The sequence below is a fragment of the Orbicella franksi genome, chromosome 5 (assembly GCF_964199315.1).
Source record: "Orbicella franksi chromosome 5, jaOrbFran1.1, whole genome shotgun sequence".
NCBI lineage: Eukaryota > Metazoa > Cnidaria > Anthozoa > Scleractinia > Merulinidae > Orbicella > Orbicella franksi.
The window spans coordinates 17,148,466-17,211,474 of NC_138149.1; the positions used below are offsets into that span (position 1 = coordinate 17,148,466).

The 63,009-nt window shown below is 39.6% G+C and overlaps 3 protein-coding genes and 3 pseudogenes across 4 annotated transcripts; 3 read left to right on the top strand and 3 right to left on the bottom strand.

Moving 5' to 3' along the window:
- Positions 1-4,824: 4,824 nt before the first annotated feature.
- On the bottom strand, positions 4,825-9,617 carry LOC145487001 (uncharacterized). Its single transcript, XM_081465711.1, has 3 exons — positions 8,467-9,617; positions 7,794-8,018; positions 4,825-7,188 (listed from the first exon to the last, which is right to left on the bottom strand). Exons 2-3 carry the CDS (start codon positions 7,842-7,844, stop codon positions 6,832-6,834), a joined length of 408 nt encoding a protein of 135 aa, XP_081321837.1. The 5' UTR covers positions 7,845-8,018; positions 8,467-9,617; the 3' UTR covers positions 4,825-6,831.
- Positions 9,618-9,920: 303 nt separating this feature from the next.
- LOC145487000 (uncharacterized) lies at positions 9,921-11,900 on the top strand (annotated as a pseudogene). Its single transcript, XR_014049345.1, has 2 exons — positions 9,921-9,967; positions 10,585-11,900. The product of XR_014049345.1 is annotated as an uncharacterized LOC145487000 (transcript).
- An 11,214-nt stretch (positions 11,901-23,114) lies between these two features.
- On the top strand, positions 23,115-24,705 carry LOC145488219 (uncharacterized). The gene has a single exon (XM_081467040.1). It carries the CDS (start codon positions 23,381-23,383, stop codon positions 24,527-24,529), a length of 1,149 nt encoding a protein of 382 aa, XP_081323166.1. The 5' UTR covers positions 23,115-23,380; the 3' UTR covers positions 24,530-24,705.
- Positions 24,706-36,355: 11,650 nt separating this feature from the next.
- Positions 36,356-37,651, bottom strand: LOC145486835 (uncharacterized; annotated as a pseudogene).
- Positions 37,652-52,712: 15,061 nt separating this feature from the next.
- On the top strand, positions 52,713-53,681 carry LOC145486483 (uncharacterized). Its single transcript, XM_081465156.1, has one exon. It carries the CDS (start codon positions 52,713-52,715, stop codon positions 53,679-53,681), a length of 969 nt encoding a protein of 322 aa, XP_081321282.1.
- Positions 53,682-54,468: 787 nt separating this feature from the next.
- Positions 54,469-55,464, bottom strand: LOC145486836 (uncharacterized; annotated as a pseudogene).
- Positions 55,465-63,009: the final 7,545 nt, after the last annotated feature.

Here is a 63,009-nt window from a genome sequence, read left to right on the forward strand (position 1 = left end):
TCATTATCTTTTCTGTTTGGAACAATTAATACATGGTGTTCATCAATAAAAATTACCAGAATTACTCACAGTTTCAATGAATCATTTACAGTATTACATATGAAAGTTTACAGTACAGTATTTAACAAATTAAGACAAATAATTTTCAATTAACTATTAATAATACATTGTATATGAATGAATAAATTTTGAATTGTACTGCTTTTCATTGTAGTCTTGGTAGTTAACTACAGACTTTGTTACCTTTTGTTGTTATTCAGTCAGTGCTAAACAGAGACATTTTGCATTCTTTGAATAGGTAAATACTGGTCAGGGACAAGAAAAATCTTTGCAGTTTTGTCATGTGCTTGGGAAAGCAAGTACGATGGACAACAACAGTCAAAAGCAATGTTGGGTATCTCAGCAGCTGGAGCTGTGAAGGAAGCCGTAAACCCTCTCACGGCTAAAATTGTTGCCATGGATGAAAAAGTGGAAAAAGTACAGAACTTTATGTTGAAGGGACCTGAGTCTGTATTGAAGGATATTGCCATCTTTCCGAAAGAAATGTTTAAATGCCCCATATGTTTGATCCCACCTAATGATGAAATACCATATGTGGTATCATACTGCAATCAAGTCTTTTGCGTGCCATGTATCGAGCACCTAGTGGGGAAGAAGGATGTGAAGTGCCCTCTTTGCAAACAAAGGCGGGGTCCACTTTACCCAGTCCTGTTGCCTGGGGCAAGAGAGTTGGTAGAGAAAGTATCTGCAATTCCAATAGAAAATGAGTAACTCAACACAAGATTCAAACTTTGTACTTAACTGAGTAGGAGTAGTAAGAACCAAACCTGTACTGATGTATTGTTTATGTTATGGACGACTTGTGGTTGGAAGCAGCAATGTCATGAAGCATTCACATTATTGGACTTGAGAATTTCACGTTATGAACTGGAGGGCATACCTCAAGAAGTACAAATTGTAGAAACAACCAAAATTGAGTAGATGCAGTGTTCACATCATGGTTGCATTGAGTATACAAATAATCAGTGTTTATATTATACACATGTACTTGCTTCTAATAAAATGAAGTCAGTGTCTTTCAAGTGTAGAAATCACTACAGTAAATGTCATGTTTTGTTTGAAATGCATTTATTGTGCCATCTTCATGCCCCATGTTACTAGAATGGAGAGTGATGGGGGCCTAGAGAGGTATCAAGAACAGCCTTCTTCCACTTTATCGAAGTTCAAGGCAGTTTCGCTTCAAGATGTAAAACAATCCATCATGGCAGCGCCTTCCAAGTCCTGTTCACTGGATCCACTTCCGACCAGTTTACTGAAAAAGGGTATCAACGTATTGCTGCCTTCTATTACCTCTGTAATAAATCGATCGCTAGAGGTTGGAGAGTTCCCTGCCACCTTCAAGCACGGCCTTGTAACACCTTTATTGAAAAAATCTGATCTCGACCATGAAATACTGAAGAAGTACCGTCCAATCAGCAACCTTCCCTTCCTTGGTAAGATGATCGAACACGTAGTAGCAATGCAGTTTAAGCACCATCTGGTCATCAATAACCTGTATACCAAAACTGTCAGCTTACCGTGCATATCATAGCACCGAAACAGCCTTGCTGCAAGTTTCCAATGACATCAACTTAGCGCTTGACAATCACGATGTTGTTCTAGTCTTGCTTGACTTATCGTCTGCCTTTCACACCATAGACCATAGTGTCCTTATGGATAGGTTATACACCCGGTTTGGTCTGAGAGGTACTGCCCTGGCTTGGATGAAATAGTATCTGGCAAATCGCTCGCAGGCAGTTGTTATCAAAGATGTTCACTCTTTTTCTGCTAAGTTAATCTGCGGTGTTCCTCAAGGTTCAGTGCTGGGCCCGCTGTTGTTCTCCCTCTACGTCACGCCCATTGAAGATATAATTATCGCCCATGGCCTCCAGTCCATGATATTTGCGGACGACACGCAAATGTACTTGGTTATGCAACGATCTGAACAATCATCTTGTTTGAGTAAGCTAGAGCTTTGTGCACAGGATATCTTATCTTGGATGGCTGATAATAAATTATTATGCAACTCATTGAAAACTGAAATTTTACATTTTTCATCTCGTTATCTTCAGCGTCAACCTATAGCCGCAGTGAATATTGCTGGTTCTGAGATCAAGACAAGCGTGAATGCCCAGGATCTTGGGGTCACTCTCGACCAGTGCTTAACCATGTCCACGCATGTAAGCAATCTTTGCAAATCTGCTTCATTTGCTCTAAAGCGTATTGGAAATATTCGTCAGTATCTTGACCAACCAAGTACAGAAAAATTGGTTCACGCCTTTGTGTCCTCTAAACTGGACTACTGTAACAGTCTCTTGTATGGTCTCCCTGACAAGGAAATCTCGAAAATTCAACGCGTTCAGAACTCGGCTGCCCGGCTGGTTACAAAAACAAGGAAAGCGGATCACATCACGGCAATCCTCCACAAGCTTCACTGGCTGTCCGTGGGCAAGCATTTCATTTTTAAGATTTTACTTTTTACTTAGAAAATTTTAAATGGTTTAGCACCCTGTTACTTGGCGGAACTTATTAATCTTCATCAACCGATAAGGTGTCTTCGTTCAAATAATGATCACCTGCGACTGCACATACCGGTGTTTAGGACAAAGACCTACAGGGGACGTGCCTTTTCATCTTGTGCGCCAGCACTGTGGAATAGCCTCCCACTTGATGTTAGAAGTGCCCATCAGTGGATATGTTTAAAACTAAGCTTAAAACGTTTCTGTTTAATACTGATCTTTAGTATTTCTATAATGAATTTTAGTATCTTATGATGACTTTTAGTATTTAATGAATTTTAGTATTTTATCATCCATTGTAATTTAATATATTCTCCTTATGTTGGTTTCGTTATCGTTTTTCACATTTTTATTCTGTAAGAGCATTGAGATTTTTTAATGTAATGCGCTAGAAATAAATTATTATAAATTATTATTAAGTAGACCTGAAATTCAACTGCCAATAAACTTCCTAAAACTTAAGTACATGTCCAATAGATATCATTCAGTAAAAGCAACTGCCATGGTTGTAAAAGCCATTTTTTATATATATATTTAGGCCATACACACCGAAATATCTAATTTATGATCAAGCTACAGCCGTAGGTCATGTATTCTATTAGTAATTCTGATAAAACTTTTGAGACCTGCCTTAAATGGCTTTGGATTATCATTTACAGCGTGTGAGAAAATCCTAGAAATACAATTTTCTGAGAGAAATTGCTGGTCTCTCCTTTCTTGCAAGGTAGGACTGGATTCTAACAGGTCTTCTCCAACAACAAAGTCTTGGGTAAGTGTGTCACCTTCACATTGATACATTGCAACTGAAGCTTTAGTACTGGGTGCAGTGTGCTCAGGTAAAGGCTGAAGGCATTTGGTCTCCAAGCACTTCAGTGCAGGAATTCCATGGCCAATCCACCCTCAAATAAAGAACTTCATTAAAGCAGAATTGGAAATTTATTCACAGCTTTTGGGACAGAGTCACTAAAAATCTTTGTATGTCTAGAATGTGAAAATTATGTTGTCAAACGAAGTATTAGTATTTTCTGCAAAAACACAACATAACTACCAACTCGGTAAATGATCAAAGTGAAACTAAAATACAGGTAAAAATATTTCACCACAGTTCCTGGCATCATTCAAAATTCTGTCAGGTACCAATATCCTATCAGTTGAGAAATGATATAAGACACCTTAAGATACCCCGATTTTCTTGGACATGCCATTAGAGACTGCATCACCCAAGCTGAAAATGAAGTGGACACTAATTTGGAGAGAGTTGTACCCAGTGTTACCCGTATTTGTCACCTGCCTGATTTTAGCTTTTATGTCTTTTAGTGGGAAACTTGTATGAATAAGATCAACCGGTTTGATACCCTTAAATAATATCGAGTTACTTCATTGTTTATATGGAAATGAATTCTTCCAGAGAAATTCACCAAAAGGAATAGCCACTTGAATTTAAAAGAGAGATCAGTTGGTTCACAAAGACTTTCGACAGCCTAATACAAAGTGTGCAGTCTCTTCAGCAACAATTGATGCCTTTCAAACCATGATCTGGGATAAATGCATCAGTCAATTCCAGCAGTGCCCATCCCCCCCGGGCAACCATGGGGCATTTGCTCAAGTTGTCAGTCCCAGGGGTGGGGCATCCGCAATTTTATCGCGGCCTGGGGGCTGGACATTTGCATACCTGGGGGCGATCCCCGGGCATTCGATACATGTGTTTTGGAAAGTGCCATGGATGAGTTCATCGGGATAGATGAGGCGTTTGTCAAACAATGGCTTGTTTGTCAGGGACTAGAGAAACTTGTTTTTAAAGTTATGTTTTCTCAATTTTAGATATTTCTTCATTACTTGTAAGCATATAAATATAAGCGACAAGGTGAACTATATTTTGTTTATCACAAAACAATAACTGACGTGAACACGACTATTTCGCATTTCGCATTCAAAACTAGCCTAGCATTTTTAGATTCATGAAAGTGGAGTTAAAATACTTAAGGTTTGCGAATTCAAGTGATGCGATCTTGAAGACAGATCTTGCGAGCTTAAAATGCAATGCATCATCATTTAAAATGTCTTGATTCTTCACAGAAAAAGTAGCCTGCGAATACAGTCGCCTATCATCGCTCGCGGCTGGGGGCACGTCCGCCGCAATCCCATCTATCCTCTAGCAAACTGTTAAAAGACAAATATAAATAAATAAATATAATGAGAATCAACTAACATGTACTGTTGTCCTTGAAGTCTTACCGTTGCATTAAAAAACTGCGGAGGTGTTGGAAGGCGACGATCCCGGGGCGGGGCATTTGCCCTCTTTCTTTGTCCCCACCCCGGGGAATTTACCCATTTTTTAAAAAAAATGCTAATGCCTGGGGAATCCCCCGGGAGGGGGGGGGATGGGCACTGCTGGAGTTGACTGATGTAAACCCTTTGACGATTTACTACCCTCATACAGTAAGTCTTGGAATGTAATGACCCATGTTTTTCCCATTTCTAGCTACATACTTCATTTCATCCCTACCATGGACAATGGTCACGACAAAACCTGCTATTGTTTACAGCAGAAGCTCATCACATTGTCGAACTGCGATGCTTCTGTTTACAGTACAGTAACTGTACATTTTAAACACTACCTGCCCTGGACAAACAAAACTCTGCTTTCCAATCTTTTGTTCATAACTCAAAACACTGAATATTAGTGAATCTACATGCAAGAGGAATACGAGATATCTTGTGACCCAAAGGTGCACAGGAGACTAGATCAGGCCAAGCTCCCTTCGATCATCAGTCAGATCAGTCATGCAACTTTTTGGAATCTTTTTGTTGTAGTGCTTCTGGCTACCTATCTCTGTTGTGTAAATATCAATAATTGTTTATTAATTCTTCTAACAAAATCAAATTGTGCAGCAATCCAAGGCATCTACCAGATTCTTTAACTCGATCTGTCGCATGATACATATCAACACATATGAAAGTAGAAAGCCTCAACATTCTTTTGTCTCTTAAATAATGTCTAGGTTTCACCACCAATGAGCTTTATTGTCCTGCTGCATCAGGAGATCGAGGCTGGCTGTCGACTGACCATGTAACATGGGTATCGAGTCAATTAAATACCATGCAACAGGATACGATGGTTTTGTGCCCTAATGCCGTAGTCAACATTGCTAATGAAATGAGCAGGAAAGGTAAACTATTTAACTTTGGAACTCTTAAGCGGCTGATGTTACTTGTAAATGTCAGGAAAAGAAATGGCCAGACCTTCATCAGTGGCATGAGAAATTCAGGGAATCACTAGGTCCTTGTAGCTGTTGAGTTGCGACCCTTCAAGTGTATCATATACTGTGACACGTTAGCCTGGGAACCCCCATCAAATATTTTAGAAGTGGTAAACAGCTTCACAAACCACATACCCCATGTTGGGAGTTACGATAGTTCTAGCATTTGCACTGCTCACTCCCCTTTGGCTGTCTTCTCGGTTGGGCTGTGTGTGCAACTGGAGATGTTGAAACTACCTGTTTCAGACTTGTTCTGACATATGTGGAGTCATTGCTGTAATCAGTGCAGTGCTTGCGACATTACACAGAACACTTTTTCATTCCTAAATGGCCCGTACTTTAAAGAGGCAATCTATCTACAAGGAGCCAACATTCCTACTATTTGAGAGGAGTCTTGATATCATGGTTTGCTGAAGGCCGCATTGACATTGATTACATTTTGCTGCAGCCCAGCTGGCACGATAATGTTCCCACGAAGTCTGACCACCTTTTTAGCCTACGCAGACACGGCTGGCAATTCCAAGGAAATGACCATAAAGCACCGTCATCATGTGGGTCGACTCCAGGAACAGCACAGGGTCATTCACCCTCTCAAGAACATCCAGTTCCAGCTTCTTCTTTAGCCCACTCTGCTACTAGTACCCACACCTGTGTCTGAAGCAAGTAACTCCTTGAATGGTTCAGCATGGACGTTCGGCCATTCAGCATCTCCAAATGCAAAGTTGTCACCTTCTTCAAAGAACTCCCCTTTAGCCATGAAACCAAATTTGCCATTGAATAAAAATTCCTCCTTAAATCTGAAAAGGCCCTTGTCCAAAATTTCTTCTTTGTCCGAGAAATCCAAAAAGTTTAAACACTCCTCAAGTGAGCAAACACTTACTGCCAAAGAAACAAGACCTTCTACCCATAGAGATCCATCTTCATCGCTTGATGACATGTGCAGCAGTACTTCAGTAGCTAGACCACAATCAAAGTCAGCCACATCCTGTGCACTAGGTAGTTCAGGGGCAGCATCAACGTCTAGTACAAGTAATGATGATCCTCATGATCATCCATCTGCCACTAGAGAACCCCCAATGTCTTCTGCTAAGACAACCGCTTCTCCACAGACTGAAAGGTAGGGATGGTCTGCTGGTGTTGGTTGACTTAAATGGCAGGTACTCTGCAGACTGACGGAACTGTTTTGTAGCCACATCAGGGGTAGAGAACGTAGGTGGTGGGGATTGCTGGTTGAGCTGCGAGTTAGTCTGCTGCAACAGCTTATCCAGTTTGGCTTCTTGCCTTGCAAATGTGCACTCCAGCCTCTCTAGAATAGTTCTTATCAGTCGTAGTTCAGCAGAAGTACTATCTTGTCTCTCAGCATTGCATACCTAAGTGAGAAAATTATGTTAGCCATGCATATATATATGAAAAGAAAATGAATGTGTGTGTTGAAATTTGTAAATACAATACAAATATATGTTGTTTTAACTAAACCGTATAAAATTCTCTCTTTCCCAGATGGCAAAACTAGAGTCAAAAAACAACAAAAACAGTGCTAGCCATCTGTTCGATTGTAATAACATTGTGTGCATCATATCAGGCTGTATTGCCAGGAGTCTGGCTCCAAATTACTTCAACGTCATTAAAGTCAATAAAACGAAAATGTCATACGCTATATAATCTAACAATTCTCACAATATTATTTTCAGACTAAAGTGGGTAAAAAAATATGTATATTCAGCCTCAGCCGGAAAAATAATATAATATCAATAATCCTTCCATTTCAAAGTAGCTTGTTCCAGCAGGCTCTCGGTCAGTGGGGACAATCGAAAAAGCGGGTGAGCGACAAGCGGGGTCTGCCTTCTCCTTTTCTCTCCCCAATCCCACTCATCACTGATCCAGCTCATTGCCCGCCCGCTTTTTTCATCATCCCCACTGACGGAGAGCTTGGAATAGGCTATTCTCAAAGTAATAGAAATGCATTATAACTCACATTTGTCATATTGTTCACGGTGTTCATTGCGTCTGCAATCAACTGCCCCATACTTGGATCATCTATTTCATCATCAATGTCTGGAAAGCTGCTGGGGGGAGGCGTTACAACTTTCCTTTATAGGGCCGTCAAGGTTGAGGCTAACGGCAAGTCATCTGAACTGTCACTGGCATCTGACTCGGACTCTTCAACGAAGAATTTGTTCGGTGACTTTGTGGCCAGAATCTGCAAACAATAATCAAAGTTGACTTTGGTACATAATACAACCAAATGAAATAGAAAGCGAAAGGATATTCTGTAGTTTGTGACAGAATAGAAACGACAGCTGCCTAGGCTGGCACCCTAAAATTAACGGTTTTCACACTTCAAATACACGTAAAACAGGTCAAAATATGCAGTCTTTAACAATATACTACAGCTATATATTCTTACATGAGATTTAGATAAAGAAATGTCTGTATCACTTGTCAAAAATCATGTCGAATGATGCAGAAGCAACACTGATTCAACAACCTGATATTTTACTCTTAACTTAGCTTATGTAGAGTACTTCTAATGTGATAACTGAGCTATACTGCATGAGTAGCAGTATTTTAAAAGCCAATAACAGGTTTCCGCACTTGGAATGAAAACTGATAATAAAGTTTCCTAGATTCGTACAACAAATATTTACCTTTCCTGCGGGTTTCTCTTTTTTCTTTGGCCTTTGGGTCTCTCGTCTTCCTTTTTTTGCAGGTTTACTGGATTGAGCAGCCTCTGAGATCTGAAAAGGAAGTCAAAAAGTTTATATTAATATCAAATATGCAGGGTGTGTGAAAAAAAATCAGTTCAGAACGAACAGTACGCAGATGTACAGCAAAAGTTGACACAAAAATTTGCCAATGCATAAATCAGATCCCACAGCAGCAAACTTGTCTTTGACGGTGGCGAGCCACAAAAGTTTTCTCTTACTTTGATTACTGAGCTGTCCCAATCTATCGTAATCTCTTCATTACGAAAAACAATGGTTTAAATAAGTTTATCGCAAATTAAGACAGGTAAAAACTCGCCAGTTTTCGTTTCACTCAATGTGGCTGCTGGTCGTCTTTAGAAGAAGACTCAGGCTCGTTCTCATCATTCACGGGGTAGCAGCTTAAAACAGCAGTGTATTCCTTTTTGGTTTTCCCCCAGATTACTCGTACTTTTTGACCTTGTTTGATCGGCGATGGATCAACTATAGCGGTACGAAACACGTCTGAATAATGTCCTCGACTCCAATTTACGCGTACGATTTGTTTACTCATTTTAACGGTGGTGATTGTGGAAAGCAGCAACAAGTGTTTATTGACTAGCCCAAGGATTTCAACCTTTTTATAGCAAAACACAACCTCCAGTCGGATCGAAAATCCTGCAAATTGATTGGCTTTTGCATCGACTATTATAAGATTCGAATTGTTATTCAAATGTAATCAAAAACAACACATCAACTATTGTTACACGTGCTGTTGGTTTTTGGTATGCATGCCGCCCTCCCTTGTCAAAAAAACACCGTTTCGTTTAAGGCGCTGTGAAATTTGTGCATACTTTTCTACTAATACCTCAAATTTACAATTAATGTTTTCATCAAGTGGATCGATTTCCAAGTCTTTTTCATCATGCGCACAGACTCATTATTCACTAAAGAGTGTGCGGCGGGCGTGCGCCTTGCACTTAAATGATTTCACACATCATTGTTTACAAGTCCTTTTGACTGAAAGAATGCTACAATGCTTTCGATTAATCTATTTTGAGTTGCAAAATGATTGCTAACGCATGTTCGCTCATAATTTAGCAATGTTTACAATTTTTTTTCTTACTGCTGTGACCAGGTTCACAAAAACATGACAATGCATTTTTAGCACAAATTTAGAATTTCAGTTTGGTAGAAACTATTTCCTTTCTTTATCAAATCAACCCACATAACCTAACCACACAGGATTTACATCATGAATTTCCTATATGTCACACCACCACACCTTGTACTAGAATCATGAGAATTTCCTTCTATTGTTTGTTTCCTAATAAAAGAAGTGCAGTTAGTTAGTTTAATTCAGTGGTTCAAAGTGTTCAAGACCTGCACTTTCAAGTTGAGGACCCCTTGATCAAGTACTGTTCCTTGTGACCTAAGTTAGTGATTCGTTTCACTCAGGATTTTGGTATGTCACATTTAACCTTGTTATTATGTCTAAAGTTTAGGTTTTAAGTTCAAAACTACAGTCAACTTGTACTTATCTTAAACCAATTGTTTAATCTTTGCTTGCATCCTCTGTTGATTCATGTCCAAATTGTATCTAGGATTCATTGTATGTGTAGTTTCCAAAACATTGTATTTGTCTCTACATAAGACTCATTTTAGTGCTGAGTTCATTGTTGAAATTAGATATTTCACTGTTAGTCTAGCTTTGTTTAACCCAGCTATGATGACAGATGTTGTCCTGACACAAAGTAACAAGTTTACAGTTTTCTTAGTTTTATGTCGGACAATTATTCAAATTGCTAGCAAGATCAGTTTATTTCATTGTTTTGCTGTTTTGAGCTATTATTTGGTTTATGTTTCACTTGTTTTCAGTTAATTCACATTTAGTTCTAAGAATAGCTTTTTATTAGTGCCAGATAAGAGGATTAATATTTTACTCAGTGTCATGCAATGCTTTGTAGGAATTTAGTGAATGCTCATTGTAACACTCAAGTTTTACTATTATTTCTGTATTATATTTTGATTATGTTATTGTAATATTTTTAGTGATTTGCTATTTTAATTTATTCTTTTCAGTTTGCAATCACCCTTTTTTTTCCTTTTGTATAATTTCTGTATTCCTGCATAAATAAATTTTATTGTGGCTACAAGTCTGTTTCGTTGTTCACTAACAACACCAGAACCTGCCTCGGTCACATTTGGCGCTGCGAGCAGGGTACAAAAAAAAGAAATCGAAAAAAGTCAGCAATTTTATAAAAAGGGTGGTTGCAATAATAGCACAAGGATCAAATCACCATGACTACAGAGGAGCTATCAACAAAAGTGGATGAATTGACCCAGATGTACAAGGAGGCAATGGAAGAACTAAAAGCCCTGAAGGAATCCACCAATCCGACTCAAGTGTCATCCTCAGTACCAGCAACAACAAATGGTGCAAAGCAAATTATTGTCTTTCCCCGCGACAAGAAGATAAAGAACTTCACTGGGAAGAAAACAGAAGGTGACCAACCAGTTGAAGACTTTATAGAAGAACTGAAGACAACATTTGAGGCACGAGAAATGACCCCACCTGAGAAAGTGGACTTCATAATGTCTCACCTGGATGGACCAGCAAAAGAAGAGGTACGAATGTACAGCGAAAAGGAGTGAAGTAACCCAAGCTTCCTTCTGGATGTTCTCGCACGAGCATTTGGAGAGAAACGTTCCAGCTCTCAACTCCTGAAGATGTTCTACGAGCGTAAGCAGAAAGAAAATGAAACACTTCGAGGGTACTCGTACAGCTTGAATGAACTACTCAAGTGCGTCACCAAAGCAGATCCAAAGGCAGTCCCTGACCCAGAGAAGACTCTACGGGACCAATTTGCAGACAATGTAAGGGACCCCTTTCTTAGAAAGGAACTGAAGAAGTTCATCCGAGAGCATCAGCCCGCATTCTTAGATTTAAGGGAGGAAGCCTTACGCTGGTCAGAAGAGGAGGAAAGACCACAGTGTGCAAGGCCCCCATTATCACAGGAAGTAGCAGCTGACATCCCAGATGAGAGTTCTCAGTGTAGTGCTGCTAGCTCCATCGTCACCCCCATGGATAAGGTATTGGAGGTCCTGCTCAAGCAGCAGAAGTCCTTAGAAGAACTGACGAGTTCAATTAGAGACCTCAAGCAGCCAAGGACCCAAATCCCGCCCAAGGAATGGAGTAGACAGCGCCCTAATATTGTTTGCTTCAAATGCAACAAGAATGGACACATTGCCAGGAACTGCAGGGTAAATGATGACCGCCTTGTCAGGAAGGGACCACCACAAGGTAGACAGCGCCCTGACAAGCCGTCAAACTAACTCCCTCTGCCACAAGGAGCCAAGTGACAGTAGGGGACAACAGTGGCTCAAATATGGATGTGTCAAGAATGTACGAGAAGGCAGTTGGAGAGTGCCCAGTGGCGACAGTACGACTGGGTGAAGTGGACGTACCTTGCCTCTTGGACTCAGGATCTGAAGTATCCACAATTACAGAAGAGTTTTTCAATGAACACTTTCGCCCTCAAGGGAAAACACTTTTACCTACCGGCGATTGGTTAAGACTTACAGCAGCAAATGGACTAGAGATACCATATGTCGGATACCTAGAACTGGATATTGAAGCCCTGGGAGTCATGATCCCACAAAGGGGAATTTTAGTCGTTAAGAGTCCAGCGAGTGAAGAGGCCAGGCAACGTAAGAAGATAACCCCTGGATTAATTGGAATGAACATTATTACCCAACTGCAAGAACCTTACAAAAATGGAAAAACGGACATTTTACCTGAATGGAGTGAAGTGTCGAAGATTGTTTCAAGTGCCAAATCTATTTCAGCACGTGGTTTTGCAAAAGTAGCCGGTAAGACCAAGGTTAGAATTCCGGCTGGATCTGTTTCTGTTGTCAAAATAACTGGATGGCATGGACCTCAAACAAGTAACACTGCTGCTCTTGTGGAACCATTAAGTGGACAGACTCCGGGAAACCTGATTGTCATAAATACAGTTACCGGTGTAGTTAATGGACAGCTTCATGTAAGAGTTGCGAACATTACTGATGAAGATGTCTGGCTTCAACCCCATACAAGAATAGGAGTACTTCACGAGATTAATAATGTTATGGATACTAAAAACACTGTTGACTTCAAGAGAGTTTCAGTCAATGAAGAGATGGTGTTTGTCAGAGAATCCACAACAGAAGAAGACCAAACACAACCTTTGGCATATCCAATTGATCTATCAGCCGTAGAATGTACACCTGAGCAAAGAGAGAAGCTTGAGACTCTCTTCCAGAAACATGCCAGCGTCTTTACAGAGAATGAGAATGACCTTGGATACACAGAAACAGTCAAGCACAAGATCCCAACTATCGATCAAGTACCAGTTGCACAGCCTTACAGAAGAATCCCACCAAACCAGTTTCAAGAGGCAAAGGATCACATACGAAAACTCCTGGATGGTGGCATCATTCGAGAAAGCCATAGCCCTTATGCCGCACCTATTGTGCTTGTCAGAAAAAAGGATGGATCCCTGAGACTATGCGTTGATTACAGACGTCTTAACTCCAAGACAGTAAGAGACCAGTTCCCTTTACCAAGAATTGAGGAATCTATTGATGCCATTGGAGGTGCAAGATGGTTTTCAACGATGGACCTCGCAAGTGGGTTCAACCAGGTTGCCATGGACGACGAAGACAGGTACAAGACTGCCTTCACAACGCCGTTCGGAATCTTCGAGTACAACAGAATGCCGATGGGTTTGACCAACAGTCCCGCGACCTTTCAGAGGCTTATGCAAACCTGTTTGAACGATTACATCTTTCAGATACTGCTTGTGTACCTGGATGACATCATCGTGTATTCCAATACCTTTGATGAGCACATAGAGAGACTTGACAGAGTCTTTACACGACTCCGAGAACATGGATTAAAACTCAAACCAGAGAAGTGTCACTTCCTTAGACGTAAAGTCACATATGTTGGTCATCAGATCTCTTCTGATGGTATCACAACGGATCCTGAGAAGACTCAAGCTGTATCAGAATGGAAACTGCCAACAACTGTTAAAGAACTGAGATCATTCCTTGGATTCTGCAGTTACTATCGCAGATTCGTAAAAGACTTTGCAAGGATTGCTGGACCATTACACCAACTAGTTAACAACTGCCTGCATGAGCTGAAAGTGGAGAAGAAACTTAAAGTCCCATTTGTGAAAAGGTGGAATCCAGAATGTCAGACTGCATTTGATGCATTGAAGAAAAAATTGACTCATCCCCCAATACTTGGATTTGCAGACTACAGCAAGCCATTCATCGTAGAAACAGATGCCAGTCATGTGGGACTTGGAGCAGTCTTATCACAAGATCAGGATGGCCAGCGCAAAGTCATTGCTTATGCCAGTAGAAGATTGAGGCCAAGTGAAAGGAACCCAAGAAATTACAGCTCCATGAAGCTTGAACTGTTGGCATTGAAGTGGGCAGTAACTGAGAAATTCAGAACCTATCTCCTTGGTTCAAAATTCGAAGTTTACACCGACAACAACCCCTTAAAGTACTTACAGACCACTGCCAAGCTTGGTGCCTTGGAACAGCGATGGGCAGCTCAGTTGGCTTTATTCGACTTCTCAATCAGCTACAGAAGTGGACGATCTAATGCAAATGCTGATGCCTTATCACGCCAGCCTCATGAATCATTGACACCAGAGGTAGACGATTCAAAGGAAGATGAATTATTACACATTGAGTCTATAGTTACTCTAGCAACTCCTGTACCTCCTGACCTGAGCCATGCTATTGTGAAGACGCCTATCCCAATTGAAGTAAGACGAATGGCAGCATATGAACCAGACCATGATTTAACAGCAACTGATCAGACAACTAATGATGCTAATAAGAAAGCAACAACAGATGAGCCAGTAATTGCCACTACATCATTCCCCACTCACACAAAGGAAGAACTTATCAACATGCAGAAGGCTGATCCCACAATTAAAGAATTCCTAAAGTTCTGGGAGAGGGATAAGAAACCCACCTTTGCAGAGAGAAAGCAGCTTTCCCACGAGTGTGTCACCCTGTTGCGACAGTGGGATAAAGTTGCCAGAGAACAAGGCCTAATGTACAGAATTGTTCAGGATCCCAAACTTGGAGAACTGAAACAGCTTCTGTTACCAGCCACTCTGAAGAACAAAGTTATCACTAGCCTGCATGATGATATGGGACATCAAGGATTAGAAAGAAGTCTTCAGCTGACACGTGAACGATGTTATTGGCCCAGAATGTACTCAGATGTGGAGAGTTGGATCAAGAACTGTGAAAGGTGTACCTTATCAAAGATGCCAAACCCGAGAATCAGACCACCCATGGGAAATCTATTGGCGACGAAGCCACTTGAAATACTAGCAATAGATTTTACAGTCCTTGAACCAGCGACTGACGGAAGAGAGAATGTTCTTGTTATGACTGATGTCTTCACAAAGTTTACTTGTGCAGTCCCAACAAGAGACCAGAAAGCTATTACAACAGCTAAAGTTCTAGTGAAAGAATGGTTCTTCAAATATGGAATCCCCCTAAGAATTCACTCAGACCAAGGAAGAAACTTCGAAAGTGAAGTTATTGCAGAACTTTGCAGACTTTATGGGATCAAGAAATCTCGCACTACACCCTATCACCCCCAAGGTAATGCACAATGTGAGAGGTTCAACAGAACAATGCATGATCTGCTAAGAACCCTCCCTCCGTCTAAGAAGCGCAAGTGGCCTGAATACCTACCAGAGTTATTGTACGTTTACAATGCCACACCACATTCATCAACGATGTACAGCCCCCATTATCTAATGTTTGGAAGAGAAGCTCGACTTCCAATTGATTTACTTCTTGGAGGGGGTGAAGATGTTGAAGAAAGTTCAATTGATTGGTTAGCAGCTCATCAAACAAGGTTAAGAGATGCTTACCAAAGAGCAGGGGAGCATCTCCAGCTCCAAGCCAAGAGACGACGAGAACACCACAATGGAAAAGAGTTTGACATCCCGATCCAGAAAGATCAGATAGTGTACTTACAAAACCATGTACATGGACGCAACAAGATACAGGACGCCTGGGATTCTACCCCGTATAAAGTTGTTGATGTTCCAACAGACCTCTACGGTTCAGTCTACACGGTGGAACCTATCAATGATCCTGGCCAGACCAGAAAGGTGCACAGAAGCAATCTAAGATTGAGTGTGACCAATCCAGACGTGGAACAGAAGGACCCAGGACCCAAACCTGTTAGAAAATCTAAATCCTTAGATCCTAGTAGTGAAGCAGATGAGGAGGATAATTCAGATGAGGAGCTTGTGTTAATTCTACCCAAAGAATGCACAAAGGTAGCCCCAGAACCCTCTAATGGACCAGGACCTACAGGCCAGACCAGTGCAGACCCAGCCTGTTCAGAGGAGAGAGTACCTACCGTTGAAAATGATACAGAACCTGTACCTTCAGCAGAAGCCCTTGTTCCAGAAACTACATCTCCTATACCACCTAGACGAACAAAGAGGAAAACCGCTGGAAAACACAAGAACAGGTTTAAGCAACCAAAAACTGCAGTAACAAGTTCCATAACTATTACAGTCAATGAACTCTCAATTTATTTAGTTATATCGACTTTATTAATTTTGTATGGACTCTATGTCTAGAATTTAGTAACTATTAATACACATGTCGTGGACGACAGTGTTAAGCAGGGGAGTGTGTGACCAGGTTCACAAAAACATGACAATGCATTTTTAGCACAAATTTAGAATTTCAGTTTGGTAGAAACTATTTCCTTTCTTTATCAAATCAACCCACATAACCTAACCACACAGGATTTACATCATGAATTTCCTATATGTCACACCACCACACCTTGTACTAGAATCATGAGAATTTCCTTCTATTGTTTGTTTCCTAATAAAAGAAGTGCAGTTAGTTTAATTCAGTGGTTCAAAGTGTTCAAGACCTGCACTTTCAAGTTGAGGACCCCTTGATCAAGTACTGTTCCTTGTGACCTAAGTTAGTGATTCGTTTCACTCAGGATTTTGGTATGTCACATTTAACCTTGTTATTATGTCTAAAGTTTAGGTTTTAAGTTCAAAACTACAGTCAACTTGTACTTATCTTAAACCAATTGTTTAATCTTTGCTTGCATCCTCTGTTGATTCATGTCCAAATTGTATCTAGGATTCATTGTATGTGTAGTTTCCAAAACATTGTATTTGTCTCTACATAAGACTCATTTTAGTGCTGAGTTCATTGTTGAAATTAGATATTTCACTGTTAGTCTAGCTTTGTTTAACCCAGCTATGATGACAGATGTTGTCCTGACACAAAGTAACAAGTTTACAGTTTTCTTAGTTTTATGTCGGACAATTATTCAAATTGCTAGCAAGATCAGTTTATTTCATTGTTTTGCTGTTTTGAGCTATTATTTGGTTTATGTTTCACTTGTTTTCAGTTAATTCACATTTAGTTCTAAGAATAGCTTTTTATTAGTGCCAGATAAGAGGATTAATATTTTACTCAGTGTCATGCAATGCTTTGTAGGAATTTAGTGAATGCTCATTGTAACACTCAAGTTTTACTATTATTTCTGTATTATATTTTGATTATGTTATTGTAATATTTTTAGTGATTTGCTATTTTAATTTATTCTTTTCAGTTTGCAATCACCCTTTTTTTTCCTTTTGTATAATTTCTGTATTCCTGCATAAATAAATTTTATTGTGGCTACAAGTCTGTTTCGTTGTTCACTAACAACACCAGAACCTGCCTCGGTCACACTGCTAATGATCTCAAATCTGTTTCTGAAAACTTTCCTTTTTTTCTCAGCCAAACCACAGTCACAACGGCCAAATTAGTTTTGCAAATATGATGTAAGTTCATTTACTACTATGACAAAAAGAAAAGAACACTGCAAACGCACTTGCTTCAGTACAACGTAAGTGCATGCGTTTGGCGTTCGTTTTCTTTTTACTGAGAGCACTTTGAATAAAAAAAAATAAAAGATTCTGTCAGTTTGGATGGCTTTTCTCAGTTGGTTTCACAGAAAGATCTATTGTGTCATTTAAGTGAGCCGCAGATGCTTTTCAACCTCATTTCTGCATTGATTAGTCATTTAATACATTTGAAGAAATGTGACCTTCCATAGGAAAACACGTCTTATTGAAAACAGCGTTTTTAGGGCGTTTGAAACGCCTCACAAACGGGGTTTGACAGCGTTTCAAACGCTTTGCAAACTCTTTTCAAACGCTTTGCAAACCCTTCGCAAACTCCTTACAAATGCTTGGAAAGCATTTCAAACGCTTTTCAAACCCTTTGCAAACGCCTGTCAAACGGTTTGCAAAGCGTGTCAAACGCTTCTCAAACCCTTTGCAAATGCTTCTCAAACCCTTTTCAAACGCTTCAGAAACCCTTTGCTAACTTTTCGCAAACCCTTTGCAAACGCTTCGCAAACCCTTGGCAAACGCTTCTCTTGAGCGCCGGCGGAACTAGTCCGCAAGGAATAAAACGCACTTAGCAATGATTAGTTTTCAATACCTTATGGTCAGTAATTAACTGTTTTTTTAACATAAGTAGCAAGATAAAAAGATTTATATATAGTTATTTAGTATGATGGGAAAGTGCAGAAATGTATTTAGAATGCACGAGCGCGTGATGTCAGTTTGTGTTTTGGTCGCCTGTGTTTATGATTTATCAGCTGATTTGACGTGAATGAAAACTTCTCGCCGGTCATACAAGCAAATGTTCACCATAGTTTTCTCGCAGACACAAAGAGAAAGGTAAAAGATGAATTTTAAATTTTACATCTTAAATATTATTTGAGCATTTGTTGAAATTTCGATCCAAACATTGCACGGCGAACACAAACAACCGACAAGCCGAAATTTGCATAATAGCTCGACGGTCGTGATTGTTTACGCTTGACAGATTTCGCGAATGAACCTTGTCACGAATTCGCTACATCAAACAACCGGGTGTTATTTTTAAAATGTACTACATAAATATGTTTACAAATTCGGAAATAAGCTTGTGCCTTGCCGAAATTGTCAAAAGTATGGCTGCGGTATTTACCCGGAATGTTTACTAAGCTTATCTATTGTAAACTATCCCGCACGTTCAGTTTCGACGTTCATTGATTCGAACAACCTGACATGTATGATTGACACTACATGTTGCGGGAAAGCGGGAAAATCTCATCGTGTCTTCTTTTTGTGCTGTGTTTGTGTCGGGAAAACATCAACTCATTCTTTGCTGGAGGAAGGAAATCTTCTTCCGTGTCTGTGATTTGGAATGGAATGTGTAACGGCGGTGTGTTTGTGCCGAAAGGGTTTCGATGTTCTTGAAGAGATAATTTTAAAATGAAGGGATTTCGTGTTAATATGCAGCTAGTGTAATCTTACTACCACAAGAAATGGAAGTAGTTAAGGCTTGATCATTGAGGTGAACTTGTAACTTTAGCTAGATGATTGTCACAATTAAGTAGATCAACACACCGAAAGTTTGATTAACATACGAATTGTTGCATGTATGAATGACCTTATCGTTCAATTTTTATCGCTCCTGTCAGCCTGATTATCATCAGGTTGTGTCTCGCTCATTAGCGAGACATTTTTAGGGCCAGAATCTCGACTGTGTCTCGCTCAGAAGTTTCGTACGGGATCACTATTAGAAGCAAACGACCGATTGTCAAAACCACCGAAGCCGAATAAAAACGCTCCGAAGGGTTTAATGTACTGAGGTTTTATGAAAATTATAACTAAGATGGCTTTTATTAGCATACAAACCCTTAGGCAAACGATTTCAAACTCTTTGCAAACCCTTTGCAAGGCCCATGCACACGCTTTGCAAACCTTTTGCAAACTCTTTTCAAACCCTTTGCAAACTCTTTTCAATCGCTTTACAAACTCCTTTCAAAAGGTTTACAAACTCCTTTCAAACGCTTTACAAACTCCTTTAAAACGCTTTCAAACGCTTTACAAACTCCTTCCAAACCCTTTCAAATGCTTTACAAACCCTTTTAAAAGCGTTTCAAACTTTTTCCAAACCCTTTGCAAACGCCTTGCAAACGCCGTTTGAGGGCGTTTGAAACACCGTTTGGCCCAAATTGAAATGTTCGATAAGACGTGTTTTCCTATGGAAGGTCACAAATAATAACAATGTTGTTTTGCACGTTTTTCTGTGTCAATAGTAATTTGATCTTTAAGAATTATTCCTACATGTACTTCGAATGTTTTCAAATCTGTTTTTGGAAACTTACGACTTCTTTTCAGCCGAACCACATGTTGCTTATTTACACACACGAACAGTCATGGAAATAAAACCCTTACAGCAGTCGCCAGTAAAATATACAGTTCAATTGTTAATAACCCCAACCCAATGAAATTACCTGAAGTTTCATCCGCGCTTAAGTAAGCAGCTGATTTTTGTTACTACTCTTACCTCTGAGTGAGAAGTAAGCAGCTAGGATAACAAAAGGGGTGGTGAGTGGGAATAGGGGAGAGAATTTTGCATGAAAATCAAAGTTCTGATCGGAAAGAAGTAGTCTTTTTTATTGGCCATTGACTTTTCTCAGATTTGGTGGCTCCTAAAGGAGCCGTTTTTGTTCTGAAAGCTTATTAAAAACTTTCAATACTTTGTTGCACCGCCACGCTCCACGACAACAGCTGGAACAGTCTTCTGAAGGACATGATCGATGTAACGCCCACACTTGGCTCTATCCATCCTTTTGTTCCAAAATTTTTGAATGCCGGCAATAAGTTCTTCCTTCGTTTGGGGCTTGACTTTTGACTCAAGCTACAACTTCAGTTCATGCCAAATTTTCTCAATTGGATTGAGGTTTGGGCTTTCAGGAGGGGTCTGCCACCAGTTGATGCCATGCTCATCGAAAAAGGCCTGGGCACGTCTCGAGGTGTGTCTGGGATCATTGTCCTGCATAAAACCAGGGTTTGGCAAAGTCTCGTTGATGAATGGAATCAGAGTGTCCTCAAGAATGTTGCAGTACAGATCGGCCTACATTATTCCCTCGAAAATACAGATTTCCGTGGCACCACTCCTGCTGATGCCAGCCCAGACATGAACCTTAAGCGGGTGTTTAGGTTTTGGCTTTCTCTTTGCTGGTTCATCAACCTTTCAATAACACGTGCGGCGAAACTGCTGAAGAGAGATGGAGCACTCATCAGAGAAGATGACATTATCGAATGTATCTCCAGAGTCTAGAACATGCCGGGCAAACTCCAGTCTCTTGACTTTGTTGGCTTCTCTGATCAGTTGGCAGTATCTTGTTTGTTGCAGAGTCCAACCTTGTTCTTTGCGGGATTGTCGGACGGTTGACGCGTGAACTATTAACCCACGTTTGGCAAGCTTCTTCTGGATTTCTCAGCTGGTGGCTTCGTCGTTTCTTCTCATCTGTTCTTCAATGAATGCTTTGGCTTCAGGGTTTACCTTTCTAGGCTGACCTGATCTTGGCAGGTTGTTCGTGGAACCGGTAAGTTTTAGCTTGTTTATAATTCTCGCCACACTCTGATAACTAACTGCTAGATCTTCCTTTAACGTTTTGAATATCTCAACTGGATGAAGATTTTGTTCGTGAAGAGATTGGATTCGCTTACGCGTATAAGTTGATACCTTCGGCATGATTGCTGCGGATAAACTAACAATGCGAACTTTAAAGTTCAACTATATACAAACATGGTTGTGATGTCCACTGAATAGCGTAGGAGCCATTAAAGTCCCGGGAGAATTCAGGGAAGAAAAACAATTAACGAAATATCATTTGAACTTTAACAAATCTAAAACGAAAATTCACTACGTTCGTTGAAACTTCGTTCGAAAATTTGCTACAGGCAGAACGACTTTTCGTAACGTGGTCTGAAAATTTGCTCAGGGTAAGAACAATAGTAGCCACGATATTTCGCGAATATTTCGTCGACATATCGTTTCGTTCGAAAATTCGTTGAATAGCGTTGAAGAGTACCGAAAAGCAACATAATTCGACGAATTTCACTCTCATTACTTTTGCACAGTACTGTACGACTTTAAACTTAAGGTATTTTACAGGGTACAGTACCTGTTCATAATGTTTCGGCAAGTAACAAAGAAAATTTTTTCTTGTACAAGCAAATTATATTACCTTTGTGATCTGTTACAACCTTTCTCGATGCAGTTCCCATTCTCTTTGTCACATCGCCAATACAATCTTCCTTGGGGATGAAGACACCTGGCCCATACGGTTCAGACTTTGTGACACTAGGATTACTTTGCTATCACCACCCCCAACAAATGGGATGTAGTGCATTCCATGCTTGCAAAGTGAGCACTCATAGAGGCGTCATGTGTCCTCTGCTTTGCCTATAACAAAGAACACAGTAGGGAAATAAATACTTCAGTCAGTCAATGAAAAGAGAATTCCTCAACTCCCATAACTTTCCCCATATATGCACCTTTCATAACATAATATGCAGAATTGATTTAGTATAAAAGCTCTATTCTAAAGCTACCTGAGATGATCAGTTTAATAAAAATTATTTCCATTTTGTTTGTCATACTTTCAATGTCATGTTTCAGCCTTATACACTTATGAACTGTGCACATCAAAATACCATATGGCTGTAATGATTTGCCAAAGTAGTGAAGCAAAAGTAGCTATCATGTATCCTAATTTCTTATGGTAATTTTTAAACAAAACAGTGACCAAAACCCATTTTGTTTTTAGCATTGCTCATGCCGGGTGGATAGGGGGGGACTATAATAGTAATAATAATAATAATAATAATAACAACTTCTGGATTAAACAACTGACAGCCTTACACAAAGATCTGACTAATGCCTACAACATCTGCATCGAAAACCCAGAGAAATGCCCAAACTGGCTAACAACTGGTATCACTTACCTCCTTCTAAAAACTGAGGACACAGCAAACCCCAAAAACTACAGGCCCATCACTTGTCTTCCTACAATGTACAAGATCTTAACATCCATCTTGTCAGCTAGATGTTATAGCCATATTGTGAATTACAACCTACTACCATCCGAACAAAAAGGTTGCAGAAAAGGGAGCTATGGCTGTAAGGACCAATTCCTCATCAACAAAGCTATATTGGAAGATATGAAGACAAGAAAGAAAAACCTAAGTACAGCTTGGGTGGATTACAAGAAAGCGTTTGACTCTGTTCCCCACTGCTGGATATTAAAATGTCTTGAAATCTACAAGATATCACCAAAAATGAAAGATTTCATCAAAGCAAGTATGACCAAATGGAAAACAACCGTCACGCTTAATTATAATAAGGGAACAATATCTTCTTGTGAAATAAAAATAAACAGCGGTATCTTTCAAGGAGATTCCCTCTCACCTCTTCTTTTCTGCATAGCTTTAGCACCTTTATCCTCTCTCTTGAATGAGAGTAACTACAGATACAAAATAAGCAATGCAAGCATCAATCACCTGTTTTACATGGACGATCTGAAAACCTATGCCAAGTCTGATGAAGACCAGAAAGGCCTACTTAAAATTGTCAAAGGCTTCAGTGATGATATAAGAATGGATTTTGGGCTTGACAAGTGCGCCAAAGTTACATTCAAACGAGGCAAACTGGCAAAAACCGAAAACATCGAACTCGATGTTGGCATCACCATACAAGACCTCGAGCAGGAAGGCACCTACAAATACCTTGGTGTGAAAGAAGGAGATGGGATCCAACATGCCAAGATGAAAGAGAAAATTCAAAGGAGTATTACTGTAGAATTCGCCTGGTGCTCAAATCTGAACTTAATGCTGCCAACAGAATTGACGCAATCAACACTCTTGCCGTCCCAGTCGTCACTTATAGTTTCAACATCATAAACTGGAAAATGGAAGAACTTATGAAGTTAGACAGAAAAACAAGGAAGTTCTTGACAATGGCAAAAATGCACCACCCAAAAGCTGACGTGGACAGGCTATATATCCCTAGAAAGGCAGGTGGAAGGGGTCTCGTACAATTAGAAATTACTTACAAAACAACTACAATTGGCCTAAACACATATCTCAACAACAAAGACGATTACCTCCTCAAAATTGCAAGGGATCATGACCGCAGCAAGAAAACAATGTCCATACACCATCAAGCCGCAAAATACGGGCGAGAACTCAGTTTACCAGAAGCTGAAGTGGCAGAGAATGAGCCAGCCACGACCTATGCCCGAAGGGTCAAGCTGAAAGCCAAACACCAAGCTTTAGAACAACTCAAGAGCAAATGGGAAGAAAAGCCTTTGCATGGTCAGTACCCAAAAAGAACAAAAGAGAAGGCTGTAGACCAAGAGAAAACCCACAATTGGCTGAGTACACCTGGCCTCAAATCAGAAACAGAAGGTTTCATTATTGCTGCCCAAGATCAATGCATTAAGACCAACTATTACCGAAACAAGATCCTGAAAGATGGCACCGACCCAATGTGCAGAATCTGTGGGCAATTTCAAGAAACAATTCACCACCTTGTCTCCGGATGCCCTGAACTTGCCAAGACAGAGTACATACAAAGACACAATAAAGCTGCAGCATATCTCCACTGGACAATATGCAAACACTATAACATCAAAGTACAAGATAAACACTACAACCATGAACCAGCTACTGTGACAGAAAACCAAACAGCGACTATACTTTGGGACATGCCAATCCAAACCAACAAAGAGATAAAAGCAAACAGACCAGACATAATGGTGAAAGACAAGGAAAGAACCTGTCTGCTTATCGATATGTCCATCCCCAAAGAAAGGAACACCTCCTTGAAAACAATGGAAAAACTCACAAAGTACAAAGATCTTGAGATTGAAATCAAGAAAACGTGGGGAATGAAAACAACAACTGTCCCAGTGATCATTGGAGCTTTTGGGCTTGTCAAGAAGGGAACAGAAAACTACATCGGCAACATCCCAGGCAATATTAGAATAACAGAGCTACAGAAGACTGTCCTCCTTGGAACTGCTCACATACTTAGGAGGACTCTATCCATCAAGTAATCCAGCAGACTTATGACTGCCCTAGGCTCATGGATTGAACTCGGCACCATAAGTTAAAAGCGGCAAGACTTTAAGGACTTAAAATAATAATAATAATAAATAATAATAACAATAATAATAATAAGAAGAATAAGAATAATAATTTACATGAATATTGTATATTGAATATTGTGAATATTGTGCAGGTTACATGTATATATGATCACCAGCCCATTAAAATGATTAAAAACTAAGAAGTATAATAATGTAAAATGAGCCGAAAAAAACTAGAAAAACTAGATAAAGATTAAAAACTAGGAACTACTGGAATTGACATGGTGCATAATTGTCATGGTGACCAATAGCTGTTGCAATTGCAAAACAAAATTACAGTAGCAATGAAAACTAACCTGAGCACTGCCTTCGTGATTCATGAAACAATTTTCTTCGTGTGCAAGGTACCACTTGAGATATTGCCTCCTAAAGATGGTACCTTCCTTAAGTTCCCTCTCTTTCTGGTTGCATGAAGTACACGAGTTTGTTAGATAAACAAAATCCAAGACTTTTCCGGTATTAACAGATACAGCTGCTATGACCCCATCTTGAGCACTCCAACCCCTACTGCTCCATGAGCCATCTATGTAAACTCCGGCTTCAACCAATAGTTTTTGAAGTTCCTGATCACTTGGCTCAGTACCTTCCACTGCAAGACTTCCATTTGCTATTTTAAATCATTTCACTTTGAGGGTGGCGTTTGAAAGTTCTGTATCCAAAAGCTCATTGGCGACTTTTAGCAACGCCTTTGTGTGGGAAGACCACTGGGCTCTCCCTACTGGACTATATAGATTCAAAACACTCATGAGCCTTTCTGCAGCTGAATGTCCGCATCCTATAAGCCTCAGTCCAAGAACTAATTCCCTATTGATTCCATAAATGCGGTTTTCTTTAGGAGTTGTGTGAAATGAGCGCGAAATATGGTGCAAAGAGCATTCTGAATTCCTGCACTTACAAGTCCATTCTGCACCAAGTCCACATTGACTTTTTTCTTCTACACAAATCCAAATGCAAGAATAAGTGCCCCGGTTGTGGAACACCAAAAGACCTTCACAATTTTGCAGCAATGGAAAAGCACTGTGAAGGACCCAAAGAACCAGATCCTGATAGCGACAGCATCATGGATGACACATCACTCGTCGAAGAGGAGAAATCATTCGCTCCTCTTTCTAGCGATAAGCAATACACCTTGCTCCAACCCATACGAGCTTTGTTGAGCCAAGTTGAAGCCTTGCAGTTTGAGCAACAAACACTACGGGACACTGTAACCAAACTAAAAACAACCGAGTATGAAATTGGGGCCTGTGCATTAACACACGAACCCTCCGCTTGTGCCGACAGCAATGACATCAACTCCCTTCAGGAAGAACAGCAACCTCCATCAGGCCCCAACAGTGGCTCTGGCCATCAAATTTCAGGTACCATACTGAAAGCTGTAAAAGCTAGCGCCTATGTTAATTTTATCGATCTCCTTCCAGGTCCCAAAGTTAAGCATGACACATGTGGCAATGTTATCTCTGGAACCGGCGATCAGGAAAGCGAGCGCAACCCAGAACTTAACTATCGAATCATTCGACTTGTGGCTCAAAGCATGGAGCATTTACAAGGCACTTGTTGTGGATGTCAAACCACGTTGTTACACGGAACTTGCCCACCATTGGGACGTGACTCAGAAAGCGAACAGGAAATTAATGTGTAGCGCTGTGTACAATTACAATGTCCAATTTTACCTCACCTTAACTCTCAAAACATCTGCACGCTTCAACACCGTTGACATGACATTGCACATGAAAATCCTCGATTCGTCCGCCATCAGGAAGGAAGGCATCTCTTACCAGCATTGTAAATCACCGAACCATTTGGTACGTGATTCTCTTTTTCGTGCCAAACCCGTGTTGGAAGAAAATCAAAGCGCGAAGAAGACTAGGCCCTTGCCAACACCCAGACTCAAGGCAGCAAACTTAATGAGAAATGGTTCACCAGCACCGGCAAAGAAGGCTGCAACTTGTTCCAGCGCAATTCTTGCCATGAAGGGACCGACTGCAAGCGTGCCCATGTTCGCAAGGCTTGCCGGGGGAGCACTCTCCAGCCGATTGTAAATGTTACTGGACATTAAATCACCCTTTAATATTGACACCTGGACAGACTACATATCACCTTACCCTGATCACTTGCTTGCAAATGACTAATTACACAATATTCGAGTGTCCTGAGTTATTGAAGAAGTCGGAAGAGTTTTGGCCTTCTGATGCTACAATTCGCTGACCAGAACTATCAGATGACGATCCAGAGAACAAATGTGAAACTCAGCTCTACAAACAGTTGTCAACTCATCATCGAGGCAAAGAACTTTTTTCTTAGTTGATAGAGCTACTTATCTTGGGACAGATTAAGAAGAGCTGTGGCCTAGCTATTGAGATTCAAAACATGGTTCATTGAAAGATACCGTGGTGGTTCCACTAACTTCAGACCTCAGTGCTGTTTAGAAAAGGAACCTGTCCTGTCCCTGGAAGAAGTTCAGTTTGCAAAAAGGAAAGTTATCAACCTTGCTCAAAGGAAGTCATTTCCAGACATCATTAGAGCCATGCAAAGAATCAGTTCATCAAAGCCTTTGGGCCAAGTAACTTCAAAGTTAAAGAACCTAAAGGTGCCAGCTTACATGCGCAAACTTCATCCATTATTGGCTGACATCGGAATCCTAAGAGTTAGAGGCCGATTGTAAAATGCCTCAATCGTGTATGAGGCTTAACATTCAATTATTCTTCCCTATCATCACCACGCTACAGATTTGGTTATTTCTCAGCATTAACAGAAAACTGGCCATCTTGGGCAAGATTATGTACTGTCCAGTTTGCATCAGTTTTATTGGATAATCAAGAGATGTTCAGCTGTGTGAAGAGTGATCAGTAGCTGTTTCCAGAGTAAGAAACAAGGTGCAGTGCATGGAGAACAGTTGATGGCCAACCTACCAAAGGAAAGACTGATGTCAGGAGATCCGCCATTCACCAATGTAGGTGTGGACTACTTTGAACCCTTTTATGTACGTCAAGGTTGCTTGAATGTGAAATACTATGATGCCTATTTACTTGCCTGGTTATCAGGGCCGTTCGCATAGAAGTCGTAAACTCACTTGATACTGATTCCTTCTTAAATGCATTGTGAAGATTCATCAATTTACAAGGATGTCCAACTACCGTTTATAGTGACAACAGGACAAACTTCCAAGCTGGAGAGAGAGTTATACGAGCTGTTGAGTGACTGGAATCAAGAATCGATCCATCAGTTTCTTCATCAAAAGAATATCACATGAAAATTTAATCCACCTGCAGCCTTGTACATGGGGGGTGCCTCAGAGTGTACGAGCAGATCCGTTCACAAGATCCTGAGAGCTTTGCTAGGACAACAACTTGTCTCTGACAAAATGCTCCTAACATTGATGAGCGAGGTTGAAGGGATCTTAAATGGCAGTAGCAACCCAAAGGACCTGGACCCCCTAACACCAAATCATCTGTTGTTGTTAAGAGCCAACCCAAATTTGCCACCTGAAGTCCTCAACAAAGAAATGTACAGCAACTGACGGTGGCGTCAAGTCCAGTACATGGCCAATATATTCTAGAGATGCAGGTTGAAAGAGTACTTGCCGACCCTTCAAGAGAGAGCGAACTGGACTAAACCTTGCCGTTGCTCAGTGACCAGAGATCTAGTTATGATTGCAGAGGACAAAATCCATCGAAAAAAATAGCCGTTAGGTGCAGTAACTGAAGTTTTCATGGGAAAAGATGGAAATGTCTGATCAGCCAAGGTGAAAAGGCCAATAACCAAACTGTGCTTCTTAGGAGAGAAGAGAGCTTAAATGAAGAGACTGAATTCATCAGAAAATGCAGTGTGAAGGATGATCAAGAGGACTTACTCTTGTGTCTGAGAATAGTTACGCCATAGTAATGAACTGTAGGCTTCACTAGTCAATTAGGGGGGCTATGTAGCCACGAGAGTTAAATTTTTCCGCTATTGGTTGTCTTCTTTTTGTTTTTGTCTTTGTTGTTATAGGTTAATTTTGTGTACTTTTCTTGTGCAGTTTTTAAGTGCAAATTAGTTTTTCACATTGTGTTATGTAATCGTCTATTGTTTATCACGTAACCTTGTTAAGTCTATCATTGTGGTTCAAAATTCCGTTTTATAGTGTTGTCGTTTTTAGTTGTATTCAGTCATTGTCAGTTCCGGAGTGCCATACAGATCTTGTAAGTAATCTCGTTTTTTTCCTTCCTATTTTTTGCTGTTTTTAGAATTGTTGTATTTTCAGTTTATTTAAGTTTACATTCATATTTATTAATTTTTCTATTTGTTATTTTGGTTTTAAGTGAATCGTTAGAATCAAAGAAGAATTTCAAAATGTACAGGAGTCTTATTCATAGTACATATTTCTTATGTTACACACTTCACGACAACTAGTTTAGTAATTTTTGCTGGGCTGTGTACTTTTCTTTGTTATGCAGTCTTGTATTAAAATTCAGGTAACAAGTTTCATTCTTCATTGAAATTTCTGTCCACCATTTTGTTTGTCCCAGCTCAATTTTGTAGAAGCTGTCAATCATTTTCAATTTCACTGTTTTGCACTCAATTTGACTTTTTTGCCCAGGTGAAACTGCACTGATTTGGGATTAATTGACACATTCTTAACCAATCAGAATGCAGGAATTATTGCTTGTATCTTATTAAGGTGTGAATTGAATTTTATAGCTGTCTCAGCATGTCTGAAATTTTTTGTTGGAGATTTGTCTGTCCGAAAATAAAACGTCCGAAATAAACATCTGAAATTTTAAAGTCAGAATTTTTATATGATCTCTTTTACAGTGGACAAAAAATCACTGTACTGAAATCCTCAAGTCTTATACATGATAGATATGTGATGGTAATTTCAGGCTTAGACAGAGAGGATATTACACGGTAGCGCCAAGATATGAATATTTTTGAGTGGTAAAAACAATGTGAGTGAGTAAAATATTGTTTTTAACACAAGAAAATATATTTCGTATCTTCGTGCCACCATGTAATTTTCTCTTTATTATGTAGACTAGATGCTTTGCTGCGTGTACTCAGGCAGTCGTTATACTGAGAAGCACTAGCTATATTGCAATTGAGCTAAATGTTCTGGTCTCTGTAAATTTGTGCAAAATATTTCGATGAATATCTGAGCTTGGGAAAACGAACAGACTTAAAAGTTAGATGAGTGTCATCTTTATTAATTTCCTATAACATCACAATTTCTTGATTTTATCCACTAAATGGTTTTCGAATAAATTTTTTATTGCGTCAGGATTGCGTGACAGTGCAAGCCAAGAATTGTTTTGCTGGGGTCAACATCATCATACATTAGTTTCTTTCAGCTTAAATGTGCAATAATTCGCTACATGAGTTTCACTCTTGAAAAGACACATAACTGTTTCAAGAAAATAATGAGAGAATATTGTCTAGTTTGAGATTTTATCTTTATTATACTTTACGAAGTTTCTCAGAGCATTTTACTTAGGTGTACTCGAACAGATACATTTGCAAACAAATTCTCTAACCTTTCTGCTCTTGTTGCTCAGACGTTCTTGAGTTCATGCTGGGATTCTGCTTGGTTCACGATCACATCTAAAAATACAATGACACTTCTGAAGATGCTTTTTATCCAATCTCGTTCCCAGAGCCTTCGTTACCCTTGTCCAGCGGAACGGGAAACCGAAGACCTCTGGGATAGTGTTTCAGCTTGATATTTCATTGGCCATAAAGAGAGCTTGTGCAGTTGCACCGGAAGTTGAAAAACAGTAAATTTGTTCCCAGATTTCCAATTCTAAACCGCCCGCGATGTATGTACAAACTCTGAGTACGATCGCTTCGAGCACGAACAAGGCGTACGAAACACTGGGAAATCACTTCAATTTCTAAATCAACGTGTTTGTAGATGCTGAAATATTTCAGCAATCCGATTGATTTGTTTGGAGCTAGATTTGAGAGCGAGAACCTTTGGAGTGTTACAGTGAAGGTATCTGGTCTCAGTGTTTATAGTGAAAGTGATGGTCTTGCACAGGAAAATTGGTTGAAATTAATTATCATCACACTCGACTGTAGCAATTTTCTGAGTAGAACAACTTGTGTCAGAGGTCTTGTACCGAACAAGAAAACTCACAAGAGGGGGAGGAGACGGAGAAAAGTCCTTTTGCGGCGAAAGAACGAGAATCAAAGTGGGTAACACAATTCAAAGGAATCAAACGCAGGTCGACACCGAGGTTTTATACAATTCTTCCAGAATCTATTCGGGCACCTTCAGCCACTGAACCAGCCAAGAAATGTAAATTTTGGTCTGTGTAATTGTGAGGTTTGTAAAGTTGCAAGATGGCATAATGTTTTTAATTTTCTGACTTTGTGTTTACATACCATTGAGTTCAAAATCAATAAAGTTTTTGATTTTAATATTAGCCACAACAGGGAAATAGGGTGAGAGGCATATTTAGCTTTTCTAATTTCAGCTCAGTGACAACTGGGTCTAAAATTTCACCTTATTTGTTATCTCCCCTGACTGCACTGACATGAGAAACATAAAAGTTATTTTCCCTGCTTGGATTACATTGAATGACCACTGGATTTGATAGCCCCATGATTATTTCACACTTTGTGTCTCTCATAGCAGTTCCTGTAAGTGCAAGTACTGGCACTGGGGGGAATATTAAACTAATTTGTAAGGAAACCAATCTTTGCAAATGCCATAGTAATTTTTCTTGGACAATTCTGTCCAAGGGTTAAAGGTGCAGTAAGGTTAACCCTATGTAAAGCACCAACCTGTAACACAAGACCAGACCACAACACCAGGAACTACGTGCCCTACTCTTTGCGATAAGTGTGTGGGTTCTTTAATGTCACCTGCTATTAAACCATGCAACACTGAAGATGCAGGAGACGGGGCATATGGTTTATTGTCCTCATCCGAGAAGACTTGAGTGTCTAACGATTTGCATATGTAATTACAAAGGGAGTACATTCTCCTCAGTTATTGCAGGGTGTCCAGCAGCATGGTTTTTCAGAAAAATAGGAAAATAGGAAACACACTATTGAAAAATAGGAACTTTCTTTCAAAAATTAGGAAAATCAGTACTACTTTAATGGACAAAGATAGCCTCTCTACACCCCTTCTATCTCAATCCACTGCTTTAGTCCAGCAACATTGACACAAATGTACATATTCATGACAACGGAGACATTTGGATTTTAAAATTATTCTTCTTAGCTCTCACTGTGATAACAACCTCAGTTTATTTAACATTGGAGTATAAATAAGAAAAATAATTGAAGAGCAATGGGGAATTAATAATTATTGTCAATTGTCATTTGTATAACTGGATACAACAGATTCGATACAAAATCATTGAAAACCATGGAAACATATATCTAAGCTATGACCAGAAATCCACTAAGCAACAGAGAACAAAGAAATAATGACTGTCCCTAACATATTTTTGTTAATTTTAAACACCAGAGTCACATACACCAATAGCTTTATACTACATCTACCTTTGAAACATGCAAGGCTATAAATCCATTTTAAATTTTGTAACTGTGCTACTTAATTAGCCATTAAAAAATAGGAAAAAGATGCACTGGCTAGCCTGAATGTGATGGAAAAAAAAGTATTACGTATGTAAAGCAGAGTATTAAATTGCGCGAAGTGTCTCTGATCAGTAAATAAATAGATTTAGAATGAACCTAAACTTGAAAAATTTTAGGCTAATGTTTTTCAAGTTCTTTCTTTCTAGAACATGGACAAATCATAAATACTTCCTCTTTCATGCAATCATTTTGTTGTATTCTTTTCTCTTCATTTTTAGAATTATTTTGTTCCTAAGTAATTTTGACCAAGTTAGGTCAAAATCTTGGTGATACTTCCCCTTTATGTATCAATATATTTTTTTCAAGAACATAACTTAAAGACTTCTCCACTTTTAATAAATAATTACTTCACAAATCAGGTCACTTGCCTAAGTACAGTGTGGTAAAGAGTTGGATATTGATTGGAATATTTAACTGAAAATAATTATTTCATTGATACATTAAAATACAGGTACACATTGTTGCCACAGGCATCCTTTTCAAAATTCCCTGACTTTTCCCTGATAAAAATAAAATTTCCCTGACCAAAGAAATGCAAAATGTCAGGTTTAGTAGTGGCTTCATCCTCCACTTGCCCATAAAGTGTGATATTTTTCAACAAATTTTCCATCTTCATATATAAGGAAAAATATTGTTGAGATCACAGTGACCCCAAATGTTTCTTCCAGCCTTCAATGGTATTAATTCAATTTTCCCTGACTTTTCTTCAAAATGCCAATTTTCCCTGAATCCAAATAAAATTCCCTTACTTTCCCTGACCTTGAAGAATTTTTTCCCTGACCATTTCCTGACCTGTGCCAACCTGGTACATGCAAACATCAAATATAATTAAGTATTGCAGCTATCACTGCTCAATAGACTGCAGAATACAAATAACAACTTGAACTTGCTATAAATACAGTTGTAAAAACATATGGAACTAGAAGGACAATGTTGTCAAATCCAAAAACACTTTGTACCAAACAGTCACTAAATTCCTATAAATCATTAAATGTAAAACATGACATAGCTATTGAAAACAATGATAAGAAATAACCGGCACCATTGCAGAACCAAATGAACTACGGCTTGGGCTATCCTGTTAAACTCCTCTCAATGTTCTAAGCATTTTTGCCAAACTATTGATATAAACAGAGACCTCTGTATGTGCAAAAAGCAAACTACACATGCTGATTTCTCGGAATATTTGTTACTTTTTGTTTACCTTGATTCTCTAAGATAAGCTTACTTTGCAGAATGCAGACGTAAAAAACGCTTCCAACTTGTCTAGCTGCTCTCTCATTACTGCGCTTAGAGGAGACACAACGAGTACAGCAGAATCTTGACGTACAGGATCGAAGCCGCTTGGGATGAAGTCAAAAAGTCCTAGTTAAGGTATTGATAAGTCAACGATTTGCCAGATCCAGTTAGTAACACCGCTAGCAGCGACCTTTTTTCTAAGAACATTTTCCCCTTATGGCATCGTATTGTTCCCTCATCAATTCTCATTCGGGTTGACCTAGTTTCTTTAAGGAAAACGTGATAACCTTCTAAGAGTCTCCAAGTCAGCCAAGGAATCAGACGCCATCTTGAACTAGACACGCACGCCTGCGCAGTTTGACCGGAATAACAAGAATCCTGTTATTGAAAACGCTTTATCCCAGAGGTCTTCGGTTTTCCGTTCTGCTGGACAAGGGTAATGAAGGCTCTGGGAACAAGATTGCTTTTTATCAAGTTGATAGCCCCAGTCGATGGCTCCTTTGGTATAACATAATTCTTGATAAATTCACTCAAAATGTTCGCTCGTAAATTGATCTCTCGTAAGGCGTGCAGACCGACCCGTTCCAAAAACACTTAGCGTCCTTTAGTGTTAGTCTACCTCGAACGGTGTGTTCGTTTGTATGTGTTTTCTTCACCCTAGAAATCATGGAATCCGTACTAACTTTTCACGATGACAACTTCTGCAAATTCCATGTGCCATATGCATGCACAGGTGACACATGCGCTTTAGAGACCAGACGGCGATTTGTGACTCAATGTGGAAAGAAACAGGGCCAAAATTTAAACCCAGGCCTCACTGCCTGGGTAATAAACTTACCAGACACAAACTTAGCACATACAATGGTGAAGAAGTGGGAAATGCCATCATCAATATCCTCACTAGTGAGGATCTGAAAAACAAGCCACTCCAGTCCCTGATTAAGTTTCATATAAATTTTAAGAGTGGTATATTTTCTAGTAAAGCACTCATGTCTACAGTTATTTTGATTAAGGTTGCCGGATAAAAGTTTCAAGCTTAAAAGCAAGACCAAAAGGTAATGTGGGTTGTTCTTAATTTATTTTGAGGTGCGACAAGTAGGATGGAAGAAAACACTGTAAACATTTGTCTGCGTGTCTTAAAAGCGAAAAACAAAAACTCGCACAATTCGTATTCCGTTCAACACGTGCTTCTAGATTTACTCTAGGTTACTAGATTAAAAGCCTCTAGGTTACTAGATTAAAAGCCTACTTATTGGAGAGATGCACAGAGGAACTCTGGCCAGCAGCAGATTGTAACTTTACTTTTGGTTACATCGGTGAAGGAAATAAGAAGTTTTCCATTACCTGGAAGTTCTACTTGCTGAGGCATTGTCCTTGGTGAAAAAAGGGATGATTACTTTGTGGGTCGATCCACACTTACCTAAAGCTAAGAACTCATTCACCTCAACATTGGGGAAGAAAAGAAAAGGTATAGTAATTTTATCCTGAATATCATCCCCATCTCCTTAGGTTGCATACTCAGGAGAGTGTGTTACTCAAGAAGACTGCTGGAATTCAAGCTTCTTTTATTCTGCTTGTGATGATCAAGAACTGGTTTTAAGCAATTTATTGTTTTGTGTAGCTAACCATGGACCCAGTTCTGAGATTATGACTGATGATGAAGAAGAAGTGCAGTCAAGTTATGAAGCACACCTGTCAAGGTTGTGACAGCATTGCAAACTCCCAGAGTTTAAACTGCGTTGTTTGGCCAGGATGTTGTTAAGGAACTTTAAATTTCCCGCCCATCACATCAAACATTCTCAGTACAAGGAATGAGGGAGTCTGATTATTAAAAAGATTTCATTTTTGTCTCAGTTTTACACTGTAAAGTTTGTAAGAATTATGTTCATCAATATTTTTCTTCAAATTATTTTTATAACGCCATGTGAATTAGCATTTAACTCACTCAAAACTCACGGAGTCCACTTGCATACACATATGTTAATTTTGTGCCACTTTTACAGCTTTTACTGAGTAGAAAAGTAAAAAATCTTGTATTCATGCAGTAGTGAAGAAAATCGTTATGTTTGAGCCCCAGCGCTAGCTGTTAATCATGTTTCATGGTAAAATTTTAGTTTTTTGTGTTGGTACCATTTAAGTCAGTTAGCTGCATTCATAGCTATTAGGGAGCTAAGCAATGACAACAGCGAAAATGCCACAAAACAAAAGGTTTCATGAGCAAAAACAATAGTTTTACATGTACATTTTAAATTTGGTACATTTCTTTGCTGTCCTCTGCAAAACATCAACGTAAAATGACCAAATTCACACAATGGCAAATTTTTTGTTTAGTTTTCTTAACTTGAGCACCACCCCTACCAATTTGGTTCCTGGGTAGTTCACCATTTCTGTAGAAGTCGAACGAGTTAAAATAATGGCTAAGTAGCACAAATAAAATAAAGTTATGTTTTCAAGTGACGTTTTTGTTGGTGTTGCCATCATGCTGCTTAAGTTCCCTAATTAGTTAACACAGGAACTGAATACAGCTCACTGGAGTTTTGGTGTTCAGCTAAATGGAACTCATGACAGTGAGGATGAACCCCTAGACTTGCCATTTTTTACAGGGAGGTGGAAAAAATGCAAAGACAAACCATCCAGTTCAAGCAATCATGAGTCTGTGCAATTCAAAGATAGCGCTGAGAGTAAAGTACGTAAAACAATTAAAGTACAGTAGCCCATGGTATTAAATTTGTGCACGTTAACATGTTTTATTGGACTTTCACATGCTTCTGCTTTTTTTGTCTTTGTAGATACGGATACGAAGTACCATTTTACAACAGTTGAAAGACCTGAAAGCTTTGACTAATGATAGCACTCTTTCAAATAATGAGCACCTTGCCCAAAAGGAAAAGCTTCTGAAAGAACTGAGTGATCTATAATTTATTGTAATAAGAGAGCGTTAAAAGTTTGTTCCATTAAAAATTTTCTGCATGCTCAATATAGTTTCTGACTTCTTCTTCTGTAACTTGAAGGAAAGCATCTTCAATCATTAATTCTGGATCCCTACAGAATTGCCATGCTGCATCATTTTCTTTGATCCAATTTTTTACTTGAGCAAAAAGCTCTTCTAATGGCATAAAATCAGGGCTATACAGTGGCAAGAAGATAACTGTAGCTCCAGTGGTGTGAAAAGCATCAATAGCTGCCTGGAAGTAGTGAATTGCGGCATTATCTATGAGAGACACAAAAACAAATTCGTGAACGCAAACAAAAAATAAAAGTCAGACTGGATGTTGAGAAAATAATCCTGATTACCAATCTAGTCAGCATTTCAGAGAAACAATCAACAACAAGGAATGTGTCTTTTAGCTTGGGCAGTTCACCTAAGGAAAAATTAAACCTCGTGAATTGAACTTGGCTCACAGACTTTCCTTACCTAATACTATTACTGATTGCGGATTTATTCCATCGAATAGAAGCAGGTTAAGACAGCTTATCACTCGTGAAATTCAGAAACGTCACCGCGTTGACATATCCCTCGTAAATACCAAGGTTAATGATCCCGTCAGTGCAAAGGACAGGGATGGCAGTAATAGGCGGACCCCAATTCTGCCTGAATTATTTTACCACTGCTCTTGTTCCAATGAGGTTGCATTCTTTCAATCTAAAAACGGTTTGTTTGAATTTTTCTGCTTTGGAATCGATTTTTCACACCTTATGAAACACAAAATTAATCTGGAATTTTCTTTATTTAATACTCAGCTCAATAAGTTGCTACTCAAGGCAATGTGTGTGGCACAAGCACTACAGAAATATCTTCTTGCATACAGGTCAACACCTCACACCACGACTGGTGTCAGCCCTGCCAAGCTGTTGTATGGACAGAAAATCCAAACCAAGATGCCAGAGTTCAAAGGCGACGAAAAGGAGGAGAGGTCAGGTACCACTGATCAGCAGGCCCGAGATCAGGATGCAGAGAAGAAAAAGTGAGGGTCTGAAGCTGCAAATAGGAGAGCTGCAGAGTCAGAGGTAGCAGGAGACAAGGTGCTGTTGTTGCAAAGGAAACAAAACAAGCTGTCTACAACATATGATCTAGATCAATAGAGTGTAGTATCCAAGAAAGGAGGCCTAGTGGTCATTGAATGAGAAGAAACCCAACTTGAGAGAAGTGTAGGACGTGTGAAGAGGTTCATAGGATCCACACCACAGACTCGGCAGCCACAGCATGTAGGAATACAACCTTTAGCACAGCCACTGGTTCAGCAACCAGCAATGGAACAAGCTACCCTTCCTGTTCCTGAACCGCTTGAAGTCTTACCACAAGAACCAGTGACCAAGCCTACGCTGGAACCTTCACCACAACCCGTTGTTGCTCAGGCACCAGAACAGACCAGCAAATCTCGAAGATCCATATGGCAGAGAAATGAGCCAAGGTGGCTTAGGGACTATGTTATGTGAAAGACTGAGCTAAGCTGAGGACTATACTAAACTTGGAGCTCTAACTAAGACGTTATTCATTAAACAAGGGACTACGATTTTTTTGATTTTGGAAGTCTTTTATTGACATTGGATGTTGTATCCTTTGTTTATTATAGTTTATACTTTACACCAGATTTTGTCTAACCTTTCATTGTACCATCACGTTTGTTTAAAAAGGGGAGATTTACTGAATGTAACTGGGTTGCCTGTGCAATCCCAGCCCTAGGGCATTGTGGGGAGGGCAATAAAAAGGACGATGGCAGCTTGAAAATGTGTGTGTGTTTTCTTGTGTGGAATCCGCCTGCATCGAGAACCTGTCTGGTGTTCAGACATTACCATTAGGTTGTCATTTTAAATATTGCTGACAGAGTAATTCTTTCGCTAAAACTGTTTCTTTCTTGTAGGTTCAGGAATCATCCAATATCAATGTTGAAACTGTGGGACAATTGGCAAAAGAACATGAACTTACACTGCTACACTTGCAAGAGCCTGTGGCAGAAATCAGGGGACCAGGTTTTGGATCGGATGATAGTGTTGTGGAAACATATTAATTTTTGCAGAACATGCTTCGATACCAACTAGATAAAGACCATCGGAACATGAAACTTATCTATATTTTTAACAAGAAAAGACAGCCATAAATGCCACTTCTTAGTTGTGTGTTTTCTCTAGGAGATCTCGTGGGATCTCGCATTGATTTATAAAGATTTACAGAAAGCTGTTGTGTTTTTAAAATGAAAGCTCTTCACCTTTCATCAAATGGGCCACCGCACCATTCAAACGAGCTAAGTTAACTCAAGTTTTTTTGGACAAAAAGATGTTTTTGAACATTCAACTGCAGTTAACTACTAAAATAGAACTAACTGTTGATGAAGTCAAACAGATTCAATGCAAATGGGTGGCCAACATTATTGGCCATGTTCTCCAACTTACCTATACCAGTTTTATGACAAGTTCATCCACAAAGAGAAAGTAAATCACGGTAATGCATCAGTCAATTCCAGCAGAGCCCATCCTGCCCAGGCTAGCCCCCAGGCATTAGTATTTTTCTTAAGAAATGGGCAAATTCCCCAGGCTGGGGACACATAAGCTGTCCAAATGCCCCTGGGTGAGGACAAAGAGTAAGGTCTTTAGGGGAAAATCTCTGAAAATCTTTTAACGGTAGTATTACAAAATTTTTATTACATGTATCATTTATACAGATTTCGCAGGATATATTGGAATTTGTAATTACTTGCACTTGACATTTATGGCATAATTAGTGTGTTATCACCTGGCGGCTACTGTTTAACTGCATTAGTGTGCCCAACACACTCAGGCCATTATAGGACAACTGTCCTTTTTGAAATGTCTCGGATTGTTGGTTTTGTTATGTTGCCTGCTTCTATGTGTACTTGACATTCGTTGGCTTTCATATAAGCCTTTACTAAATGTCTTGGATTTGTTTGTGCCATTTGTTTTCAACATATTAATCACCCTTGGCTCATTGACTGAAGTGTTTCCAGCCTGCTAAAACAAGGGGAGTACACCCACTAGGTTTGAGCTTCACAGTGCCTTAATCTTATCTACATTTGAGTAATATAATTTCAATTTTTCATAAGCATGCCTCCTAAACAAGCCTCTAAGCGCCAGGCGTCAAAAAGTTTCACACATGCGGTATCGGCGAAACAGCGCTGTTCAGAGGGTAAGTCTGCGTCCCTGCCTAACAGCACGACGTCCGCACCACAGTTCAGCCCCACCGCACCGAGTGAATTGATATCAAACATGATTTCTGGGGCCTTACAGTCGGCCGGCATCAGCACTCTCAACATCTCTCCCACAGTTGGCGAACAGAGACCTAGTAATCAGTCCACGTCACAGCCCACCGTGGTTGAAGATGCCGCCTCAAAAGAGATTGCAGATCTGATGAACACCGTGGCTGCGGGTAGGCTAACCTTTGCGTCCGAGAAACCGGATGGCACGTTTTCCAGTGTCACGTTTGACCTCGCGTCTCGCGTCTCGGATCATATCAAGGCAAAGATATGGGCAAACAAATATGTTGATTTCGGGTCTCTCCTCTCCGTATCACCAGAAGAGTCCAAATATTGATTATCTGTCGCAAATGACCATGATTATATTAGTCTTTGCCTTGAGCACGTTAAGCCAAAATGGCGTAGCTTATCCACTGACCAATGGGTGACTACATTTAATGTGTTTGTAGCTGTTTATACAATTAGGGTACCTAATGCGATAAGTTCTCTGATGAAGTATCGTGAGGTGGTCAGGGACATTGCAGCAAAACAAGCTAACTGGTGCTATTCTGACGAGCAGTTCCGATTTCTTCGCCAGTCTAAACCTGACTGATACCCATGGGATAACATGGCTTGGGAATTATGGGACCAGGCTATGCGTAGCTCCCTCACCACCTCACGGCCAAACTCAAACTATGATTTTCATGCAAGGCGGCCCAACCAGTGTCCCTTTCAGTCCTTTCCCAAAGGGGTGTGTTGGAGATTTCATTCCGGTCACTTCTGCAGGGGCTGCAATTTCAAACACTCCTGCTTTAAATGTGGGGCAGTCCATCCCATAAGCCAATGCAGCACTAACAGACTGAACAATAACACAAGCAACGCAACCTCTAGCATGCCCTCTGGGAGTGACAGTCAGGGACGAGCATCGGTTGTTGAGCCGCGGGCCAACACCGGTAAGGCCCGACTGTCTTGCATTTTATCTTAAGGGTTACAACAACGTAACTTCAGACTATCTTATCCAAGGCTTTATTCACGGTTTCTCAATACGATATTTTGGTTCTCCCCTTGCAATCTGATCCCCAAATCTGAAGAGCACCATGGACAATCCTACTAGCATGAATGGTAAGTGGTCAAAAGAGCTCGCAGCACGCAGAATCGTGGGTCCGTATGATACGCCTCCCTTTGAAACTTTCAGGGTATCGCTCCTAGGCATCGTTCTCACAAAGTTGCTGAGAGAATTTAGGTTAATTCATCATTTGTCTTACCTGGAGGGGTTATCTGTTACTGATGGTATTCCTAAAGAGTTAGCCACTGTAAGATATGCCACTATCGATGATGCTGTTAGGCTCATTAAAGCAATAGGACAGGGCTGTTTTCTGGCTAAGACAGACATCAAATCCGCTTTTCATATCATTCCTGTAGCCCCCTGCAATTTTCCATTGCTCGGGATGGAATGGCAAGGGAAATTCTACTTTAACAAATGCCTTCCCATGGGGTGCTCGTCATCGTGCAATATATTTGAATCATTCAGCACTGCGTTAGAATGGATCACCAAATATAGATTGCACGCATCATCGCTCATCCATATTTTAGATGACTTCTTATTTATTGGGCATTTGGAGGCAAAATGTCAGGTAGATCTCGATAATTTTCTTTACGTTTGCTGTCGTATAGGCGTTCCGATAGCTGATGAGAAAATTATGGGCACCACCAATGCTCTGCAATTCGCAGGGATCACTTTAGATACGGCATTGATGGAGGCTCGTTTTCCAGAGGACAAGCTTGCCAAATGCTTAACCCAGTTGGCGGATTTTTGCTCTTGTAAAAGCATCACGCTGAAAGAGCTACAATCTTTAATAGGGCTCCTCAATTTTGTCTGCTGTGTTGTGGTTCCCAGACGTGCTTTTCTACGCCGTTTGATAGACTTGACTAAAGGTATCTGGAAACCCACACATCACGTCAGATTAACCCAGGAATGTAAACACGATCTCAATGTCTGGCGGGAATTTTTGAGCGTGTACAATGGCAAATCCTTTTTCCTTGGATTGCGATGGGCCACTTCCCAAAACCTCAATTTATTTACCGACGCGGCGGGTTCCTTGGGCTATGCTGCAGTATTTGGCACACATTGGTGTTTTGGAGAGTGGCCCGCCACTTGGAAACAACTCAATATTACTGTCCTAGAGTTCTTTCCGATTGTCGTGGCGCTTGAGACTTGAGGACCGCTTATGCGTAACAAATGTATTGTTTTCTTTTTGGATAATCAGGCAGTTGTTGATATAATCAATAAGCAAACTTCTAAAGATCATTCAGTTATGGCTTTGCTTAGGCACTTAGTTTTCTGCACTCTTAAATACAATATTTTGTTTCATGCTAAGCACATCGCTGGTCATGTTAACTATGAGAGCGATGCTTTATCTCGCTTACAGGTAGAGAAATTTGGATCACTAGCGCCTTACGCAGACAGAACTGACGCCGAAAACAACTGGCACATCACTTGAACGACCTTCTGCACTCAGCCATTACTGAGGGTTTGCGTAAGACTTACCAAGGAGCTTGGTCAACATATGTCAATTTTTCATCTAAATTTTGCGAGTTACGTGCCTCTCTCCTTCCGGTCTTGGTAAACAATTTAGCATTGTTTATATGATATCTCTCAGCAAAGAAGTTTGCCTCCTCGACCATCTCGACATATGTCTCAGCGTTAAGTTACGTTTACAAGCTAGCTCATTTTCCTGATCCCACTAAACTGTTTTTAGTGCAGAAGGTTCTAGTGGCTCACAGTAAGCTATACTCTTCACCAGATGTTTGACTTCCAATAACACGCAGCATGTTGCAACGATTAGTGCTCACATTAGATCATACCAACTCATCAGCATATCAAAGGCTGTTGTACCAGACCATGTTTTTGGTGGCCTTCTATGGCTTTTTTCGAGTAGGTGAACTCACGGCCAAGGGTGCAATTTTGAAACCTTTAGTGCAAATACAAGACCTTCATTTTCAATTGAAAGACAATTGCGTGACTGCTGCGACAATTGTCATCACCGACTTCAAACATAAGTCGGGTAGGCGCCCCTTTTCAGTTGTTTTGGACTGCGCAACGGGAACAGAGTTTTGCCCAGTGAATTATTTACATTACTGTTCTATGCGGGGTACCACTCTGGGTGCCTTGTTCTGCTTTTCCGATGGATCCCCAGTTCAAACTAGCCATTTTACACAACAACTGCAGCAAGCACTAAACTTTTGTGGACTTGATTCATCCAAATACAAATCTCACGCTTTTCGGATCGGCGCCACATTGTTGGTGGCTGACCAAGGTTTCTCGGATCCCCAGATTCGCCACCTTGGCCGTTGGAAATCCGATGCATTTAAACTGTATATTTGTCAACCTGGAGAGGTGTTTAAGACTTAAGCTTGCCTTTCAGTCAGGGGCTGGGGCATTATAATTATTATTTCTAGTCTTCATTAAACTACTTCAGCTGTTAGCTGTAGCTAAGATCAATGCTCGCCTTCCAGGCATGGGCTGGGGTGGCAATTTTAGCCTAGCACATCCTATTTTATCTTTCGAGTTAGTTATTTTATTTTATTCCGACAAAGACCGGGCAAGTGCCAGCTTTCCCTAATATTATTATGAGTGTTCTTACTATTATTACGGTTAATCATAAAGTGACCCACAATTTAGCTTATCTTGAGAGTTAGTTTGCCTGTCAGACAAGGGCTGGGGCAACAATTTTATATTAGAGTAGTTGTTAATCTAGAGCACTGGAAAGCGTGCTCTTATCGAGCCTGAGAACTAGCCGTTTACTCGTTGAGGCTTCAAGGACACATCAGAGAAGGGCCTGGTGTTCCTGATGCCTTCATATTAAATATTTTCCGTTATCTTTATATTTGGTTGTTTCTGCACTATTTTATAGTGCGTGCGTGCGTGCCTGCAGCTTGGGTTGGGGCTCACCACAGGATGTGGCTTGTGGCTGTTTTTCACCCCAACTTTATTCACTGAATCAAATATAGCGATGTTTAATTGATTAATTTGACACCTTAGCATTTGAATGGTTTGAAATAAATGCCACGCGAGGGGCCAAATTAATCCAAACAAGTATCTCAGTGATTCAGTGATTTCTGGCTGCATGCACGACCGCGATTGTAACCATTTCATTATAGTCTTTTGTGCGCTGGGTTTATAAATAGGCGCCGCTCTCGGCATAAATGGCCCATTATTGACTGGGGCAGGGCCTTATCTTATCTTACGGTACAAGCTGCAGAGGCAGATAGCTGATAATGGGCTAGACACCACACGCAGAGCAAGCTTTAAATTCGCGTGCTCTGCTAACCCTCTCCCCTTTTTCTGCCAGCACCGAGCATGATAGCTGTTTAGCCTTAGAAGCGTACTTTACTTTCTTTCGTCGGCCCTCCACCATCCCCTGAGCTCCTCCTCTGCTCTTGCTACCTCTTACTGGGTTGGCTGTTTTTCGCCCCAACTTTATTCACTGAATCAAATATAGCAATGTTTAATTGATCAATTTGACACCTTAGTATTTGAATGGTTTGAAATAAACGCCACATGAGCGGCCAAATTAATCCAAACAAGTGTCTCCGTAATTCAGTGATTTCTGGCCGCATGCACGACTGCAATTATAACTATTTCATTATAGTCTTTTGTGCACTGGGTTTATAACTAGGCGCTGCTCTCGGCATAAAAACTACTTGAAAGATGCCAAAACTTTTAAATCGTGACACTGACAAAAAAAACTGATTTCTAACTTCAATACACATGCATGTCCACATGCACAGGTTTTCATTTGGTTTTCACACGAAATGCTTCTTTGTAATGGCCTGTTAAAATATTCTGTAGTTTCTGCACAAAGGAATGGTTTTTGGCTTTTTGCTGCATGAACACTCCTTTTTTTCTCTCATGTAAAAAACAAAATGTGTATAAAATATATATGACTGGATTTATGAAAACTGTGTTAAGGCTTTGCACCAAAATAGCAGGCATGTTTTTTGGAAAATCAGTCAGATACTGCACAAAACTATGGACATGTATTGAGAGCACTATCTGCCTTGTGTACTCTTAAAAGAAGCCATAACATGCTTGTACAAGCCATTGAAGTCACATGCAAGTACAAGTCATTGAGTCAAATGGGCCAAACAAAGCTGAATTAGAATTAAAGGTTAAATTGATCACCTGACTTGCGGCGCTAATTCAAACATGTTTAAATGTCTTTGCAATTTCACCTAAATGACCTCACTATGTCTTTACTGGGTTAAATTAGCCAATCATTGTGACACGAGCATGGAAAGCACTCACCATTGGTCATTTATGTCTATAGTTCAGTGAAAAAGCAGCCCTTGCATGACATTCAATTTTAACATGTCTGGATTTGCAAAAACAGCCACAGATTGACTTGTCACTGATAATCTTGATGATCGATGGAATCAGTTACGCGATTAACTTTACTTGATATGCTGTCGAACTTCGGCTCTGTGTGTCACAAAATTTTGCATACTTACTGGCGAAAGAACATTATTAATTGCGAATTTTTGTAGAGGTGTTGAAAATCTAATGAAATTTCCCCTATTGTTCAAGCGAATAATGCTTGAAATGCATTGATTTTTCCCTGGAATTTTTGCGTGGTTTTTCGATGAAAATTCGTAAAGACAAAGAATGAAATTTGAGCATTTCACTTGCATTACTTTTGCACAATACTGTATTTCTGACTAATGATTTTTTTTCAACTTTGCGAGACCAATTACTCTGATTTTCCTGTAGGTACCAATTTTAACTAAATTGGATATTGATAACAGTGCAAGAGACTATCACAAAATTGTTTTTCTGTGGAAATAAATGCCGTTCTTTTGAAAAACGACTCGCTAAAAATGACTAAAATTTGGGTCACGCTAATTAAGGATTTTGCGGCAATATTTGGCACCTCGTAAAAACTGTCAAATTAAAGCGAAAGACCTCAAATATATCTCAGTCAACTAATAAAGGGACAAATATCATCGCACAAAAATAAGAGTTTCTGGAATTTGTACGAGGTATCTTTTAGGCTCACCTAAAGTTGCCTGACATTTCAGCCATTTTCAACTGCTTGAAAGCCCAAAATCATGATGTGGAGATATCTTGAAGAAAAACGAACGCCTACCTTGGCAAATGTCATGGTTGTTAATCTTTTTGGATAGCTTTTGTAATGTGAAAAGATGAAGGTAAATGGCCTACCTCGATCTTTTGGTACTGCCCGGTTTTCTCTTATGATGACACTTAACAGGTCTAATGACCATTTGGAGCAGGAGACCAGTGCACCCACCTAGGCACATGGAAGACTTGTTTTAGATTTTCCGAACAATAAATGTGCATATCTGAAATCCACCTGGGATGTTTGGCTGTAATTTCATCAAATCCTACTTCCATGATTTAATTCTCTGATCCCAATAAATGCTGGACTGGTTACTGGAAATGCGTATACTTTATCAGAACACAAGACAATTTAGAATTAACTTTTGAGACCGTTGTCACTGAAAACGGATTTAAGAAACAAATCCAAAGAGCCGATGAAAATGGACTGAAAAGGTGAAACTAAAAGAAGATAAACAAGTAGGTCAAAACTTCATTGAATTGAAACATAATTATGGCAGTGGTCATCTTGTTAAATTATTCAAAAACAAAGGAAATGCTTAACAATTGCGAAGCTAAATGACTAGGATGTGTTTTGACTCTGCCAATTTACAGGGGACAGGAGCAGCATGGAAAAGGGTGGGAGGCAGCAGATAAAGGTACGGGAAGCAGGAGAGCAGGATACAGGGGGCAGGAGGTTTTGACTCCCCTGTCCCCCCCACAAGATATAATTCACGCAATTGCAGGTTGGTAATGTTGTACAAGACTTTACATTGAGGGATTATTAACTCTTTTACTAGTTTTTCATGGGGCACTTTTCAAAGTCCTGTTAGGTTCGGTTGTCATGGTTTTGTCTCCCGAAGAGATACCTAGAATATAATAAACATCCAGACCTAGATGGTTTTGCAGCTCTTTCAGAAGCTTTAAATATTTAAATCTTTTATACGGTGGTTGCATAATGGATCAGAGCAACCACTTTGTCATCTGCAAAGAGAGTTATGGCTAATACTTCTAGACATTCATTTAATCCGCTTCCTTGCATGTAAGATAAAATTAGATCACGTCTCAATTTGTTTCAACATTGCTAAGAGGGGATAGGAGAGAGGGAAGGGGTACAAGATGGAAGTGAAGAGTTCACGAACAGTTCCCAGCTAGGCCATTTAAAATAAATAACCTGGCCTGCAGTGAGTGATTTTTTTTTGGCCATGGATCTAGAAGGATATATATTAAGGCATATAATTAATCACGTTTCAGTTCCAATACTGTTTCTTTTTTTGCATTTAAACTCTTAAGTGGATGAGTTATCTGGATGAGTTAAAATTGGCAACTACAAGCAAATTGGAGTAATTGGTCTTGCAAAGTCCAAAAAAAATCATTAGTCAAAAATATTTCCCGCCAAATATTTAGCGAAAAATATCACCTCATTCCCACTGTTAGTTACAAAATGTATCAATTATTTTTTGGTTATTTCCCACTCCTGGTCCTCGGGGACTGGCTAACAGTGTTCAAAGTATTATGGTCTGGGCCATGTGCTCGGTTAGTTTCACAAGCTAGTCATCAACACAAATTGTTCTTGGATTTCTCTTTCATGAGCCAGCAAAGCTTGTAAGTGTTTTATTTCAGTTCTTTTCATAGTATTCGATTTCGCTTTGTTTATTACTCTTTTCTTTTCAGTCAAACCAAATAGATACAAATACCAACGAATAAAGATTGTGTCAAAATTCACACTGACTTTCTGCGATTGTTATTCATGATTTGATGAAAGAACTGCAAAAAAATAGTCAGCTGGACTGCAGAAGAGAATTTTTAAGCTGTGACATCGTTGTTAACCTAAGTAAACATTTCAAACTTGCCAAATCCTTACCGTCTAGGCTAAATTTTCCCGCAAAAATTCTATTTTTAATGTCACACTGCATGGAAAAACAAAGGGGATCCTCAGTTTGATGGTCGTTTTTGCTGTTGTGTAGAACAAACTGCAAGTTAATAGTGAGCGAACATTTACCCTAAATTTAATTTTGGGACTTCTGCAAACCTGTTGTTTACATCTATTTCCCGTTTTTAGATGGCGTGACGCGTTACAGATTCAAAGGTCAGACGACTGCTCTTCGAAATGTCGATCTTACTTAAAGGTTTCTCCTTGCATTTGAAAACATTAACTGTTCTTTCGGATCAGAAAAATTGCCTGGCAATGAGGGTGGCGGGTCAGTTTTTGTTTAATTATCAGCGTGCAAAAGAGGGTCAAGGAAAGACATCAGAGGTGGTGTCCATTTGGCACAGCCAAATGTAAACAATGAGGAAATACAGGTTACGACATAACTTTGCTGCTATCCAGCCTATGAAATGATCATAAAGGACAGAAGACTGGAATTAACATCTCAATATGTGTAGTCGTTGGTAGGTCAGGATTCCCAGAAGAAATCTCCCTTGCCTTCATTGTTATCGTTTGTATTGTCGCAGGTTTGTACACCATGTTGTTTTCTGCTTCATTTGCTTCCTCTATTACCTCGTGCACGCAATTGGCGCTGCAGGTTACTAGTATACCGTCTTGTTTTTCGCTCTGAAACGTTTACTTTCAACAAAAGTAATTTAATGTTGCTCTTGTCAATATCACCACAAAACCTCAATGCAACGAAATTACATCCAAATTAGTATTGATAATTTCTTGTTAATTTTACTGCTGTTAAAGACAACTATTTCAAGTTCGTAGAGAACAAGATGGCATGTTTGTGATCCATGAATGTAAATTGAATTATGTTTTACATGCAAATGAGTTGCTCTGAAGATTAATTGAGGTGGTTTATGAAAAAAAATCTTGCGGAGGCAAATTAATTTTTATCAACCCGGCCAAAATGTAGTTGTATCCGTGTTGAGAGAAATGGGATGTTAACAAAAGAATATCTACAAAAACAAGATGTGAAGGTGAATTAATCAACATGACACGAGCGTGGCACAAAGAAAAATTCTGAGTCCCCGATAGGAATCGAACCCATGACCTCCCGAACACCGGGCGGGCGCTCTATCCATTGAGCTACGAGAACTCATGGAGAGCGAGGTCATTTAACTGAGTTCATATATGACAAGCGTCCTGCATACTGCTAGGATCAACGCTATCGAAGTCATCGTGAGTAGTGATAAATTTATCACTACTCATGATGACTTTGATAGCGTTGATCCTAGCAGTATGCAGGATGCCTGTCATATATGAACTCAGTCAATTATCACTACTCACGATGACTTTGATAGTGTTGATCCTAGCAGTATGCAGGACGCCTGTCATATATGAACTCAGTTAATTATCACTACTCACGATGACTTCAATAGCTCGTAGAATTCCAAAAGTAATGGCCCCGTTACTTTCGGATTTAGCAGGCCCAAGGAGACGCTACTTTCGGGTAGCCGTTACTTTCAGGTAGCCGTTACTTTCAGATAGTTAAAAAACGTTTGTAATTGGGCAGTCATTTTACACAAAGAAGACACGTTACATGATACGTATGAAAAGGTCATTCAGGTTACGTATTAACCTGCGATTAGGTGTTATTTATTACCAAAGCATAGTGTAACAAAAAAAGGCGCCAAACGTGTGTACAATACAATGAAAAGTAGCATTCATACTATACGGGAACTAAATACTGTATTATTTGACTCTGATCATACCGTATCTGGCACATACAGCCCTTATATGTAAGTATGAAATTAAATCACAAATATTTACTGTTCAAATGTTTCAGTCCTTTGATCAGTCCTGCACTCAGGCTGTTCCATCTGCATTTTGCTTGAGAGCAGAGAGTTTTTCTATCAATGTCTTCTTTAAATCTGTACAGCCCTAGTACGGTACCGTATCACCAGTAGTTATTTTATGCAATGCTTTTGAATCGATTTTGAAAATACACACAAGAGACCACTGATTGGTATTTGCTATAAATAAAATAGGAAATTATTCAATTCACTGCCAAGTTGTATTTCTAAGCACTTACTGTGCTGTTTGAAACAGGCATTACATCAAATACAACAGATTTTATTGTTTTTGAGTTGTCATTTTTGAAAGGGCCGCTACTTTTGGGGGGATCGTTACTTTCGGGGGGGCCGTTACTTTTGGGATTTAATAGAAAGATAAAAAATTAACATTACTTTCGGGGAGCTGTTACTTTCGGGGGGGGGGGGCGTTACTTTTGGAATTCTACGGTAGTTGTTTCTCAGGACATTTTCCAGCAGAAGTCACACAACATCTATAAGGAGATTCCCAATGTTACTGGGATAGTTGACAACATCATTGTTTTTGGCTCGACAGAGGAAGAGCACGACCAAGCATTTGCCAATATGCTTGAGGCCACCAGAGCAAACAATGTGAGTCTGAATTCTGAGAAACTAAAGTTCAAACAACCAAGTGTCAATTTCTTCGGCCACACACTAACCCAAGATGGTATCCTTCCTGCAGCTGTCAAGTTAGAAGATCTCGAGAATATCTCTGCAGCATCTAACACAAAGGAACTTCTGTCCCTACTAGGATTGATCATCTACCTAAACCACTTCTCAGCCAAAGTGGCAGAGCTTACAGCACCCCTTTGTGAGTTAACAAAAAAGAATGTTCACTTAAGGTGGAAGCAGCATCACCAGGCTGCACTAGATAGAATCAAAGAGCAACTTTGCTCAGCACTGATTTTGTCTTACTATGACCCTGATCCAGCAACAACCTCCATCCTACAGTGTGATGCCAGGCAGAAAGGATTAGGCACCTGGATAACACAAATTGATTTCAACGGCAAGGAAAGGATTGTCACTATGGCATCAAGATCACTTAACGACATGAAGTCCAGGTACTCTAACATTGAGAGAGAACGCTTAGCTGTGATGTTCGGTCTTGAGAAGTTTGAGTACTATCTACTTGGGAGGCATACTCTGGTTGAAACTGACCACTCGCCACTGAACAAATCTTTAAGAAAAACATTGCAGATGCACCAGCTCGATTACAAAGACCGTTGCTCAGATGCATGAAGTTTGACATCGAAGTTAGATACAGGCGAGGCGAAACAATTCCAGTTGCTGATGCGTCATCACATGTATGCACAACAATGAAAGTAACCGGAACTGGACAGCAGAGCGAAAGGTGTGTTCCTGACTACAGACACCTCATGCCCTATTGACATTGGCTTAGTGAAGTCCGGCTGCTGCAAAAGATCTGACAATGCAGTTGTTGAAGAACACCATTTACAATGGATGGCCAGGATATAGGAAGCAGGGCCCAAAGGAACTATGGCTTTACTGGAACATTAGGTGTGATCTTGTTTTAGAGGATGGTCTGATACCCAAAGGAGACAGAGTAGTTGTACCAGAGTCTCTTCATGCCCAAGTATTGGAGGTAACACACACTGGTCATCAAGGCAAAACCAAATGCTTGCTTTTCGCCAGGCAATCAGTCTTCTGGCCTGGCATATCTGGTGACATTCGTCAAATGGTGAAGGGACTGTGAATTATGCAACAAATATCAACAAGCATGACCGAAGCTGCCATCAATGCACCCTGATCTTCCAACGAGACCATGGGAGAAGCTTGGATCAGATATCTTTCAGTTCAATGGTGCAAATTACCTGATAATCGTTGACTATTATTCAAGGTTCCCTATCATCAGACCCCTGAACGATACTTCAGCATCCACCATCTCCAGCCACTTAACCAGTTTATTTCCTGAGTATGGCCTACCCTCTGAACTAACTGCTGATTTTGGGAGCCAATTCGTCAGCGAGATGTTTAAGAGGAAATGAGAAGAGGGCAGTATCACCTTAACGTTTAGTTTGCCTTATCACCACCAGGCTAACGGCGTAGCAGAGTGGTGCGTTGGTGATATGAAATCTCTTTGAAAGAAGACAGTTGAGAATAACCAGTGCCTGAAACAGCCCTGTGGATCTACAGGATAATTCCTCTGGATGACCACCTTCCTTCACCGTATGAGCTCTTGTATAGGTGGAAGCCCATATCATCACAACCGAGTAGTAACCTCGCCCTACAATCAAGGCACCCTGCCAACGACGCTCATCAAGAAGCCAACCTCCAGAAGCAAACCAAGCAAGCAGAATTTTACATTAAGAGAGCCAGCTGCAACAAGCATGTTCTTAACAGCTCTGAACCAGTGTACGTATGGAACTCTAGAAAGCACATCTGGGAACAGGGCAGGATTTTCAACCGCCAAAACCCTGACAGAGAACCAAGAACATATTTTGTTGAAATGAATGGCAAGCTGTACCAAAGAACAAGAGAGCACCTTCAACCAAAGGGTACTAGCAAGGAGCCACTAGTGCCCAGAACAGAAAACAAGTCAGTGCACTTTTCCCAAACCACCTCTAAAACAGTATTTGGTTTACTGTGACTTTGTGTATGCCTCAAACTTCTTAACTATTGGCTTAAGCTTAAATTGGTCTGCTTCATCTTCCCATGTTGCTGTATTATAGATCTCTAATCCTTTGTCATCGGCCCACAGCAAGAGTAGCCTCGTCTTTTGACCTTCTGTCTTGTTTGAGAGAGGCCCATTGAAAATAAGACTGCAATTTTGCTTGAAAAGCTTGAATCTCTTGTGGATATCTCCAGGTGTCAACCAATCCATTGAAGGAATTGTAAACTTGTCCATGGTTGTTGTTTAGGTTGTGATACAACATTGGTGTTTGAATGAAGAAGCTTGAAATCTGAAACTTGAAAATGGTGGTAAGGGTCGGGTCACACTAGTGGACAAAATTGTTTTTGTTGTGACAAAATTCCAGACAAATATCTGTTTCTGGTAAAAATTTTTTGTTGTTTTAGGGTTGCATGCAATTTGCATTCCTGTCATACACGCATCATTGTCAACAAAAGGAAACTTTCCTGCTCCCGCTAAAGGTGTGTCACAATATCACACTATATTAAACATTTAGTGCATGATCATGGAATCACAAGATGCAGCTTTCGCTTTGTTGAAGTTTTATTGCTTTTAACTTGCATGCAGGCTAGAATGGCAAATCTATACAATCTGCACTGTATTTACAGACTTCATAACCTAAATATCCAGCTAGTGTTGTTGGAATACAAGCGTCGGATAAGACAGCATAGACGGCAAAGACGATACAATCCATACTGCTGGCATTTGCCAAGACCAAATGGATTATGGTTCGAGATACACTTCAGGAATCTTGCAATTCCTCCCAACTACTTCAAAAGCCAGTTACGAATGAATAGGAATACCTTTAATGTACTTCTCAATATGCTGCACCCTTTTCTTCTGCGGCAAAACACCTTGTTACATGATTGCATTCCTCCAGAAAAAGTGCTCACTCTTGGTCTTTACCGTCTTGCACATGGAAACTCGTACTTGACAATTGGCGCTAACTTTGATGTAGGGAAAAGTACCGTAATGGAGGCAGTTCAAGATGTTACTGGGGCACTATTTGAACTGAGAAACGAGTACATGAAACTTCCAGTAAGTGAAGCAGAGACTAGGACATGCATTGAAACATTTTCTGAACTTTCTAATCTTCCTAATGTTGCTGGAGCGATTGATGGCACCCATATTCAGATAAAAGCTCCCGATGAAAGCGCTCTTGATTATTTTAGCTGCTTTCATCAGTACAATTTTATAGTTCAAGGGGTAGTGGACGGCCACAAACTGTTTCTAGATTTTGCCACCGGACATCCTGGAAGTCTTCACGATGCCCGAGTTCTGAGAAACAGCACATTGTACAGACATGGGGAGCAGGGATGGCGCAGTGGAGCAGGGAGCAGGGATGGCGCAGTGGTGAGAGTGCTCGTCTCCCACCAATGTGTCCCAGGTTCAATTTACGGACCCGGCGTCATATGTGGGTTGAGTTTGTTGTCGGTTCTCTTCTCTGCTCCAAGAGGTTTTTCTCCGGGTACTCCCATTTTCCCCTCTCCTCAAAAACCAACATTTCTCAAATTGCAATTCAATCCTTGAATGCACTGACATTTCTGAACGAGTTCTGTGAATTCCTTGGTGCTCCGTGGGTAAACAAATTACTTTTAAATTCACATTTTACATTTACATCCTAAAAAGTCCTACTATACAGATTGGTCATCATGAAATTTGGCCGTATCTCATCGTGGATAGTGCTTATCCCCTTGGACCATGGCTACAAAAACCTTTTCCCTAAGCAACTAGGGATCAAGACAAGATTTCCTTCAACCGAGAGCTGACTGCTGCCAGAGTTTCTGTTGAATGCGCCTTTGGTATCTTAAAGAGCCAATGGAGGATTTTAGCAAAGCGATTCGACAGCAATATGAACTTTGCAGTCAAGACTGCAATTGCCTGTGCGGTACTTCATAATTTCTGCATCAGGAATGGTGACCACTGGGATGACAGTGACAAAAATGATGACGATGATGGCGAGAATGATGATACGAATGTAATGCAAGATGGAGATAACATAAGAGAGGTTTTAAAAGAATATGTATCTTCTTTGCAAACGTTTTACTGAACAGTGACAAGCTTCGTTGGTTTAAGTTTTTGTTGTGACCTTCCAGAAGGAACTAATCTGTTGCGAGTTACCTGAGATTTACTTCATTTTATTTGAACACAAATCAAATAATTTTCTTCAGTGCATAGTTAGTGGAGGGGACTAACCATGTTCAGTGTCAAAGTGAACACATTTTAATAGTATAATAGCTCTAAAATTAAAGCAAGAATTGAACATTTCAGTTTGTCTTTAGCAAATACTCATCTTGTACTATACAGTAACAAAAACAGTAACAGAACCTTGCACATGCATATTACAAATATCATAAATTGCATATCATACATGGATGAAAGAAAGTGTTTGACTTTTAACCATTTTTTTCCTCAAATGCCTGGAGAAAATTCCCCATAAATTGGTTCATCATTTTCATCTGCTGCGTTTGCATCTCTTGCATTTTTTCCATGGAAGACGCAACGCGTTCTCCTTGGGATTTGATCTTATCATAAGCACGTTTGAAGTGCTCTTCCATTTCTCTGTCGGCATCCTCTGGTTTTCTCTTCCTTCTGCCTGGGCCTTTCTTCCTTTCCAGGTGAGATTTTAGTGGCAAAGCAGATTCCACTGGCTCCTTCTCGATGCTGGACTCAGCAGATACATTCAAGGGGCTTTCGCTATCTGCTGGACATGATGTTGTCGATGGAGAGTTACCCGCTGTTTGAGTGTGCCTAAGGGTCACAATGTCACGACAACCCAAAAGAGCATCGATTTTGTCATAGAAAACAGATTTTCGCAAGTTGTCACCAGTTTGATTTCTATTCCATTCTTTCTTTTCTTTGTAGGCGTCAACTAGGTACTTAATTTTTCTTATACACTTATCCACCATCTTGTTGGTTGCGAACTTATTGTTAAGCCCCTCAGCAATCGCACGCAAAGCATTTCTTGAATCCTTGCTGTTAAGCATATCCTGCTTCTCAGCCCATAATTGCACCAAGTACTTCTGCTGTTTGTTGGTCCACTTATCGTATTTCTTGGACTGGTTAGACTGACTTGGGGACTGGCTCTCAAATGTTTCTTCTCCGAGTGAAGCCGGTGAGGAGATGCCACCAGTTGAGCCATGACTGAATTGTAAGAACTGAATGTCGGTTGACTCAAGTTGACTTCTTGCTGACCAAAATAATTTCTTGTATCTGGAGTCATTGCTCTTAATGGCATATAAAGAGCACTGGGACTTGCATATGGCCAAGAGGGATCCACCTTTGTAGCCTTCTCAAGAAGTTTGGCACCAAATCATAAGTAAACTTGATTTTACTGCGTTTTTCATTGACTATTTGTGTCACGAGTGACAGTTTAATAGCTTTTTTGATTTTTTGTGACATTTTGGCGAGGTACAGAGCTTGGCAATTTTAAGTGCCGGCATCTTTGAACATTTGGTACATTCTGCTCATTTTTGACAATGTCTGACAAATCGGTTGAACGGGAAAAACCTACCTGTTGACAGATTTATTTTGTAAAACAAACAAATTTTTACACTAGTGTGACCCAGGCCTAATTGAGTCAAGCAGGTTGAAAATTAAAACTTGAAAATCTCTGATGAACTGACATAAAAGTTCCCATAATTTGTATTTGAAGAGTTCCATGTGCATTTCCTGTATGTTTTCCTGAGAGCATCCCACTTCTAACACCATTAAATAGTATGTATTTGGGAGTTTATTCTTACATGGAAGAAACATGACCGCCATGTTTGACTATATGTGTGCAGGTGCAGTTCAGGCCTCTGCGGCCAAGGAATACCGTGCAAATACTATGACACTAGCATACTCGACAATCTCTCTTCAATCATCAACAGCAAACTAGACTTGATGAAAAGACAGCTGGAAAACCCCTTGCACTCAAATGAGCAAATTAAGAAAGATCCACCATGCAGAACCACATGCATTCAAAGAGAAAGGATACAAGCAACAGTACAAACAAAACCAGCAGGTGAAGTCCATAGTCAGTGAAGCAAAAGATGCTGTCACAAGTGGAAAACAGGATGTGTGCATCTCTAAACGGAATGAAGGTATTGAGCTCATCGATTGTTTTCATAAAAACTAGTGATTTATTGATTGGTAATTGATAAACTGCAAGAATCCAAAAATGTATACACTTTAGTTAATAAGTCTCTCATTGACATTCGTTGATGCTGCACACCCAAGTAATGCAAATATGGACTTGATTTAGTTGCAGCTATTGAGCTATCAGGATAGTACAGAAGCAAAAAGCTAACCAACTGACCCACAGAATTTACAGCAAAATCAGTACTAACTAGGATCTCATTTAACCCACCACATTTTTATCGCAGATTATGTGTGACTTTTATTGTGTGACTCTGTCTTCGCAGTTATCGCAGAGGTCTGTGCCGAATGAGAACCCGGATGACCACGTTAGTTCTTTAAATAAGGTAAACATTTTTGCTCTAGATCACAGTCAAAGTTTCATGGCTTAGAGATATTATTACGGCTTTATGGATATGTGACCTTTCACGCAAAAATGTGCTTTAACGGCTTTCCATTTTTTAACGGAATTCTGTTCAGAAGCTGTTTCAAAGAAATTTGCATTCGTTCGAACTACCTGGGTCATCCATTCCAAAAAAATTTGCACCCGTTCAGTAGAAACGTCCAGCCATTCAAATGACTTGCTTACCCATTTGGTAAAAACATCCATCTGTTTGAATGACTTGCTAACCTGTTCGACAAAAATGTCTAACCGTTTCAACAACTTGCTCACCAGTTTGTTAAAAACATCCAACCATTTGAACGACTTGCTCATCCGTTCGCTGGAACATCCATCTGTTCAAACGACTTGAGTAAGCTATTGAACGGCTTTGATCATCTGTTCAGGAAAAAAATGTCAAGGCATACGAGTGGTTGTCTTGTTAACGTACTCGCGTATTCATGTCACCTACGGAAAAAAGCCCTTTGATCACTTGAACAGTTTGCTAGCAGATTATGCGACAATCACAAAATATCTCCAAATAATGAAGCTCACGAAGAAACAGTCCACATAGAAAAATCGAACTACGGTGTTGTTAGCCCAGGATCCAACGCTTTTTGCTTCTGAATGCCGATTCAGAAGAGTCATTTTTCTTTCAAAGCTCACACTGAATCGCTGCGTGTAAACAAATGAGAACTACGATGTTGTAAATTTCTTTAAAAACATCTCGCAAAGTCATTATTACAGGCGAAGAACTCTTGCAGAAAATATATTTCGCATTTCCAAACATATGGTAATCAAGGAAACTTGAAAGTTGCCTACAGAAGCCAACTTCTTAAATTCTACCTTGTTTATTCTTTTTCAGACAACGCAGGTGGAATAGCGCTAATTATGGTGAGCTTCAACAGTGTTAAACTGTCACTTTGTAATATTTATGCTCCCAATAATCCAAATGATCAACTGCAATTCATTCAAGAACTTAACAACTGCTTGATAGACAAAGCAGAGTTAACGAGGCTGATTGTAGGTGGAGATTGGAATTGTACACTAACAAAGAAGGACAAAAAAGGTGGTTTAATTTGGAGGCCAACGAACTTTAGAAATGCGATTTTAATAACAATGGATATCTTTGATCTCATTGATATTCAGAGAGAACGGCACCCTAACGTAAACAAATATTCATATACATCGAAGGCTTTGAATTTAGAATTTAAAATCAAGGATAGACTATTTTTTAATATCTAAAGATTTCAAAAAATTTGTTAAAAAGGTTGACATTCAGACATCAATCGCTCCAGATCACAAAATGATCTTTCTATCTTTAAATTGGCCAAAGGACACACCCAGAGGCCCCGGCTTCTGGAAATTTTAACATATTGCTTCAGGATGAAGATTATGTAAAAAATATTCACGACAGCTATCCTCAATTATGTCAAAAGTACTCGGACATCCATGACAAACGGATTTTTTGGGAGCTCTTAAAAATGGAAATTAGATCAATAACTATTGCTTTCACCAAGGCAAAATCGAAGATCATAAACACGCGAGAGCTTGAAGTCAAGCAGCAGTTAGACACCCTTGATGCTATAATCTGCGATAGTAGTGATCTTCAGAACATTGACCGTGAATTAAAACTGTATGATGATCTCAAAAAGGAGCTACAAGAGCTGTATGAACGCAAAGGGAAAGCGGCAATGTTCAGATCTAAGTGTTGCTGGTTGGAGAGCGGAGAGCGCCCAACAACTTACTTCTTTAATCTAGAGAAGAGAAATTACAACAAGAAGATAGGTACAGAACTTGAATTGGAAGACGGTCAGGTTATTGTTGATGAAAAACAGATCCTCTCGGCACTAGAGTCTTACTATAAGGAGCTTTACACATCCAAGAGTTTAGCAACTCAACTTGAATTTGACCAATTTACTCACAATTTAGAAATTCTAAAATTATCGGATGATGAACGCGACCAACTTGAAGGCGAATTGACTTACGATGAATGTAAAGAGATACTCCAAACCTTTAACGATGGAACGTCACCGGGTGAGGATGGTTTCACAGCGGAATTCTATAGAAATTTCTTTGACATCATAGGAAGGGATCTCGTTGATTGTCTGAATGCTACTCATGATAAGGGTCAATTATCAATCTCAAAACGTAGAGGTGTAATAACTCTAATACCAAAAGAGGAAGAATCGTTATTGAATCTCAAAAACTGGAGGCCAATTACATTGCTAAATGTAGATTACAAAATAGCTTCGAAAGCCATAGCCAAAAGAATGGAACCCGTACTTCCAAGTCTGATACACTCCGATCAAGCTGGATTTATAAAAGGTAGATATATTGGGGAGAATATTAGACTTATCAGTGATCTAATGGAACAAACAAAAAAAGATCAAACTACCGGCATTTTATTGTCACTTGACTTCCGCAAAGCTTTCGACACTTTGGAATGGCCACTCATGCATTACGCATTAGAGATTTTTAATTTTGGACCAAATTTAAGAAGATGGGTAAATGTTTTTTACACAGATGTAGAGAGCGCAATTCTTTACAATGGATTTTCTACTAACTGGATTAAACCCTCAACGGGGGTAAGACAAGGTTGCCCCCTATCTCCTTCTCTTTTTATACTTACAGCAGAATTAATGTCGAGTAAAATCAGGCAAAGTGAGAATGTAAAAGGAATTACTCTCTGCAATAATGAAATCAAAGTGAGTCAGTTCGCAGATGATACAAATCTCTTTTGCGCAGACCTACCATCAGTGGAGAATTCTTTGTTACTTTTAAGAGAATTTGGCAAGATCTCTGGTTTAAAACTTAATATTGATAAAACTAAAGCTATGTGGCTTGGAAGGTGGGCCAACAACCGAAACAACCTGTTAAATCTCAAATGGGTGCGTTGTCCAGTGAGGATTTTAGGTATATATTTATCATATGACATAAAAGGCAATGAGCATTACAACTTCAATCTTAAAATACAAAAACTCCAAACGAATCTTGACATATGGAGATCCAGAGACTTGACCTTATTTGGAAAGGTACTGATAATAAAATCTCTAGGGATCTTGCCTCTTGTCTATTCCGCTTCGAATGTTGACGTTCCAAAGGATGTCATCAATAATGTAAAGAGATGGCCATTTAAATTTTTGTGGAGAAGCAAACCAGACAAAATCAAACGTGCAGGTCTTTACCAAGACCACGACAAAGGTGGATTACGTATGTTGGACGTTGAAACAATGATAAAATCATTACGTTTGGCTTGGAACCCAAGGCTTCTAAAGGGCGGGCTCCATAACTGGAGGACGGTACCGGATCACTGTTTTAGAAGTCGGGGAGGTCTAAGATTTCTCCTTAATTGCAATTATTGTGTCAGGTTTTTAGATGATCTTCCAAACTTTTACAAAGATGCGTTAAGAGCCTTTAGCGAGCTTATAAAGCTCTATTCCGAGGATAGCCCCCGTGATACCGTTCTTTTCAACAATAAAGAAATCCTAATTGGTGGCAAACCTTTCTTTAACAAGGAGTGGTTCTCCAAAGGCATATGCGAAATCCAGGATCTCTTAGATGATAATGGCCGTTTCCTATCTTTTAGTGACTTTCAAGTGAAATATTGATTAACTAGAACCAACTTTCTCCAGTTTTACCAGGTTATTGACACTATCCCAAAATATCTTTTACTGAAGTCACGAACTTTGAAGTCGTCGGTGTTGACCAATTTCGATGATCCATCGTCCTTTCTTTTAGGAAATGGGGTAGTAATTAACCTCTTGAACGCAAAATCAAAAGACTTTTATTGGCTTCTTATTAACAAGACGTACACTGCTAAACAAACTGGTCCGAAAAGGTGGGATTCCACGGTAACTTTAAAAGAAGACTGAAATAATATTTTCAAATCAATTCGAATAATTTGTAAGGAAAACAGATTAAAAGAATTCAATTTCAAATTTATTCACAGAATTATTGTAACAAAGAAAGAACTCCTTAGATTTGGGATCAAAACTAACAGTGATTGTCTCTACTGTGGAGAACAAGACTCTATTGACCACACCTTTCTTGAATGTCAATTCACCAGAAACTTCATTGAAAGCTGTTTGAATTGGTTTAATGATGTCAGCAATACTCACTTCAATCCAACTACTGTAGAACTTTTATTTGGTACTCACAACAAAAAGTCTACCGTTGACAAGCTGTTTAATTATACTCTCTTGTTCATGCGTCGTTATATATACACTAGAAAATTAAATGAGGATGTGTTACCCCTTCCGGACTTCATTAACAAAATCAGGTATAGATACAGTCTAGAAAAATTTCCTCCTGAGTAAGAAAATAATGCCTCTCTTCTTAAATATCAAAACGTCCGAAATTTTCCTTGCAACTGTTATTTCTTTAATTTGTCTCATTTGTAATTGCTAAAAAATGTAAAAAATATGTTAATATCTTAAAAGTTATACTGTAGTGAGATTAAGTTTAGATATCAGAATTAATTTGTTTAATTTAGTGATTGTAAAAAGAGTGACGATTAATAATTGCATGTGTGTAAGTAAATGTACTGTAATTAGTGTAAGATGTAAGTACTTGTGTTGTAGTTAATGTTTGTATTGTAAGTATTGTAAGATTTTTGTGTTGTAACAACAATAAAAAAATGTTCTTTATTTAAAAAAAAATCTTTTTTACAATGCGGTTTAATAAACATTACCGGCACAACTATGGTTGTGATAACCACATAAACTGTAAATGATTTTCTGAATGCCGAAATCTCATGAGTCTGCCTTGTGCATTCCTCTTATTTTGAAGAAAATTCACAGAATGAAATCTATAAGACGGCAGCATGTTCTGAGCTTGAATAGGTAAGATAACAATCATGTTATTGTGACGCCCTGAATTTGCATTAAGTTTCAAACATTACTGATGCGTGAAAACTGAGTCACACTTTTGTCATACATTCGTAGTCCTGTGCTTGTTTTTGTCGACTGAGAAGCTTGCTTAATTCAAAATTTGGGTTACACTTCCCAGTAAATATGTTGTTTTTTAACCTTTGCCACAAGGGACATTCCGGAGAGAAAAAGCCATTTGAAACAAGCTCATTCCACACCACTACCACACTGCAGGTCTGGGACTCCCCGACACATCCTCATAATAATTTTAAACAGTGAAATTTCCTCCATGTCGCCGAAAAGAAAGCAAAGCAAACCCAGTGTCTAATTCAGAACCAAGTGACGAAAATGTACTGTTGCCAAGGGCCTTATCTCTGTCTCAATCTGTAAAGTTATTTTGAGACATTCTTGATTCGCATGTTGCTTGCATGTGACCAAAAGCTTCCACCGTCAGTGATAAAATCCACCAAATGATTTATTGGTGAACAAAAACTCTTACCAGGAATGACTTCAACAAGGTTTGGACTTTTTATGGATTACACTTCAGAACCTATTATTAATCACAGCACTAAGAAACTTCCCAAGACCTCTTGTGTAATGGTAGTCATAGATGCAGTGGTGAGAATCAACTTTGCAAAAGTAAAGGTTAGCATAGCATACAATTTGAAAATGTATCAAGAACTGTTAGAAACAAAAAGTTGGGTATTTGTTTTGTAAAAAAGCTAGAAAAAACATCACCGCAAATACTTAACAAGCTTGCATTTGCCGTTGATTTTCTTTCGAGGTCTGCTTCAGCAAACTCAGTTAGGAATGTTCTCTGCATTTCAAGTTTACTTTCTTTGGCTTTCAGTGGTGAAATAAAGTAGTAATAGGAGCAGTTTCAACGATTAAAAGCCATCCGTTCAAAATTATTTTTAAGTGAGATGTGTAGCAGCATGGCACCATTCGAAATAAACAAAACAAATTATAATCATCAAGTTTATAAGCTGCTCGTTACTGCTCGTTCGAAGATTTCATGAGCCGTTTGAACGTTTAGATGACCCGTTCAAAATTCTTTTGAGCCGTTCGAACGGTTTAGATAGCCATTCAGAATTTTTTTAATGAGCCATTTGAATGGTTTGGTTACCCGTTCAGAATTTCTTATGAGCCGTTTGAATGGTTTCATTACCCGTTCAGAATGTTTTACGAGCCATTTTAGCGGTTAGGCTACCTGTTTGTAATTTTTCCTGAGCTATTTAAATGGCTAGGGTACCCTTTCGGAATACTTAATCACCCTTTCGAACGCTCATTGAAACCCGTTTCAAATGGCTTGGTGACCCATTTGTAACCCGTTTGATGGCCGTTTGTTTCACCCGTGTAACGGAAAGTCGTTAAAGCATGTTTTTGCATGAAAGGCCACATATTGTCACGGTTATTTAGGACTGACTAAAGGACACAGATGTAAGTTTTCTTTTGTTTGTTACGATGTATTTCCTGCAACCTCTGTTTC

Bases quoted from the DNA above. Each gene is read 5' to 3' on its own strand.
- LOC145486483 (XM_081465156.1), top strand. From the start codon at position 52,713: ATGCAGGCTAGAATGGCAAATCTATACAATCTGCACTGTATTTACAGA.
- LOC145487001 (XM_081465711.1), bottom strand. From the start codon at position 7,844: ATGGGGCAGTTGATTGCAGACGCAATGAACACCGTGAACAATATGACA. The intron at 7,189-7,793 runs GTGAGTTATAAT...TTTCTCACTTAG, and splicing joins CCGTGAACAATATGACAAAT to GTATGCAATGCTGAGAGACA.
- LOC145488219 (XM_081467040.1), top strand. From the start codon at position 23,381: ATGGAAGAACTTATGAAGTTAGACAGAAAAACAAGGAAGTTCTTGACA.